At 29.6% G+C, this 52805-nt stretch overlaps 1 protein-coding gene across 1 annotated transcript; it reads left to right on the top strand.

Annotated features, from left to right (window-relative positions):
• Positions 1-8116: 8116 nt before the first annotated feature.
• LOC129988777 (uncharacterized) lies at positions 8117-40154 on the top strand. The gene is made up of 10 exons (XM_056097047.1): positions 8117-8223; positions 12053-12223; positions 15899-16078; positions 18434-18514; positions 21209-21337; positions 24772-24942; positions 26779-26976; positions 33366-33398; positions 34927-35005; positions 38263-40154. Exons 1-10 carry the CDS (start codon positions 8121-8123, stop codon positions 38543-38545), a joined length of 1428 nt encoding a protein of 475 aa, XP_055953022.1. The 5' UTR covers positions 8117-8120; the 3' UTR covers positions 38546-40154.
• The last annotated feature ends 12651 nt before the right edge of the window (positions 40155-52805 follow it).

Raw genomic sequence — 52805 nt, forward strand, 5'->3', positions numbered from 1 at the left:
AGAGAGGGGGGGGGGAGAGAAGCTGACACAGAAAACAAAGTGGAAAATGTATCATCAATGTCGTATTGGCTTATGAAATCATTTAAAATAATATTTAAATCATTAATCATGAAATCATTTAAAATAATATTTAAATCATTAATCATTAAATTATTTAAATAATTTAATGATATCATGTTTCCGTTTTTTTTAAAGCTTCGTAATCATCATTAACCGGCCACGGATCTTTTGTTTCGAAAATTTTAATATTAGTTTTTTAACCAGTGTCCACCAAGTTAAGTCCAGGCTTAATACGTTCGATGCAATGATTAATGTGTGCGATTCGAACACTATCTAACAAGGTGCTAACTAACGCGCTACACCTAGGATAGGGCGACTGCGTTTCATGCAATTGTGATAAGTTACTAATCAATGAAAAAATTGTTTAATAATGAAATACCAATTTCTATTTTAAAATTCATAAAATATTTACTTTTTTAACTAAACAGTAACTTTCATTTTGTTTTGTTTCCTACACTTTTTCGGTACCTAATTCTTGTATGTTCCTATATCCATCTCAGCCTTAGGGAAAGGGTGTTTACTTTCCCCCTCTTATAAAAGGAAATAGATATGTTATTTTCGTTTTTTACGTGTCGATAAACTGGATTAATTTTAACTTCCCATGGAAATTCTAATTACTAATCATACTTGCAATAAATATTTATATTTGTATCCACATAAATTCTTTAGATAGTAACTTTCACTTTTAGCTCCCAACGAGATTCCTATACGTGATTATTGGTTTTTATTCTATGATTAAGATGGTAATAATTATCATCGTTTTTCAATTGTTATCGAACAAATAATTATTCCAACAGTCACTTTTTTTATTGTTGTTAACAACAATGTATCTGTTTAAATACTCAAAAAAAATTACAAAATGCAAACAATGTAGCAGAAGGAACAATGAAAGCATACACTGTTGCTTTCTGTTGAAATTCATTTTCTGTTCAGCAACCGATCGTTGTGCGACTTTTTCTTCTTCTGAGAAATGCCTAGTGCGTTTCTTGACTGTTTCAATGTGGCTACGGCCATCGTTGGCTCCATCGGTTTAGTCACTATTTGGGAATTGGTAAAATATTCTTTATTTCTCCGTCCACCATCTTCTGGGGATTTTGTTTCTGATCCTGATTTGGATCCAAATGTGGAGATACCATCTCATCCGCTTGAACCGCGAGTTGCCGTGGTACGCTCGTATGCAGTGTTTGGTCTTTGCCAGGCTTTGGAGATTCCAGCTGAACTGGCTCCTACTCGAGTCCAGAAAGCTGATCCTCCGGTAGTGAAATCATACATGATTTATAAAATGTGCTGTGGTTTAAACTTGCGGCACGATAGGCTCCCATTGGTGTCCCAGTTGTGGAATCGTATGAAATCTATAGATTTTGCTTGGATTTGGACTTACCGGTGAAATATCGACAGCGGTAATAGTCAGTTTAACATCGGAACTGTCGACAGTCTCCGAATACTGTTTATGACTTATCCAAAGATTGTCTGTTGCCAAAACTTCAAAGACCGTCGTCTACTCCAGATGCTGGTTCACAAACTACTGGAAGATATTTAATATTATTTTCTATATCAAAAACTGTGGTCAGCTATGATATAAAGTTATGAAACAAGCATGTTGTCAACATCTCAATGCTGTTATTTAAAAAAAAAAGTGTCTGCTACAGCGATGAAGGGAACGTTGGCGAGTGGGGACCGAGAGTAGCCCACCTTCACGTGGTGTTCCCCGGGCAACGGTGCAGTTCACTGGAACTGCAACGGCTAAGAGGCTACTCAACTTTTATTTTGTCTGGTAAAACTGCATTTATATATATATATATATTATCTGGAATTTTCTGATAGGAAACCAATAATTAACATTAGTTTGAATTGAAACCAATATTGAACATTAGTTTCTGCAATTTTAACATGATAATGTTTATGGGTTAGCATACGTTCTACGTATTACATTATACGACATGCATGATTAAAAATTATTATTAAAGTGGACATGCTGAATATCAATAAATGTTATTCAGTTAATTTAGTTTTTGATGTAAGCCTTTTAGTGTTTTTAATAAAGTATCTTCGTACTATGTAGTTTTTCTTTTAGTGGGGGCGATATATGACAGTAGGAAGTTCTCAAAAATAAAAAAAAGAGAGGAAAAAAGTTGAGAAGCCATGTTCTAAAGAGAGAGGAGTTCTACAAAATATTTTTTTGGTTGAATAATAAAAAACAGTTCAATCATAAATTTCATATATTTTTATTGTCGAATTTGAGGTTCTGATTTCTCAAAGGAAATTGTTCTGATTTCTTAAATTTTCAAATATCTGTTCTGTTTTGAAAAGAAATTTTTTTATAAAAAACAGTATAAAAGGTAGCAGAATATTACAGATACTTAAATAAAAATGTCAGTTATTGAAATTCTTTTATTTATCTTAAAATGTTTTGGCATTTTACTCTTTATATCATTTACTGATTGACTGATTTTTATGACAATGCGGCACAACAAACCTGATCACGATGTTGACTTCAAAAATACTCAATAAAGATGACTTCTTTTCAGCATTTCAACTGTCATAAAATCAGCAAAATGCTTTTAAAATTCATGTGTTCGCGATCCTGTTAGTTTGTTCCAATTCAGATTATTCTTTACTAGCCGCCTTTGGCGACCAGCCGGTTCGCCAATCTTAATGCTCATTAAAATTTTAATAATTAAATATTTTATGTAACTCCTATTTTAATATATTTTAATAGCTTCTGAATCAAAATATTTTAAAGCTTCAAATTTTGATAGTCATATAATTCATCCATAATATTATAAAGGCCTTGTTAGCTCCCGTAGAATTTATGATTTAAATTAAAGTGGAAACGGTTAAATTGCAATTAATATAAGAACATTTTTTACTGAAACGAAGCTTTTTTTAATATGAGTTCAGAAAACAGAGTCGATGAGTATTTAAACCGTATGGACACTAAAGAATATCTTTCTTAATTTATATAATGACTCAAGAAGTTTTCTACAAAATTTTCTCAGATTCATCATGAAGAGATCAATTAATTAACAGTGTTTAGTTTTAAATGCAGGAAAGCCCTAAGAAAATAAACAGAATTGTTTGAATTAATCGGTCGGAAGCATGTTAAGCCTTCAAAACCAAGTCCGTATCCGTTGAAAATAGTTGTTAACAATCAGAACACAATGCGCATGCGTGAATTTTCAACGCCAATTATGGTAACGCAAATGCGTGAATTTTTCTACTCCAGTTGGGGTAACGCTATGCAGATTAGAAATTTTTAATTTCCTTTATTCTGTTTTATTTTAAATCAAAAGTACTTCAGAATGAATCTGAAAGATCGATTAATTAACAGTGTTTAATTTTAAATGCATCAAACACTAAGAAAATAAACAGAATCGTTTGAAATGATCCGCCAAAAATATGTTAAGCCTATCTTCGTTAGCGTGCGAAATAAAAGCCTTACTCATTTGGCAGTGGGGAAATGAAAAGACTTTTTGGCGGGAAAGTTAGTTTTTAATTAATACTTAAAATTCTAATTAAAAATTCAAAATAAAGAACCCCAGGTGCACATTCCCGACCACCAAGGTATGAATGTGCCAAATTTGGTAGCTGTAAGTCGAACGATCTGGCCTGTAGAGCGCCAACACTCACCACACACACACACACACACACACACACACACACACACACACACACACACACACACACACACACACACACACACACTGAGCTTTATATAAGTATAGATAACAGGTAACAAAGTGCATGGATTGCATTGCAATTAGAAAAAGCGTATTAGAACAACTGCAAAAAAGGATTTAATTTATTTTGACGTTGGTAATGTTGCAATATTTACATATTAAAAACAGGAAACCTTTTCAAGGTCCGGCAACTCAACATGTTGCTACTTCCTGAAAATATTTACTAATTTTTTTTGGTCTCTTAATAATGGAAAGCGCATTTTTTTCTCAATGTCGAAAGTTTGATATTGGTCATTAATCAGTCGCAAGAAAAAAAAAAATCATTGGTAGTGGTCTCTTCGAAACTTTCATTCATAATCTGTAATAAAATTATCCCCTTTAACTTACCACACATGGAAAACTGTGGATTTTGTATAAAATCTTGATACCAAGAATGCTCATATTTTTATTTTTTAGTTTTTTTCACATGTGTTTTGGCATTTGCTGTTTTGAATAAACTTCCATTTTACAAACTTACTTCGGCCCAACAAATGCCAAAATATGGCCCAAAAAACTACATTCTTAGTAAAAAGTTCATTTATCAAACTTTAGGTATCTAACTCAAAGCAGTTCTACTTTCTCATATCTGTAGTATGGAGAAAGTATAGTAATCATATAAGGTTTTAAACCGATCTTAGTTCAAAAAACACCATTTTTAAATAGTCTGCCTGTCTCTGACAAAGATAACTCAAAAACCGATTTGAGCTACACGGTTGGAATTCGGAATATGGTCTTTACAACGAATTTGTAGGTTTCTATCAAATTTTGAGTAAAATCTGGTCATCGGAAGTTCGTCTGTTCCGGCTGTTAGAATTTAAGTTAACATGGTAATTTCAAAACAAAAACAACTAGATAGATGAAATGCAGTATATAGATTTAATATCTATAGTGTAAGCCCTTGTCAAATTTGGAGCCTAATCCAATAAGGAACTGACTGTCTGTCAGTCTGTACTTTCAGAAAAGTGTAACCGCGATAACTGAAAAACGCAATGACAAATTTGGTGCGGCATTCTGTAACTACAATGCAGTTTCGTGTCATTTCTATCAGTTGAGGAAAAGGCTCTAAGACGCAAACATGGTTATTTGATACCATTAAACGCACGCCAGGAATTAATCGCCAATTAACTCGCCAAGAATGGCACGATAGATTCAGTAAAAATGATAAATTCACTCCAGAAGTTAATATTTTGTGACTATTGTACACCAATGGCATGTAAGGCTCAGATATAACATCTTTATTATAGTGTAAGCGAGAGAGTTTTCTGGAAACTACTCCCACTGGTTAAATTATTATGTTTATATGCATGCAAGTGAACAGACAGATAGACGGCCATTCACTTGACGTATTTGGTACAAAATTTGTGTACATTATAGGCTTTTTATTACAATCTTGATGGTAAATTTCAGCATTAAATTTTATTTCTCTAGTTCTTAATATTATTTAATTGTTAAGTTTATTTGTAATGAGGAATTAATCAGTCAAGCAGTCTTACCCAGAATGAATTTTGTTAAAATTCTTTTAGGAATATACAAATATCATAGGTATGTGACTACCTTCCGAATGAATTTTTTGAAAATATTCAGAAATTGTTAAATTTTTGAATAATTGGCATAAAAAATATTGAAAAATCATCTATGAAACCAAAATATGCAGTTAACTGCTAAAAGTTTTTTTTTTTTTAATTGGAAAGATTTTTTAAATTTTTATTTTTTATTTTTTTCAAGCATTATTATTATTATTATTATTATTTTATTTTGGCTAAAAAGATGTATAAAGTAGAAATCTTCTAGTTTAGAGGTTTATCAAATTATTTTCTTAAACTTGACCAGATGTTTTAAGAAATATATTATCTGATTCCTCCTTAACTGAAAAGTAAACTGTTTTTCTATAAATTCTTTAAATTTTGGGGTTCGACTGATTAATAACCCGAATTTTTCAACTTTTTTATATTATTAAGCATTAAAACAGCTATAAAATATTTCTAAATGAATAGATTACTTAAGGGTCATTTTTTTTATTTCAGAAAAAAATATTTTAGACTGCTTTTGAAATTCGTTCTATAATAATTTTAATATTGAATTATAAATTCATAATAAAATGTAAAAAAAATAACTATAAAAATTATAATTTTAGTGTTCTTTTCAAGACCTTTTTTTCTGATACATTATTTATTTTATTAATAAAAATGATTTTTATTCCTGCTTCAATTAAATTTATTATTTCTTATTTTATAATGTTAGTTTTTATTATTTGCGTTTAAAAAACAATATTTTATTTTCAATACTATGTTTTATTCTTTTAACATTATATGCTTTTTAAATAATATTAAACACGGCCAATTATTTCAGGTCACATTACCTCAAAAGTTGACAAAGTAACTGTGCAATTATTTGAATGGATACATTTATTTTCTCATATACAAAGGATAGAGAAATTATAGATGTATCCAAAGAGAACTGAAAGAAAACCATCAGGAGATTTCAGAAATACATACACAGAGCTTAAATATAAGATGGTGCCGATTTTTACTTTTTCGTATATGTAATATAATCGTCAAAAAATTCGAACTCGAGATTTTGATAATTATCCACGTTTTCCCTTCCTGAGGTCGAAAAACAATTTTTTCGGAAAATGTGTGTCTATCTATCTATGACAAAGATAACAGAAAAAGCTAAGCAGATCGAAAAACAATTTTTTTCGGAAAATGTTTGTCTATCTATCTATGACAAAGATAACAGAAAAAGCTAAGCAGATCGAAAAACAATTTTTTCGGAAAATGTGTGTCTATCTATCTATGACAAAGATAACAGAAAAAGCTAAGCAGATCGAAAAACAATTTTTTTCGGAAAATGTTTGTCTATCTATCTATGACAAAGATAACAGAAAAAGCTAAGCAGATCGAAAAACAATTTTTTCGGAAAATGTGTGTCTATCTATCTATGACAAAGATAACAGAAAAAGCTAAGCAGATCGAAAAACAATTTTTTTCGGAAAATGTGTGTCTATCTATCTATGACAAAGATAACAGAAAAAGCTAAGCAGATCGAAAAACAATTTTTTCGGAAAATGTGTGTCTATCTATCTATGACAAAGATAACAGAAAAAGCTAAGCAGATCGAAAAACAATTTTTTTCGGAAAATGTTTGTCTATCTGTCTATGACAAAGATAACAGAAAAAGCTAAGCAGCTGAAATTCGGTAAATGCTTTTTACATCAAATTTGTCTCAAATTTTGAGTACAACCTGATCAAAGGGAGTTCGTCTGTCCGACTGTTCGAATATAATTTAACACAATCTCTACAAAACAAAGAAAGCTAGACAGATGAGATATGGTACTGGAGATTTGACATCTATAGAGTAGACACCTGTCAAATTTTGAGCCAAATCCAACTTCAGGTTGACTGTCTGTCGGTCTGTACTTTCACAAATAAGTAAACGCTATAGTTCAAAAACGCAATGTTTCATATATATAAAATTTGGCAAGGGATTTTGTGACTACAAGTGCGTTTTAAATTTCTGTTTCAGTCGGTTGAGAAAAACGTGTATAAAATAAAAACTCGAATTTCGGAGGCTATTAACACATATCAAGGATTAATCGCCAAATAACTCGCCAAAGATGACATGATAGATTCAATAAAACTTTTACGTTTATGCCAAATGTTAATATTTCTTAACTATTGTACACCACTGCCATGCAAGGCATTTTCTTTCATTACAGTTGTATTAGAGAGAATGCGAGAAAGTTTTGAGGTGACCATTCCTGCTGGTTCCCAATATAGATCAAATTTAGTATGAGAATTTATAACTACAAGTGTAGATTCAAATTTTTGTTTCAACCGGTTGAGAAAAACATATCTAAAAGACGAATTCGACTTCTGTATATTATTAATGCATTCCAAGGATTAATCACCAAATAGCGACGATGACACGATAGATTAAGTGAAAATGCTATATTCAAGTCAAATGTTAATATTTCGTAACTATTGTACGCCTTGTACCATGTAAAGCGTTCTCTGGCAAGACAAATTTATTAGAGAGGAAGCCAGAAATTTTGGGGTCATCCTTTTTGTGACATACCATCTTTTCATTGAAATGTAATAAGACAGTGTGTACGCATAGTACTACTCTACTGACTGTTGTGAATCATTTGAGTGAAAAACGAAGTAAAGCTCATTTCCTCTTCTGTCTACGTTTGGGGGTAATTTCCTGAAAAATACCTCGTCACATCCGACTGTCACTATGCAGAGGAAAAACGCAAATAAATGTCGGAAATAACTATTTTTAAATTATTTTATTTGTCATTTCTGTAATTTGAATTACAATGCAAGAAGTACCGCTCAAATGAACTTCATGTTTGTAAAATGCTCCCTCGGTTTGCATGTCTCGTATGTAATATGCTTGACCAGTTGGGCTTTACTGGTTCCACATATTTGTGCAACAACCCGTGAGTATTTTTATTAGTTATTTTTTCCTCTATTAACATGTAAAAGCATTTAGATTTTTAAACTGTATCTACAATTTGCTTCATACAAGCAATTTTACAATGCTGTCTATGGCAGATCGGTGATTCCTGGACTAGAAAACTTATCACTTATTTATATCTTGAAAAGTGGAAGTTCAATTTAAAAAATTTCAAATGTTTAATGAGATTCTTAATTAATTTAATACTAATTAGACTACATTCGGGATGAAGGTTTTTAATGTTATAGAATATTTATATATTTGAATTTTTTTTGCATAAGATTGAAAAAAATGGCAGTGAAACAAAGATATATCAATAAAAAAAATATTTTTTGAAATCAGAGATTTTTTTCCCTGCTATACAAAAAAAAATCTTATTAAATGCAATTTATCAAATGATTAGTGCAATATCAATTAAATATATTTAAAAATATGGTACTTAATTACTAAACTAAAAAAATAAGAAGATATTTCTCCAGTCTTTAAATAATGGAGTTAAACTGATGAATAAAATGAAATTTTCAATTTTTTTTTCACCATATGGAACATTTAAACAACAGTGAAATCTTTTTAAATTAACCGACTGCTTTTTCTGTTGATCAGAAATAGTAGGACATATCGGGAAATTAATGTAATAAATTTGAACAAAAAAAAGTGATAAATTAGATTTTAAGTTATGAAGTTTTCCGTACGAAGATATTACTAGAATTTAGAATTTGTTTGAAGGAATTTTAAAAGAGCAGAGAAGTGTTACAGCTTAAGATTTGCAAAATATAAAAATGATGTCATTTCCTGAAGAATGAAAGTAAAAAAATCAAGCTGTTCCATATTAATAAATTGTTTAGAAATAAGAATGTTGATTTTTTTAAAAAATTGTTGTATTTTCACCAAAAACAGACTTTTCAATGTAGTCCCCTATTTTAACATTTTTCTGCGATAATTTGGAATACAATGCCACATAAAAATCCTTTATTGAACACTATGAAATTCAAAATATTGACTTATTATTTATATCAACTTTGTTTCGGTGTAATATTATTAAAATTTTTTTTTAATAACTATACAGAGGCTTGTAAAGCTGATTTTTGCTGTTCATTCCTATTTAAAAACTGAGTAGTCATATGCATTGTGGAGTCATGTTTTGTAGTATAATATTTAGCAAAAAAAAAAAAAAAATAGCGAATTAATATTTTAAGAGTATTTGTAAGAGAAATATATAGCTTCAAATGCAATAGATGTATCTTGCATCTTATATTACATTGATACAATTTTATGAATTTTTAAACTTTATTTAGAGGCGTTGGCATAGTAATATCATAAATATCTGGAAAATAAAATAAATATATTTTATATTAATAATAAAATATTAAAATGTTATTGAGTAAATAATCAATTTTTTTCATCTTTTTTATTACTTTTTTTACTCAAAATATTTTTTATTGGTGCATTTCTGGAAATACTTGCACAAAGATACTAAGCAATTACAGAGGTTCACAGCTCATTTAAAAAATAATATCGACGTATTACAATTCAGAACTGTGCAATATATTATTATTCTTTAAATACTCTGTTTCATTGTATTTGATTTAAGACATCATTTCTCATATTTATTCCTGTAATAATAATGTTGTTATAAAAATTAATAGAGAAAGATCTAACCACTCTTTCCCAACAAATTTTCAACTATCCATAATTTTCGATCTGATTGGATAGTGCCGAAAAACTGAAAATTATACTATGAAAAAGCAGCAAGTGAGTTATAAATATATGGGATAAAATAAATAATATTGATTAAAAAATTCTTGCACTATCGTATTGAGTAAAAAAGTAAAAAAAAAAAAAATGATAAAATAGATTGTATTTCGATGTTTTTTAAATTTAAAAATGCTATCGCTATTTGTTCATTATAACACCAATTGCCATGAACCACGCGAATTTCTCTGTTAAAATAAATGTTTGCATTGTTCCTTTTCGATCACACAATTAATTTATGTGGAAAATAATTTGTACTCTTAAAGGTTTAAATGTTTTATTATTTAGCTAAATTTAATTTGAAATGATTTCATGAGGGCAAAACAATTTTTTTTTAAAACCATATTATATATCGTCAAAATGAGTTTTAAAAACCTCCGGATACATACACAAACAAAAAAACAACATCTATGAGCAATTCAAAAAGCATGATTTTGCTGAAAGTACAAAATTGTACTTATTTGAGTGGGGTTCGAATTACACCTTTATCTGGATGAGTGCGGAAAATTGTTAGGAATAAACCTAAACTTCTCTAGTTATATATTTTTTTCTTTCGAAAAATATTTTTTTCGCGAATTCACAGTTTACAAAACATTTAAACTATACTTTTTTTCTAAAAAAAAAAAAAAAAAAAAATCCAATTTTATTTTAGTAAAAGCTAGTGATTTAGAGCAATAGCACAGAAAAATGGACACAGCATCAATGTAAATCCTAGTTCATCATTTATCACTATATCACTTCTTCAATAATTATTTTTTACAAGGTCATTGTCTTCAATAGGTGGTTTTGTTAATTAATTTAATTAATATTAAAATTTTCAAGTACTGTTTGGAAATGTCAGGGACAAAAATAATATTTTCTGTGAAAAACCGAAGAAAGATGAATTCCATTTTCCCAGAGCTAGATTAAGCCTTCTAAGAGCCCATAGACAATGGACGTATGGAAACTCCCTTTTCCACCGCCACAATTTTCAAGATAAGATGCAATTTTTATCGATTTTAATTTAGTCATTGCATAAGCAATTTTAAATATTAAATTTTGACAAACTGAAATAATAAAGTATTAAATTGTAGATCACTTTCAAATGACTGGGCTTCAGTATATAGATTTTGTACAAAAAAATTACAAAACGTTTTAACACAATTTAAATTTTGTTTCATTATAGAGTCAGATATTTTTATTAAATCATAAAGCAATATATTTCTTAAAGATGACAAAACAAATTAATATAAAAGTAGCAGAAGATAATTAATTAGGGATTTTATTAAGAGTAATGTTCTAAAATTTAAACGTTACTTGATTTTAATTTGAATATGCTCGAGTGCATGGTTTTCATAATTTCAAATGCATAATTAAATTACACTGAAAATACTGCAAAAAGTATCGAAGCTCCGAACCCCAAAAATTACAGGGATCCAAGACAATTACCTATTTTTCCAATTTAATAACCCTACTCGGCATTTTACCAAGGTATTCAGCATTTCAAGTACTTTTCTATATGCTTTAAAATCAGAGATGGAATATTAAAGATTATTTCCTAAATTTTCAGTAACTTTTTAGAAATTCTTTTAATCGTTGTAAGATAGAGATCTAATTAGATATTCAAGAGCTTATATAGTAATTCCACTAATTTGATTTATTTCATTCTATGTAAAGATGGAATTTTGATAAAGATTCTTCACTAACTACCTGATGTGCTGGAATTTTGAAATTTCTACACTTGTTTATTCTTGAAAATGAGTTTAATATTTTCAGAACTATACTATCAGATAAATATTAATTGAATTAAATTTTGATATCGAGAAGTGGCGTCATCTATTGGTATGTTTGCAAACTAATAAATCTCAAGATTTAAAAGCCGAAAATAAAAATTTGATACTTAATATAATATTTATAGTGTGATTTAAAAACACTTTTAATTATATCTATAATATCAATGAGTTCATTACAACTGCTGTTTTTTTTTTTTTTTCGTTTCCTAATGAATGCTTTGAGAGAAAATAAAGAGATAACCTTTTTATGAAATTCAGGAAGTGACTAACTTAATTTCTTTCTTATAGATTGCCCTCCTCCAGATTTCCCAGAGGGAGGCAGTTACTCACCAGTGAAATCAGAATATGAGGTGGGATCGAGAATTTTTTATTCCTGTAAGGAAAATTTATCACAGTTTGGGGTAGGCAGAAGAACATGTCAATCAAACGGAAGATGGACGGAAGAAACACCTTTCTGTGGTAAATATTATAAATATCTCTATCTTTGAAATGAATGTTAGTTATAATTTTCCAAACAAAAATGAGCTTTACAAAGACACCATTCGTACCATGATAGACTCCAAAACAATAATTGTTCAAAAGTGAATTCTTCGACAACAGCGAATGTTTTAATCATAGATAAACTGTTTAGGGCAAGAGATCCCAAAATTTTAAACATTATGATCCAATTTTTTTGAAAAAAGATTTTAAAACGAACCACATCATTGACGGTGGATTGAATTTTTCAGAGACTGTAAAAGAATAAACCCGAAATTTAATTTTGGCAAATAAATCCTCTTTCGAACTTACTTGCCAAAAATAAACACCTCTCAGAAGAACTGAATTTATTATGGAAAATAATTTTACAAAAAAAAAAAAAAAAAAAAAAAAAACCACCACTAGGGCTTATTGTAAGTCAGCCATCTAACTCTCCGACCCGCCACGAAGGCACACGGATTTAAACCATAAAAACTGAATGACCGGACCGCCGCAACAGCAACATTGGCGGGAACTGTGGTTGAGTCTTAAGGGCCGTCACCGGCCACGGTACAACCCTCCCCGAAGGAAGTACGTCCCATCATCTATGGGAGGAGTCAGATCCCCCACCTATTAGTGTACCTTCCAGGGTGGCGAGATCCACCCACCATGCCGGAAACATCTCATCCTCATTTCGAGGTGCCCCCCTGGGGGGGTAGGGCTTATAATAAGGAATTCGTTTGTTTTTGACTGCTGTTGATGATGACAATGAAATCCTGATCAATTCAAATTATTTTCGAGCGAAATGAGTTTAGCAATTGCCGTTTCAATACTTGGTCAGAATTCTAGCCGTCTTCATAAAAATGCTGCGAAAATGTTAAATATAGTATTATTTTCAAAGCTTCAGTAAGAAGAATTGGAAAAGTTTGTTGGGCATATTACCAAAATTGTGTCAACATACAACTAGTAAAATTCAATTTTCGTAAACTATTTCTGTAGTAGCTGGTAATTTTAAAGATACAGATGCAATCAATATTTTGAGGCGATCTGTAGTTTGGGGACTCTTAGTTTAAAGAATATTTTCAAAAATTCTCTGCATTTTTGGATGGAATGCAACTGAGAGCATTCAAGTAGCCATGATATATATATATATATATATATATACTACCAATTCTTTGCTCCTCTAGAATAAGACTGAAGTAGTTGTAAAATTGACGGATAGAAAGGCTCTTCAGTTTCTTTTAATAATCTCTAGAATCTAATTGAGGGTAAAATTTGATTTAAAAAACATGATAACTGAGGAAAGACGCATCGTTGTAACTAAAATGTCCATTTTTTAAAAGCAGCTATAAGCATTTTCGAAAAATTAGCAATAGACCTTTCAATGAAAATAAAAAAAATGTATGTTTCTATGAAATGTTTGTATAACTGCTACGAAATTAACAGTTATACAGACATTTTTTTTGTTAATTTTCTCGATGTTCTTAAAACAGAATCACCAATAATTATTCTAATATTACTTTTTTACTTTGGTAGATGGAAATTTAAATATCTCAGAATCGTTATGCATGCATCTTATGTCTGTTTTCGTTATATTAATTAATTTTTCTTACATTTGAAGATAAAAGAAGGTTTAAGTTCTAATCTCTCTTATATGCAATATAAAAGCTGCTATTACTTTCTCATGAAATCTCACACACTTTCGTTAGTTTTGCGAGAGAAAAGGAGATTGGTATTTGCTTTTTCAATTCAAAACTCACCAAAAGAAGAAAAAAATTTGAACATACCAGGTATTCTGGAATTCCAGAATAAAACGGATGAATTTAGAGAATATCAATAGAAATTATAAAGACATAGACAAGCAAAACCAAAACTCTATTGAGAAGGCTATTCATAATCTCCCAGTATCGGCACCTGCGGGTCCCTCATGGTACATGTCGAATGAGGGCAATCATCTTGAAACATCTCACAAGAAACGAGTTTACTTTATTTACTTCGTGTACAACTGGACAAATGGAGATGGCAACAATGGTATATACCAAATGTTTGCCGATTCGCATCATAAACTTTATGGTCATATATCTTTTTGCAATACTAAAACAAAATCATCCAGAATATCCACTATGTAATCTTTGTACGTGACTTTCGCGAAGGATACTTAGACATAGATGAAATGGACACGATGATCCCATCGCATGGTCGTCACCGATCACCAGATGTATAGTCTTATGATTTCTTACCGATCACTAGATGTATAGTTTTATGATTTCTTTCCTCACCGATCACTAGATGTATAGTTTTATGATTTCTTTCCTCACCGATCACTAGATGTTTAGTTTTATGATTTCTTTCCTCACCGATCACTAGATGTATAGTCTTATGATTTCTTTCCTCACCGATCACTAGATGTATAGTTTTATGATTTCTTTCCTCACCGATCACTAGATGTATAGTTTTATGATTTCTTTCCTCACCGATCACTAGATGTATAGTCTTATGATTTCTTTCCTCACCGATCACTAGATGTATAGTTTTATGATTTCTTTCTTCACCGATCACCAGATGTATAGTCTTATGATTTCTTTTCTCACCGATCACTAGATGTATAGTTTTATGATTTCTTTCCTCACCGATCATTAGATGTATAGTTTTATGATTTCTTTCCTGACTAAATATTTTCGGTTGCAACCTTTATTTTTACAAAACGCCTGTAGATCTTGATATATGCTTATGATACGAATCTCTATCGCTTTTGTGATAATCCGCAGCATACCAGTAATCTTTGAGAATTTTCGGCGATTTAGACGACGAAGACGTAAAGTTTGTGTCTTTGCTATTGGATGAAATTTAGAATACTTGGTATTTCTTGTGACTAATGTCATGCTCTGACTGGGCATTAAAAGACTTACTAACTTCTTTATTGTCTCTATTTGCACAAAATATTATATTATATTCCCACGATATTATTCAATGTTCTAGGAGTCAGCCGATGTCGTGAAGTTATCAAAATAGTGTTTTGCAGCAGTTTGTGCCAATAGGGGTTTTTATGTCTCTTTTTCATTTGAAGAAAGCATTCTACACCATGATTTCTGGAATGATAATGATTCGTGACACTCCTTTGGAAATCTCCTCCATATTTTTACATGGGTTCAGAATATCCTGTAACCCCCCCCCCCCCCTATAGAAATTTCTTTAAAGATTCCCCACGAAACACTGCTTCCTTTATAACTTGTCCTCCTTTGTTGGAAATATTTCAGATATTCTATGAGCGCAACATGAAAATAGTTCTACTGTTGCGAAATGCACGTATTTGTTACTAACATTATACTCCCACTTGAGAGGTGCGAGAATTAGAAATCTTCAAACTCATTCATATGGTATCTTTGTCAATTTACTACGATCCAAAATTATTAGACTCCAATGAAATACTCTCGCTTTACTCCGAAACAGAGCATTAATACAACACATCTAAACCAAATCACGTTACATTAGTAAATCAATACATACATAATGCACGTGATATTTTCTATGAAATAAATTCCACAAGATATTTTTGTCTTCCTTTCAACAATTCATTTTTTATATGTCATGGCGCATTATTAATTTTATTATAAATTTCAAATTAATATATATTACCAAAATACTAAATTTTATCTCAAATCCACCCTTTGTTTGCAGACAGCTCTACAAATATAAAAGGCCTCATAGCATCTTCTAGAGAAGGATCTACAGAATCCGCTTTAATCGACGGCGATACGGACACATGCTTTCGAACTCAGAATGGCACAGAAGAGTTCCTGAGAGTATTTCTGGATCCGCCAGCTAATGTAGATGTCGTGTCGATGTATTTGCAGAAAGGTAAGACTCTGCATCTTAAATAACTTATTTATTATTTAGGATACTTCTGGAAACAAGGGGGGGGGAATCAGACGACCGTATCCCAATTAATTTCATGTGATTGTCAAAGCCGCCACCATAATATGACTGGAATTATTAGTGGAAAATCAGGTGACTCCATCTAAATTAATGTCATATAATTATCAAAGTCGCCACCATATAGTATGATTGGAGTTATTAGTGGAAAATCAGGCGACGCATCCTAATTAATATCACGTTATTGTCAAAGTCACCATGTAATATGATTGGAGTTATTAATTTATGAGAGCTACTACTGAAGTGCTACTTCTACAGATTAAGAATAAACATTGTTTAAACTGAAAAATGTATTTAATTGAATAAAAAAGAAGAAAATAATGAATTATTGATATCAATTCTTGCCTTCAAAAAAAAAAACACCTTTATTTCTTGGGATGGACAAAAGTCAGACCCCTCACATAAAAAATACCTGGTTTGAATTCTTGTCTGAGGATGACTTTCACGAAATCTTCAGGCAGGATTCACCTTTTCCCTTTTTTATTCCAATTAATACATATTTTAGATTTAAACAATATTTACTTATAATTTGATAAAGTTCATTTCTGTTTTACATGTAGCAACATTAGCGAGTTCTAAATATTATGCATTTTCCTTGAATAGTTTTTTGACTCAGAAAATTTTTAATTTTTAATTAGTTTTATAAATATTACCTTAATTTTACGGTTTTGTATTTTTTTTTCTACTGATTATATAATTCATGATGTTGCTAATAAAATGAACTGTATGGAGGAAAGGCACAATGTATTAACAAACCTTGCAAATATAACATTATAAAATTGATCATACTATTTGATTGTCAGGAAAAAAATTCTGTGCAAATTTATGGTGTATAATGTTAATTAAAAATAAAAAATCTATCAGGTTACTTATTTGCCATTACTTTGTAGAACATTATATTAATCATTTTTGAACTAACTGCAAAACATGTATAAATATATTTTACTACTATAAATTTAGTTCATTTTACTATTATAATTTTTTGCGTATTTAGATTTGGGTTTAATGTAATAATTTCAAAAATAAAGTTCACAAATTGTTGAGTTTTTGTAATAGGATATTGTAACGAAACTTTTTTCAACTTGGTGAGGACAGAATGGCTCAGTGGTAGAATGCTATGAACTGAAAACGGACAGTTCGGACGTTCGTATCTGACTGTAAATTACCTAACAAATGCTTTGTTACTGATTTACTTTCTGTTGTTTCCCATTTCGTTCTAAAATTTTCTTATAATTTCTATATTTTTATAAATCTGGAAGATACGAGTCATTTGATCTTACGGATGAAAACAGATGTAAAGTTTAGTTCCGTAAATAAAGTCTCGAGTTGAGATTAGCAAGTGATATTTTTGACTTTAGTTAACACAGGTTTATCTACGGCAAAATTTTGTAAACTATTTAACATAAGATTATGTAACTAAAAGAGCCAGTTTATTTTTAATTATTTAAAATTTTAGTTTTTTTTTATATTTTTAGACCAATAAAATAGAACATCAATTGGACAAAACAGCATTGTCCACAATATTTGCTTTTAACATTTAATCATATAATAAATCCAACCGAGCTTCATGTGAGATTTGTTTTGGGCAAAATTACAATGGAGCAACTCTTATGAATTATTACTCAAGTTCATAATTTTATTCTAATTTAATTTATCTTTTAATTCAATGCAAACATCTTCAAAAATGGCTTTATGCATTGTAGTATTCAACACAAAGGGTGATTCTTTTAAAGGTATTGCACAAGAAAAAGATTTTAATCCCGAGAAATACTAGGTATATTAATTAGCTATTATATCTTTTCCATGATAGTTAGGTATATCAGTTAATTATTATATCCTTTCCATGATAGTCAGGTTTATCAGTTGTCGATTATATCTTTTCCATGAGAGTTAGGTATATCCATTAGCTATTATATATTTTCGATGATAGATAGTTTATAAGTTAGCTATTCTAAGTATAGTCAGTATAGCTAACTGATATACCAGTTAGCCATACTAACTGATTCATAATGGAGAATATCTCGTATGGGATCGTATTAACTAATATATTTACTAGCTAACTGATATAACAGTTAGCTATACTGACTGATTCATAACTGAGAATATCAGTTAGCTATTATATCTTTTTAATGATAGCTAGGTATATCAGTTAGTATAATATTATAGATTCGTTTACGATTGGGTAGTTTTGTCTACCTTGGATATCAGTTCGCTAAATTGATTACTGACAGTAAGCTTTATTTTAGCATTTCATTTGAGCTAAAAATATTTTTTTTCTAGGCAGAACCGATTTCCAGATCTTACTTTTTGATGACTTTTCATCAAATGGGACATTTTGCCATACAGACATAGCCAGCACAGGCAAGTAAATTTTCTATTCCTTTTATAGATTCTAACAGTGCTGTCAAACATAATCTGGAAATTTTTCAGACTGAAACTGAATCTCTATAAATAAAATTCAACAATTATTGCTTCAATCTACTAATAGTTGGGATTAAGATTTATAAAAACTAAAAAGAATTTTTCGTTTTGAATAAATAACAACTTTATTAATCTATACTTATATATAAAGCTCAATGTGTGTGCGTGTGTGTGTGTTGGTGCTCTACAGAAAAGACCATTTGACCTACAGCTATCAAATTTGGTACATGTATACCTTAGAGGTCGGGAATGTGCACCTGGGGTCCCTTTTTTGAGTTTTTAATTAGAATTTTAATTATTAATTAAAAACTAACTTTCCCGCCAAACAATCTTTTCATTTTCCCCAACGCCAAATGAGTAAGGCTTCAGTTTTTTTTCCCCAACAGTGATGAGGCTAGGGTTAACGACTGATTATTTCAAACGATTCTATTTATTTTTTTAATGTTTTATGCATTTAAAATTAAACATTGTTAATTAATTGATCTTTCAGATTCATTCTGAAGTACTTTTGAATTAAAATAACACCGAATAAAGGAAATAAATAATTTCTAATCTGCATAGCGTTAACCCAACTGCCGTAGAAAAATTCACGCATTTGCGTTACCGTAACCAACGTTGAAAATTCAGGCATGCGCATTGTGTTCTGATTGTTGACAATATTATCAATGGATGATTCTTGATTTATATTATTTTTAGGTTATTTGCATGCTTTTGTAATTAAATTGTATTTATGTTAGTTATATATTTTTTGTATATGCTTATAGTTTTAAGTGCATCGTTTTTTAAGTAGTTTTTTTAAATCTCTTTTCGACCGATTATTTTAAACGATTGATTTTATTTCCTTAGTGTTTGATGCATTTAAAATTAAACATTGTTAATTAATCGATCATGATGAATCTGTTCATGATGAATCTGAGAAAGTTTTGTTGACAAATTCTTGAGAAATTAAGAAAGATATTCTTTAGTGCCCTTAAAGTTTAAACGCTCAGTGACTCTGTTATCAGTAATCATATTATAAAAAAGGTGCTTTGTTTCAGTAAAAAAAATTATTATATTAATTGCAGATTAATTCTTTCCACTTTAATTCAAAGCATAAATTCTACGAGAGCTAACAGAAAATTAGAGAGATACATATTACGTTATGACTGAAGGCCTTTATAATATTATAAGTGAATTGTATGACTATCAAAATTTGAAGTTTTAAATTATTTTGATGAAGAATCTATTAAAGTAGGAATTGCGTAAAATATTTAATTATTAAAATTTAAACGAACATTAATATTGGCGAACCGTCTGGTTGCCAAATGCGGCTAGTATTTAATAAACTTTTTAGGAAATTAAACATAAAACAAACCAGCTTTCAGCAAGGTTATGGACACTCCGATAGGGAAATTTTTATCTTTAGAATCCCCCACATGAGATTTTGGGCCTTGCAGCATTGCAAAGAGACTCGACTATGATTCTTGAAAGACTTTTATTTTCCGACCAATTAACTCCAAATTTGACAATCACTAATGGTAGAGATATTAGTTATTCAGATTCGTTATTTAAATTTTATGCACATTATGGAAATGATGTTATGTTATTTTTTTGAGAAAGTTAGCATAACCATTTCGAAAATTCTTTCTAAAATTAATCAAATAAGAAATTTAAAATATCTGGCAAAGTTAAAGTTGTCCAGGTGGTTTTGTCTAAATACATTGTTACGTTATCTCCATGATAAAGTACGGCATTCTGAATTAAAACAACTTTATGGATACGTAATACAATATCTTCATCTAATAAGACGCAAATGATTTTTCAAAAGAAATAATGATGAATCGTAACCAATGAACAGATTCAATTCAACCACTATTCTAAAGTTGAATCCTTAAAAGATAAAATCACAACAATTTTTATTCTTATTTAAAACATTACCTGATGTGATTGGTTAATTCCTGAAAAACAAATCAAATATAACTTGTATCTCTTTTAGCTTGACTCTTAATATTTTTAAAATAATTGAGAACTTATTATATATATATATATATATATATAATAATTTCCTAATTTTTATCTTAACTTCACTCTAAAATGTTCTCTTATATCCTTATCCAATTCCACCTTTTTTTATTTAATTAATTCTACAGAACTCTGGAAAACTGAACGAATTCAGCATGTTCGCACGCTCTGAGTGGAGGGATAAAAATCCCTAACGCTTACAACATTCTTTTAAAGATATATAGGATTCTCTTTCTTAAATCGACCTGTGTCAAAGAATTCTCTATCAAAATCTCATAGTAAAATCATTGAAGGGAAAAATTTCGCTTTCTTTTACTCTTGGGTCTCGATGTACACTGACATATCCACTTACATTTTATTATCTGTACAATCGAAGTTAAAAGTTTTCAAACGTTTCTACTTTTGAATAAATTAATCTCAAAGTAATATAATCGTTTGACAATACAAAAGTCTGGTTGCTATTTTAATACAAATACTACAGTATGTTGATAAATCCCTACAATGACCTTAGTAAAAAGTCATTAGTGTTATTTCTTTTTCTTAGTAGATGTAACACGTTATATGTAGCAAGTCTAAACATTATTTATATGTAGGAAGTCTAAAATGTTGCATATGTTATCATTATATGAATAGAGGATGACGGCTGGTACTTTTTCTACTGCGAGTTCAACGACGTGACAGCAGAGTTTTTAACTGTGCAAACTGTTCCCGACATTCCCAATTCCATCTCACTGTGCGAGATGGAAGTTTTTACTAGAGATGGTAAGTAAACATTTCTTCCAAATTATTAATGCATTGCATACACCGGCTCCTTTTTTTTATTTAAGATTCAACTGTGAATATTGCCGAAACTTTTAATCATAGTATGTGAGATCCTATTCGCTCAGAGACATTCATTAGGTGCAAAAAGTTGCATCATACCAACTCAATCTTGTCATTCAACTGGTGAAAAACCTTAGCACTAGCTGACAATATAAAGAATATACCCATGCTCAGAAAAGATAAAGACTAAACATTACCTAAAGAATTTGTCTCTGTCTTTTCTTTTATCCTTTCTCCACATATGTCCCTGACATCAGATTGTCGATGAATGCCAACTTTCAGTTGGACTATGTGTTTTTCTCTCTCTTTTTGCTCTTTCTTTGCACGTCTTAGACATCAACTTGTCCATTTGTGCCAAACTTCACTTTGAATAGGTCTTTCTCTTTCTCTCTTTGCCATTTCTTTCCATATGTCTTTAAAGTCAGATAGTTGATTAGTATCAACAATTCAGTTTGACTATTTCTCCTTCACTTTTTGCTCTTTCTTTGTATATCATGTCTTGGCGTTATACTGTCGATTAGTATCAACATTCAGTTTAACTATGTTTCTCTCACTTTTCACACTTTCTTTGCATGTGTTTTTGAGGTCATATCATCTATTAGTATCCATATTCAGTTTAACTATGTTTTCTCTCTTTTCATCCTTTCTTTATATATGTTTTTGAAATCTATCGTCTTTTAGTAACCGTATTCAGTTTAACTATGTTTTTCTATCTTTTCACATTTTCTTTGCATGTGTTTTTGAGGTCGTATCGTCTATTAGTATCCATATTCAGTTTAACTATGTTTATCTCTCTTTTCATTTGTTCTTTACATGTGTTTTTGAAATCATATCGTCTATTAGTATACATATTCAGTTTAACTATGTTTCTCTCTCTTTTCACCCTTTCTTTTTGACGCCATATCGTCTATTAGTATCAATATTCAGTTTAACTATGTTTCTCTCTCTTTCTACCCTTTCTTTGAATGTGTCGATGTTAGATTCTCGATTAGTACCAATATTCAGTTCTACCTCCCCCCTCTCTCTCCCTTTGTCTCTTCTCCCTTTTTTACATAAGTCCTTAATGTCAGATAGTCGATTAGTACCAGCATTCGGTTTGACCTCTCTCTCTTTCTATCTATCTTTGCCCTTTTTTGTATGTATCTTTGATGTCAGATAGTCAATTAGTATCAACATTCCCTTTAACTATATACCCCTCTTTCTTTTTGTCGTTCTTTTGCATATGTCTTGGACGTCATATTGTCGATTAGGATCAATATTCAGTTTAACTATCTCTTTCTCTCTTTACCCTTTCTTTACATATGTCTTTGACGTCAAATGGCGATAAGATAAACATTCAGTTTAACCACGTCTCCCTCTTTTCTTTCCCTCTTCTGGATGTGTCCTTGACGTCAGACTCTCGATTAGTATCAACATTCAGTTTGATTATTTCTCACTCTCTCGTTGCCTTTTCTTTGAATATATGATTGACATTAGATTATATATTAACATCAAACTTCATTTTTTCGTGACAAGATTGTGTTATGGCGTATGTTATCCTGAAACCAGCTGTAGTCTCAATTTAAAAAGAGTCTAAGAATAATTTTGTAACCAGAAACAATCATTTTTTTTAAAACAAAATTGGAGTCCTTGAACATTTGATTAGGGGATTCATAATACGAGTTTCACATCATAATGCGAGTTTCACATCATAATACGAGTTTATTCACATCACATCCTAATACAAGATTAAAAAGTATAAGCAAATATAAACAAATCAATAATCCACAAGCTATTTTTAATTGTAAGAGACATGAAAATTATGGATATTCATAGCCAAACATGGAGGTTTTACAGTGACTTTAAAATGGAATTATAATAATGGTAGCGAAATAAATTAGAGTGTTTCAGTTCGGACAATTTTTACGGTGAATGGCGTTTTGATTGATCAGCTATAGCAAATGATTATTTCAGGAAATTGATAATCAAAATTCATATTTTCCTAGTATTCAAAATATTTTTTTTAATTTTCAAAGCTATCGTTTTTAAAAATGGAAGCATGAAGGATTTCATGAGTGGCATGTCTTCTTAAAATGATAATAAATATCTGTTTATCGTTTCAGGAATTAAACTAATAGCTAAACTTTATTAGTGGTAACATTAAATATTTAAATAGGCAAGAAAATTATGTACAAAAAATTGACAACAATGTGATTGATGATATTGTAGGGTTGGCTAGGATTTGCATCGATCAGTAGTCTGACTAACTCGAAAATGAAACTCCAAAGAAATAATCGGTATTTAAACTCATTCAGATAAGAAGTAATACAAAGAGAAGATGTTGTAATATTTAAGTATTCGAATTCAAAATTTTGACGAATCTTAACGTTTCAGATGTTCTACAATCCGAAAAGCGCACATTTTACAATCTGCGAATGCAGAAACTTACAACCACTTTGAGCTAGACAGATGTAATTTATAATAGGGACTAAGACCATATTTCTATAAAATTTTAGACCAGATTCATTCATAAAAAGTCTGTCTGTCCAGCCATCCGGATAAGAGTGCGATAACTATAAACTATAAAACGTAAACAACTGGATAGACGAAATTCGGTACAAATATCATGCAAAATTTGTATATAAAAAATATGTAATTAAATATATCAAAGGGGTTGATCCTCATTTGTTCGGTACTTTCGCATATCTGTAGACGCATGCTAATAACTTAAAAATGCAATGACTTAAATTAGTCAAATTTGGTATATGATTTTGTAATTACACTTGTAGTACAATTTCAAATTTGACTTCAAACATACGGTGAACACATATTCAATTTCTTGCCATTTGTGAATTTATAGCAGGCCAGCGATAAATCGCCAGAAAAAATGCCCCAAATCACATTTTAAATTTACAGCATTGTTATTTCTGAATTACTAATGCAATGCAATTAATATATTAGTACTGCGTCTTTTCACTACGTTTTGAATCTTACAATTCTCATATGCGGGTCTCTGAAAACAAAAATACAAGAACTGGACACATTCCCAACGTTATACAAATTTTTTAATTTTATGCATGGGAAGAGAGATTCTACTTTAATTAGAGACTACTTTAATTAGAGAAAATATTTGGGGAAATCACTCCCGCTTGTCATAGTCTGGTGACAGATCGAAGCTTTCTACAAAATTTACCATTTCTCCAGAACTTTGCTTCGACAAGCATCGATATATCACAGGCAAGAAGTTTGCGCCTCAGATGATCGCCAAAATGCCAAAAATGTCTCGAAATCAAACCCGCCTCGGCAATATTTAGAGGTATGTTCCTTTACATTGTTCATGTGATGGCGATATTTTATGAACAGGTGCCAATTTATGTCCTTTATTCTGCCCGTAGATGACTGGTGTACATCGCCACCAGGAAATTTAGTGCCCAACGGTCAGCTGGAAGTCAGTCGGCACAAAGCAATTCTCACTTGCAACGAAGGCTTCAAGGAGAAACACAACAGCCGAGTTTATGCAATATGCGAAAAAAATGAATGGACTTATCTAAGATTGCAGTGCATAGGTAAGAAATGGGAATTTAATTTTACTGCACGAACTCTTCACTTAGAGAGAAAAGGTTTGAGATAAGAATTATTAGAAATTTTGAAATATTCAGGCTGTTACCTGATAATTACCGTTCTAAGTTCCTTTTTTTATTACGAAGTAACCATTAAAAAATTCGACAAATATATTTTGATCAGTTTCAAAATTTCTGAATACTCTGGTCTGATCAAACAATGGATCTTTGCTTATTTACTTACCTGTCTATACCTCTAAACATTAAAACTATTTAAATGCATGAAATTTTGGAGAAAATTCGCCAAAGGTGATTTTGTGTGTCGTTCTTTACACAGATCAAAATAACAGACGTATCAAATATAGGTGGATTCAAACTTTGGTGGAAGAAATTTAAAATGTTATCTTTGCGCCAAAATTGTAGGTGCGTTTTAAACTTAGTCAATTAAAGCCTAGGTGGGAGAAATTTAAAACGTTATATTTACACCAAAATAGTAGGTCCGCATCAAATTTATATCGATTCAACATTAGGAGGAAGAAATTTAAAATGTGATCTTTACTCCATGATAATAGACCCGCTTTAAATTTAGATCGATTCAAGCTTAGGCGGAAGAAATTTTAAATGTTATCTTAACGACAAACTAATATATCCGCATCAAATTTAGGTCGATTCAAGCTTAGGCAGAAGACATTTAAAATGCTATCTGTACACCAAAATAATATATCCGTATCAAATGTATGTCGATTAAAGCTTAGGCGGAGGAAATTTAAAACGTGATCTTGATACCAAAATAGTGCATCCCTATCAAATGTACGTCGATTCCAGCTTAGGCGGAAGAAATTTTAAATGCTATCTTTACACTAAAATAGTTCATCCGTATCAAATGTACGTCGATTCAAGCTTACGCGGAAGAAATTTTAAATGTTATTTTAACGACAAATTAATATATCTGCATCAAATTTAGGTCGATTAAAGCTTAGGCAGAAGACATTTAAAATGCTATCTGTACACCAAAATAATATATCCGTATCAAATGTATGTCGATACAAGCTTAGGGGAAGGAAATTTAAAACGTGATCTTGATACCAAAATAGTGCATCCGTATCAAATGTATTTCGATTCAAGCTTAGGCGGAAGAAATTTAAAACATGATCGCTACTCCAATATTTTCGATCATTAACAAATTTCATACGAGATCCACTGACTGATCGACTGCCTATTATTTTGTCCCTCTCTGTATACATTAACATGAAACCTGTCCCGTCGTTATTTTTGAAATCTTTTTCTTTGGTCAGACAATAATTTTTATATCTTTTATTCGAAAATTTGCTACAATTTTATAATTTATTTAACAATTTTAATTATTTGCATTTTATATAATGGAGACAAAAGATGATATCATCAATATTAAGTTCTTATATATTTATACATCCATTATCATCGTTTTCATGGGAAAGAAAATTGTTCGCACACTTTGCCAATAAAAAAATCTATATATTCCAAAGAAAAAATAAAGTAATTTAACTGATTGTTTGTTTATTCTAAAAACTATGCGTACTGCTGCGAAATATGTTCCTTTAAATATTAAAAAAATATTTTAAACCCAAGAAACTAATTGAAAATTTAGTAAACATTTTTAAAAAATGAAAAGATTCTTTTAAAAATAAATTTTTTTTAGATGCAATTTTATAGACATTTTTCACTATCAATCTCTTTTAAGTTGAAGGTTGGAAAACAATATTATCAAAAACTTTTATGACAATTAAAATGATAAAATAAACTGAAGAGACGAATTCTTTAATAGGATCAAAAGGGCATTTAATGGCAATCATTTTATTTTAGAAATTCTTTGTGATTCTATTCTTCCCAACGTCAGAAAATCTGATGGAGAGTGGTATTTTCAAGAAAAAGCTAACAAATTGTCAGTAGGAACGTTAGCGTCATTGAAATGCAAAGAAGGATATCATTATGAGGGGGGACCTCTCACAGTGGAATGTCTCAAAAATGGAAGCTGGACTGAAACATCGGCAACCTGTGAAAGTGAGATGATTTCACCTAACATGAATTCTTTTATGTTTAGAAAAATTGAATTGTTTAATAGATTTATCGCTGTCAACCTAATACACTGAAATTCTGAAAATTTGTGAATTGTGTAGTTCAAATGATTATGTCTCTGTGTATTCAAATCTCTCGAGCAAAAAAATTGCGCAAGAATGAAATTTGCATCGATAAAATAGTAAAATTTATATTTTATGATTGTCAAATTTTTTTTTGGTATTATTTAGTATTAATTTCTATAGAATAAAGCAAAATATGGGTTAAATTCCCTTAGCTGCTGCAAATGTATATCTATTTCATTTGCTTGTAAGAACTTTACCTTTCTTGAATCCATTTAAGCGATTGACTTATTTCCACTTGTAGTCATTATTAAATCAATGCAATGAAGCAAAAGAAAATTCGACAAAAAGATAATGTACTAAAAGAAAAGAAATTAAAAGAAAATAGCACTAGAATGAAATTTGCATCGATAAAATAGTAAGATTTATATTTTATGATTGTCAAATTTTTTTGATATTATTTAGTATTAATTTCTATAGAATAAAGCAAAATATGGGTTAAATTCCCTTAGCTGCTGCAAATGTATATCTATTTCATTTGCTTTTAAGGACTTTACCTTTCTTGAATCCATTTCAGCGATTGACTTATTTCCACTTGTAGTCATTATTAAATCAATACAATGAAGCAAAAGAAAATTCGGCAAAAAGATAATGTACTAAAAGAAAAGAAATTAAAAGAAAATAGCACTAGAATGAAATTTGCATCGATAAAATAGTAAAATTTATATTTTATGATTGTCAAATTTTTTTGATATTATTTAGTATTAATTTCTATAGAATAAAGCAAAATATGGGTTAAATTCCCTTAGCTGCTGACAATGTATATCTATTTCATTTGCTTTTAAGGACTTTACCTTTCTTGAATCCATTTCAGCGATTGACTTATTTCCACTTGTAGTCATTATTAAATCAATACAATGAAGCAAAAGAAAATTCGGCAAAAAGATAATGTACTAAAAGAAAAGAAATTAAAAGAAAATAGCACTAGAATGAAATTTGCATCGATAAAATAGTAAAATTTATATTTTATGATTGTCAAATTTTTTTGGTATTATTTAGTATTAATTTCTATAGAATAAAGCAAAATATGGGTTAAATTCCCTTAGCTGCTGCAAATGTATATCTATTTCATTTGCTTGTAAGAACTTTACCTTTCTTGAATCCATTTCAGCGATTGACTTATTTCCACTTGTAGTCATTATTAAATCAATACAATGAAGCAAAAGAAAATTCGGCAAAAAGATAATGTACTAAAAGAAAAGAAATTAAAAGAAAATAGCACTAGAATGAAATTTGCATCGATAAAATAGTAAAATTTATATTTTATGATTGTCAAATTTTTTTGATATTATTTAGTATTAATTTCTATAGAATAAAGCAAAATATGGGTTAAATTCCTTTAGCTGCTGCCAATGTATATCTATTTCATTTGCGTTTAAGGACTTTACCTTTCTTGAATCCATTTCAGCGATTGACTTATTTCCACTTGTAGTCATTATTAAATCAATACAATGAAGCAAAAGAAAATTCGGCAAAAAGATAATGTACTAAAAGAAAAGAAATTAAAAGAAAATAGCACTAGAATGAAATTTGCATCGATAAAATAGTAAAATTTATATTTTATGATTGTCAAATTTTTTTGATATTATTTAGTATTAATTTCTATAGAATAAAGCAAAATATGGGTTAAATTCCCTTAGCTGCTGCCAATGTATATCTATTTCATTTGCTTTTAAGGACTTTACCTTTCTTGAATCCATTTCAGCGATTGACTTATTTCCACTTGTAGTCATTATTAAATCAATACAATGAAGCAAAAGAAAATTCGGCAAAAAGATAATGTACTAAAAGAAAAGAAATTAAAAGAAAATAGCACTAGAATGAAATTTGCATCGATAAAATAGTAAAATTTATATTTTATGATTGTCAAATTTTTTTGGTATTATTTAGTATTAATTTCTATAGAATAAAGCAAAATATGGGTTAAATTCCCTTAGCTGCTGCAAATGTATATCTATTTCATTTGCTTGTAAGAACTTTACCTTTCTTGAATCCATTTCAGCGATTGACTTATTTCCACTTGTAGTCATTATTAAATCAATACAATGAAGCAAAAGAAAATTCGTCAAAAAGATAATGTACTAAAAGAAAAGAAATTAAAAGAAAATAGCACTAGAATGAAATTTGCATCGATAAAATAGTAAAATTTATATTTTATGATTGTCAAATTTTTTTGATATTATTTAGTATTAATTTCTATAGAATAAAGCAAAATATGGGTTAAATTCCCTTAGCTGCTGCCAATGTATATCTATTTCATTTGCTTTTAAGGACTTTACCTTTCTTAAATCCATTTCAGCGATTGACTTATTTCCACTTGTAGTCATTATTAAATCAATACAATGAAACAAAAGAAAATTCGGCAAAAAAAAAAAAAAAAAATAATTAGTGACATTGTATTTCAAAATGAACATTACATTTAATATATTAAATTTCTTTTAATAAATAACAATTAAAAGAAATATTGAGCAAAAGTGGAATTAATTTTATTGAAATGGCAAAATTTTAAATATTAAAAGGATATTCAAATATTTCTTTTAAATTTCAAATCTGTGAAGTTTCAAGGCATTATTTTGATTAATTTATAAATAATTCAGTATTTAATTATTCTTTGGTTAGTGAAGTTGACAGTACATAACGAATAATTGATTTTTTTGTAATGATATTATTGCATAAAAAATGAAAGCTTCCTCATTGACAAAATTTGTCTAGAGGGGTCATATAAAAATTTTAAATATGTAATTTTTGGAAAATTAAAGGAAATTTTTTTTTTATTAATATGAGATTTTTTCATACTTTATTTTGAATTACTTTGAAATTTACATTGCCCACTTATCTCTAATATATAAACCTCTAAAAGTTTTTTTGGGGAATGTCGCAATGAGTTTTTATTTTTTTTTATTTATTTAGCTATAAATCTCTATGGAATATCTAAGTTACTTAGTATATTAGGAAATATATTCTATATATTAAATATTTAACACTAGAACGTCAGAGATTTCGATTATCTTTAAACGTCCGCTAATGTCGCTTCGACACCGCGATATAAAATATATAAAATAATTGTAATAACTAAATAATTGCAGGACTACTGTTCAGTAGCGTTTAGTTTTAAGACTTTTTAATATCATTTCGTGTAATTTTCATATATTATGACCCTTTATTTAATAAAAAACTGTAGCAAAACAAATGACTTAATCTTGTAAAATGAAATAAAACAATAGTATTTATAAATATTAGTATAATAAGCAAAATCGTAATTTCTGTGAGAATGAAAGTTTTTTAATCATTATATCTCGTTTTTATGCATAATGTTTTCTACATACCTCATTTGCAATGAATGTAGTGATATTCAATTTTTCCTGTATATTTTCCGCGCACCATTTTCATGCAAGACACGCATTTTTTTTAGTTGCATTTCCATTACACTCTTTAATTTCGCACTTTTTGCGTTTAGTGAATTTGTAATTCTTTTAAATTCAGTATTTATTACTGAAATATTATCAATTTCATCTGCACTTTCTTCAGATTCTTCGCAGTTACTTTCACGCGATCTTATGTCTTCATCGGAATATAAATTAGCACAAGAGGGCTCACCACCATCCGATTCATTCTCAGAAAGCTCTCGCAACAAATTAGCAATTTCATCAGGACCTTTTTCACTAGCCATCGTTTCAGGGTGTCTGCTCTGAACAAAATTCGAAAATCGAATGAATTTTTTTATGAGCAGATAAGCAAATGCTATGCAACGAAACACTTAGACAGAACAATTTTAGTATAATTGATACATTTCCACTGTGAACCCAATAACACTGCATTCAAGGTCAAACAAAGGTGCGATAGTACTTTGGGAAGTCTGATTTACTTAGTGAACTATCGTTTGTTGAATGACAGTTATTTATAATGATAAATTGCCTTGGTGTTCGAAACGACACCAGCGGATGTTCTAGGTATGTTTTGTTGTAAAATTTCTTCTAATTAACCCAGAAACACAAAATGTTTTCTGTGTAATTACCATGGAAAATGATTAAAAGTCACGAAAATTTTTCAAATTCCCTGCAAAAATGCGTAAAGGAGAACAAACAAAGCAGGTTCTGGTGTCCAATCGACTCCGATGGATGTTCTAGTCTTAAAGGCCTTTTTACGTAAAAACGTTTTAATCAGCCTAATATGCTGCAAGGAGCACATATTAATTGTCTACTAATTCACTATGGCAAAGTGCGATTCATTATATGTCGAGTTTATAACGCAGCTGCATCTTTTAAAAGAAACAGAAGAATGATTTGATATTGTAAGAGGAAGGGGGTCAGGAGTTTGTGGTGATGTTCATGTAGAGTGTCGTATAAAGCACTTCATCGCTATTAGAAAAATAAACTCTTTATTTCACTAACAACTATCGGAACATCACTGCTTAGCGCACGTATACATAGAACGGGGATTCCCCGCGCGAAGTATTAACATAGATTGTATTAGGGAAAGTAGATAGGTAGCGCTTTAGAATAACATGAATGAAAGATGGCGCTACGATCACTACAAGTTGATTATACTCTGTTTCACCCCAACTTGGCAGTATTGTAAAAGGCAGAAAATGTGACGCTCCGCGTTGGGAAAGAGTTCCCCATCAATTCCGACTTTATAATAGTTAAAATGCTCAGAAATTTATCAATTAATATCATAAATTACAGAAATCCTTTTTTATCAGTATGTATTTAAAATTATTCTCAAGTTAGAAGTGTTTATCTGTTAAGTATTTTGTAAATAAAGCGAACGAATAAAACGAAACGATTGACATAATGAATTCCACTTTGGCTAGAACCGGTCTTCAAGGTCAAATATTTGGCGCCCTTTTCTTAGTATTAACGTCTCCGCCAACTCAGCTTCATTTAGTTCCCAACCATTATCATCTTTCGTACTTTTTTATTCTCGCTTTTTTACCAGCTGATATTTTTGATACTATTAATCACATTAGTAGTTATTAGTTTTGATTGTTGAATATTTATTCGATTCGTCTTTTCTATTCACTTCTAAAATGTCAGAAAAAGAAAAAGTGTTATCACCGAATACGCTGTGCACCCCCCTTCAAGACGAGTGAAATCAACAAAAAGTGCAACATGAAAACAGAAATAAAGGCACCCAGTCCTTTAAGTACCCCTGGAAAGAAACGACCAGGCTCAGTAGGTAAACATTCAGGTCATCTTATGAAAAAGTAAATATGATGATGTAAAAATGATGATTTTACATTAAAATTTGATGATTTTACATTATCCTGTATCTGACGAAAAATCCATGCATTTATTCGTAGAAATGAGATCCCAACATTAGATAAAGTTTTAAAAGATGTGAACGATGATACAGATATCTTTTCTAAAAACATTAACCGAACTACGCTTTACAGAATATTGAAAGATTTAGGGTTTTCTTTTGAGAAACGATGAAACGAAATGAAATAACTTTAATGATTTATTAAAATAATGTATCAATAATATTGAACAAAATAATGAAAATAAGGAAAAAATTAATTATCTGATTTAAAATGATAATATAATAAAGTTAATAAATATTTACTATTTGGCGAAAAATTTGCGAGATAAAGTTCCGCCAGCGATCTGCATTTCTAGTAACTTTATAGTTTAAAGTAACCCAGTTCCCCTCACAGCGAATGTGATTCGGCATGCCTAGAATATACACTACTGCCAAGTTAGGGTGAAACAGAGTATAGAATAGGTGCAAAACTACTAAAATAGAGGTACTAAAATGTTTAGATCAATTTAAGTTCTATATTACTTTGTTAAGAAAGGTAGTTAATATAGGCTAATGAATATAAGTTCATAACCCTAAATTAATACATATGTGTTCAATTGAAATTAAACATTCAATATATAAGACAAACAACCTGGTCACTGAAGATGATTAGTATTTTATTATTTTTAAAGCTCGTGGTGAAAACTGGTGGTGAATATACATAAAAGCAATTTAAAAGTATTCGTAATATTTGATTTCGTTGTAACAAAAATATACTCTAATGATTTAAACGATCTTTCCCAACACGATAACACTGTGCAAAATAATAATAATGTTAATCACATTTTTAAGCAAAAATTTAACAGAACGGCCTTCACTATAGAGTTTTCTTTTGAAGCAACGTCTAGAAGATATATAAAAAAGTCTTATTTATATATTTTCTATAATTACTTGTTTTTTTTTCTTCTTAAAAAGCTCTCTTTTTAACATATTTTTTTCTTTTATTTTTAGTCAACAAACCACCAAAGGCTTATAAAACTATAGGTAATATTATTTATATATATGTTTTTTATTGATTTAACTATATATATAATTCCAATTTGAAGCTATGTTTTTTTTCCTAATCCATTGCTATAATATGTATATTAATACATAGGGTAGAAAAATGTTCACTTTTATCGTGGTCCAATAACTATTAACTATTTCTAAATTATTACGAATAGGCACTTAGGCCTTTTTGGAAATCTGCTCTAAATGAGGGGTGGGGGGGGGGTTATATTTCATGAAAAATTACTGATAAAGCATACAATAAAAATAGTAAATATTTTATTGCTTTAAAAAGCTTTAAATAGTAAATGTTTATAGCTTTTTAATTTATGTATTTGAACCATTCAAATTTATTTTAATGAAAAATTTCAAAAAGCAGCTCAAAGATGCATAATTTTAAATTACTAAAGATCTCTCTCGAGATCAAGTATTTTCAGGTACTCCAAGACAGTAGCAACTAAAATAGAGATTTTCAATGATTCATAACTCGTCCAATTTTAGAAGAATAATATCAATTTTTTAATTCTTTTATTTACTAAGAATAATTTGCTAAAAATGATTCATTGGCCCTGGGGAAATGTATTAAAAATTGTGGTGGAATGAAGATCCTTATAATCCTTGCAGTGGAAGCAAGAGGATCCATGTTTTCGGGAATATTTCTTTAATGATCATGGCAAGATATTCAGAACATCATTTCATCTCCTTATAATTACAATCGCAAAGCACTATGGGATGCGTACCTAACCAGGCATCGCCATTTATTATCTAAAAGAGGAGATAGAGTAATGCAACTGCTAAAACATTATATATATATATATATATATATATATATATATATATATATATATATATATATATATATATATATATATATATATATATATATATGTGTGTGTGTGTGTGTGTGTGTGTGTGTGTGTGTGTGTGTGTGTATGTAATGATATTTTAAACTCTTAATTTAATCCAAATGAATTTCCAAAACTTTATCTTAATTTATAGCCCATCGTAACTTAAATCTAAAATATTATCTTATTTCTTGATCCAATTCCACTTTCGATCTAATTAATCCCTTTGTAAAAATAATGCGTCCTTAGTACTACGTATCAAATGAAAGTGATATCTTCTGTACCCTTCAAAAGGTGTCAAAGGTGACAAGTGTATTGAATTGGCGCCTGGCCAGAAATCCTATGTTATATAAGACTAGGGATCATTTTTTCCTTCTGTTTTTGTGCTGCTCTGTGCCTTTTTGTAAATAATCATGTTTGCCTCCCGAGAGAGAATAAAACGGAATTAAAAATACCAAGTTTCTTCACTGCTTCGAACCTGCATTCTACTTAAACCAAAAATGTGTTACATATTATTTAGTCGACAGGATTCAAAAATAACATTATATATATATATATATATATATATATATATATATATATATATATATATATATTATATATATATATATATATATATATATATATATATATATATATATATATATATATATATATATTATTTTTATTTTATTTTGTAGCTATCGTTGCTGGAGCTTTTACTGCAATAGTATTCCTTGCAATGTCCATCTTGATATTATTTTTGAAAAGAAGGAAAAAGTACGTAACTTTTATTTTTCTAAATTACTTTGGAAAATTTATTTATTTTATTGACATTCTTGTAAAAATTGATTTCAAGTATTACATGAAATATACACTGGTTTTTAAACTTTTTTTCCATGATTGTTAACTGTAACAGAATAATATTTTCGCTATTAAAGTTATTGATGTAAGTGCAAAATTAATTGGAAGATTTCTATACGATGAATTTGAATAGCTAATTTTCGTAAAAATGCACATGTTCTGCTAATTTCTATAAAAAAATGCACATGAATTAAATATGATTACAAATAATATCTATACAAGAATTTCTGTATCAGTAATGTAGTTTTCCTCATTATTTTTAAGGACAGGATCATTTTATCAGTTTAGCTCCAAGAATACACAGATCATGATATATTAATAAGATAGTAGCATTTTGCGACTTATTATTATCTGTATTCCTCATAATAATTCGCCGCTATTTGAATTTCGGAAAAATACTTAACAACACTTGACGTTTTAATGTTCTGATTTCATATCAAATATCTCTGCTGGTGGAATGTATCTCCCTAGAGAGTTAATAAGTCGTGACCAGAGAATATGATCGGTGTTTCGGTCATGGTTACAGTAATTTTCTTCCGATGTTTTTCTATGATTACCATTCAGTTAAGCCCTAAATGTGGTAGAATAGTGGGGACTCCTTTCATTGAATCATCATCATTCATCGGACCGCTTACCGACCATCATCGATTATGATGAAAAATTACCATCAGTTAAACTTCTAAATCTTATCAGGCAATTTTTAAAAAAATGATTGAAGATAAATTATACATCCTATTCTCTAGAAGTAGGTCCCTATACGAAGAGCCTTCATAGAGACATTTAGCAAGCAAGTATTAAGAACTTCTTTCAAAGGGGCAGATACCATTAATACTTTCTTATATGAATCTTTTCCGAATCGCTGCATTAAAATAATAAATTATAAAAATTGCTATCTTGATCGCGTAATTAAGGCAGAGATTCTTAATTATGTGAAATCCCTTATACGATGGAATTTATTTACCTTAGGCGACAATCTAAAGCGGCGTTCCTGCGACCTGTCCGCCTGCAGCCACGGCACGCTTTTCCCTGTTTCCCCTCTCTTGCAGCTTTCTGGGATCCTTTGATGCCTGTATAGTTTATCGTCAAATTGTCGGTAAACTGGAAAAGCCTCAAAGAACCCCAGAAAACCGCAAAAGAGGGTAAGAAGAAGGGGGCTGGGGAATGTGCCCTGCCTGAAGATTCACGAGTCGTTGGAATACGGCTTAAGACAAACGACACACACATGCTCCAACTTCTGAGATAATGGACAACGGTAATGTGGTTTAAATAACTACTTGCCACTTTGCTTTCTTTTTCTTGTCTACGAATGCTCTACTTTGAGCTCAAATTATTGGTTAGTAATAAGATTCAGATGTTTCATACTGCAAAGAGCGATTGACTTAGAATAAATTCAGCTATACGAAGAAGTTGTGTACAGGACGATCTAATTACCCACTGACAGACTTGAGGAATTCAACTCAATGCAATCGAAAATTGGAGAAAGTCAGATGTTGCTTTTCATTTAGTTGAGTTTCATATATTTTATTGGATATTTTCTGTCCAAGCTTTCTTAAATAAAAAAAAATATATTTAAAAAAAACAAATGAAAAGATTTTTAAAAGGCGAAATATATATTTTATGCATTAATATTTATGCAATTCTTTGATGCAGAAATATTCGTACTTCTCCGTTAGCGAAACCGGAATTCTCACCAAGCTTGAGTTTTGCCACTAAGAAGTAGCAAATTATTCCTTGACAAAAATTGGCAGGTCTTCTTAAGATTCCCCGCCAGCAGAATTGTACAGATATATAATCAGAAATAATTGTCCGTAGCTGTCTGCAATGTTCGATGGAATTTAAAGTATCACCGCCGTAGTGAAATCCCGTTTCTGAGTTGGTGTTTATCAACTCAGACAGGTTTGTCTTATCATGTTTGTATTGATTGATTTATCAACATGCAAATAAAGCTAAGGATTAATAAAAAATAGTTGTGTGATTGAAATATTTACATTATTTGTTATGTCACATTATTATATTATAATAAAAATCCATGATCTGCAATTTTTATTATTTTAAATATATTCTTATTCATTATTTTCACCTTCTTGGACAAGATATCGCTATGCTTAACTATTCACTTATGGCGACTAGTTGTTACGTCGAAGACATTGGAAATCTATAGCAATCATTTTCGAAACATTGTGAAAAGGATACCAACCTTTATAGGCATATTTTCTAGTACGCTTAGAAAAATAATAAAATATATTAAAGGAACATATGTTATTGTTCCTTCTCAATCATTTCAGAGTGATGATGCTTATAATCCTTTCGGGAAGGGAGGCCTCTTAGATGCATGCACGGACCAGTACGTGAAAGGAACCAGCTCACAAAACGTTGCTTTTGCGTCGCTAAGCCTAACTTTGAAAAAAAAATCACAAAAAATAAGTTTTACTAGTCGATCTTTAAGTATTAATTTTTTGATCTTTTTAAACTATTAGTTCATTTATAATACGAGCACAGTCTTCCTCTGATAAATCGCGTTTTTTGTTGTTGTTGTGTGTGTATGTATGTGTGTGCCATAAGAAATCGAAACCAAGGCTTTCCGTAATAAAAAGAGAAGTGTTCGAAATGTGTCCGAATGCTACGCAAAATGCAAGAGAACTGACGGTCAAACCCAAAAAGACTAGTTACGGTTACATAATAACAACAAAAAAAGAATAAGAAAAGAATAATGGAGGGAGATATAGAAATGCGTATGATTCTATCAGGTGGAAAGTTACACAACTCAGCTTTGTTTATTTTCCTTAAACCCATCCCCCGTAACAGCGGATGAGTAAAATACCAAAGTCAGGCTGAATATGAGCAAACTGAAGGTCAGAATACCAAAACTATATTTATTTCAAAAGTATTGGACACAGGGAGACATCTAATGGCGTTTAAAATTTCTTCCAGTTTAAAATGCACACATGCATCACCGTCCCATGAGTTCAATTTCCAGAAATGTACGCGCAGCTGTGAGATACGCTTGTGGCATATATGACACGCCCGTTGCGAAAGGAATAAATTAACAAAATATTTAAAATTTAAAAGGCCATTCTTTTTTATCCTAAAGATTAAGTTAATTATTGAAAAACTGAAAGGAAATTTTGTTTGTAAATGAATCCTAATCAAAGGATAATTCTCTTTGTTTTTAGAGCAAGAGAGCAAGTGGTCACACATCAACAAGGCGAAAATAACATCCACTCCAACCCTCCTTCTGCTGGCGGCCATAGCAGCTTAGGCCTATCCGACGCAGTGTGCTCTGCTGTACTCTATGAAGGAAGTGAAAATAACCAATGTGTTCCAAGTGCTCCTCCTTTGGAATCGCCAAATTTGACTTCAAAATTAGATAGAAATTATGAAAACCTCGTTACTGATTATCCATATTTTGCTAATAACATTAATCAACTTCCTTCCATTCCTCAACGATGGACTTAACATTTGGATTATTTTACACTCCTACGAATTGACCATACACACCTCTGTTAAGGATTTACACAATGGGTAAAAAAGGGACAATCTTAAATTTAGCAGAGAAATAAGTATTCCCAATTTAAAATTTCAATCAAAATAGTCTTAATTGGCATTTTTCAGACTTACAATAAATGATTAACTCTTTGCCATCATTGGAATTTGTGTGTGTGTGTGTTTGGATGGGAAGTCGAGACAGATTTCTGACTCTACATTGCTTATTTATATGCTTATATATGTCATATAGATGTTCACAATGTAATTTATCAACTATTTTCCTTTTCCCGTTTTCAATTTGTAATCTCATTTCTCTGTAAGTTAAATCCATTGTCACCATTTGTTTTAGCCTCCATTTAGTTATTATTTTGCCAAAACATTAAATACAGTCGTGTAGGGTTTGACACAGATAAGATTCTCTCTGGAGATCCCTGGGTTTTTTGTCCTCTCATTCTTTCTTTTATCCTCTTTTTTTTTCCTTTTCATTTTGTGCTCCACCAACTGGTTAGATAACTTAGTGTTATAGGTACCAGGAGCACAGGATGGAGTTATGTTATGTGTATGTGGGGAGTAGGGATTGCAATACCGGTATTCCGGGATACCGAATCCCGGTATTTTGAGTCATTTGTACAATTTTGTAATACCGGTATTCACAAGTTTAAATACCGGTTTTTCGGTATTTACTCGAAATTTTTAAAATTGTCTCCACTATATGTGCAGGTATCGCGAACATAGCAATATAGTATACGTTTTTGTTTTTATGTCTCCCTAACGGGCGAAATTAATTAGCTAATTAATGGCTTAATTAATTGCTTAAATCTAAATTAGCGAAACATGGATTATCCCTGAAAGAAAATATTGTATCCATGACGACTGATGGAGCAACAGTTATGAAAAAAGTTGGAAAGTTGATTGGTGCAAATCAGCAGCTGTGCTATGCACATGGGATTCAATTAGGAGTAATAGATGTATTATACCAAAAATATAAAGAACAGAAGAATCCAAATACTGTGGATATAGAAACTTCGGATTCCAACTATATTACATTGAAAAATTTCACAGAAGAAAGGCATACCGAAATAGAAAATGACTTATGGTATTTACATAATTCCAATGATTTTAAAAATGGAAATAAAAAGAAGAAAAGAAAATAACCTATTCAAATCTGATTAAGTTAGAGTAAAATTTCTAAAAAATTTTTTTCCCACAAACCTATCCACATTCAGAATTCGGTTCAATTATCGAAGATTATGATGTCACTACTGTCGATAGTGGAAAGGAATTGTCTCTTGAACAAAAATTAGAATTAGCAATAAATAAAAAAAATTCAACGAACCAAAATACAATACAGAAATCAGCTATATCCAAAACTATCCGACGAGAAATCGATTTATTTGAAGATGAAGGATTTAGAGGTAAATACTTGAAAAAAATATATTGCACCCAGCTAGCGTAGATGCCGAAAGAGCGTTTTCGACAGCTGGTAATTTTTACACAAAATTACTTTTCAGGCTTAATGACAGTACAATTGATGCATTCATTTTTTTTTAGATCACATTTCAAAAATTTGTAATAGTACCACAAACTGAATTGTGATATTTACACTTTTTTTTGTGATTTTAATAAATAAGATGTTTCTTTACTTTTTTGTGATTATATACTGTTATAATTTATAAATTACAAATTATTTTTTGTGATATTTACACTCTCTAACAAAACTGGCAAATAAAAAAAAAGAAACATCTGTGTTTTCTTTCTTTTTCCAAAATTTCTAATACCGGTATTAAAACCGGTATCCCGGTATTAAGATTTAAAAAATACCGAATACCGGTATTGAAATTTTGGTCCGGTATTGCAATCCCTAGTGGGGAGTTATGAACATAAAATATGTGATTATCGCTTTCCCATAATATTTTAAAGCAGGTATTGTTACGGGAAAATCTGATCCCATGGATATATGGGGAAAGTCGAACAAACTCTGTAACGGAAAACGATGCTTTATTCCACAAGAAAGCATAATTTGTAAAACACGGCTGAAGCGCAGACAAGACAGACAGATCAATATCTTTCCAACTCACAGGGTAGAATCCCAGCACAACATCACTCAGATTGCAGCAAGACCAAAATCTCTCCACGATGACGAAATCAAAAATACATAATTCCATCAACTGACTTCCTTCTTTTACTTCTTACTTTAATCTAGAATCCATTGTCATGTCTCTTGTCCTAGTAGATGTATCATGTAAATTCCTGCTCTTTCAAGAATCTGCAAACAATCATTAAAGCTTCTTCTTCTTGTGTACAGCCAGCCGACCACCCACCACTACTGAATGATAAAATATCGACAGTATCTGTTGTGGCCGACTGCTGTCTTCATCAAAACCAGTCCATAACTCCGACTGATTCACCGAATTGACATCCTCTTCGAGGCAATTGACCTAAAGTCACAAAGTGGATAATCTCTGACTTTCCTCTTCGTCTTTCCATGCACCTATCCTCCTCTTAAACGAAGAGCAAGCCACCACTTTAAGAAAATCACGAAATTATCAATATCTTTCCAAATGCTCTTCCACAACAAAAAAAAAAATTCAAACACTTTAAAACTTTTAAATGGTTGGTGAAGTACTGTTAATTTTTAACATTATGTCCTTTAGAGTTTTAAGATTTTCCAATGCTATTAGCACTGTACTTAAGTCCTTATTTTCAACTTTTAGAACTGTTGTTGAAGCTGCCAACGGATCGCCAAATCTCCAAATGGACACTCAATTTATCCCCAAGACTAGACTAATGATTCATATTCTTTCAAAGATTTCTCTTCTTCATTAAAAAACAGCACTCACCAAATGTCAAGCATATATTTTACTTTCATTGGGCTTTTATGAATTGTTATAAGATGAAGTTGCGAGCTTTCTGGATAAATGGTATTCATATAAAATAAAATAAAATTTTACCACGGCTTTTTATCTAGGTTTTAACTCTGGAAGAACATAGGAAAAACACTTTATATACACAATATATATATCCTCTAGTATGTAAGTTACACGTATTATTGACACGGTGAGCCTACCTTCACCTCTTTGTTCTAATATGCCGATTTGAGGAGAGTGTCCCGAAGTACTTGAACTCAAGATTTTTAATCTCCTGACATAACAGATGAACAGATAACGGTATAACAATGAGATTTCTTAGTATATGGTTATACTGGATAATTAAAGGTAACCGTCCGACCAAATAAGTATGTTTGTTATAAAATGTATACCATAAACTCTTTTAACACTTAACGTTGCACATATTGTGTATCGCCCCTGACCATAATGTGTAGGTTGAGAAGCTGTAAAACAAGGTCAATACACTGTTTCAACACATACATAAAGCGTTCTATGCGTTTAAGTACTGACCTTGTCGGTGGCAATGCTTGTAGATTTCTGATGATTTTCGATAAATCTGTCCATGGGGATGTGGAGACTTGGAAAATACTTGGCATGGGGGGGGGGAATCTTTCTCCAGACTCCTTCCCACGAGTTTATCCCCAAACTCGGTAAACCGGATCAACCGATGGAATTAATAATTTCAAACGACTCCATATTTTCTTTCAGGGTTTTGACATGAAAAAGATCGCATTGATCAAAAGCATGAATAAAGATTTTGGAACCGAGTCTACTGAATCAGCCTTTTCACAAACACGTTATTGTGTGAATGACACGACTTCAGAAATCATACATCCAAATATCATCGGTTAGGAAAAAACTATATGCCATACGAAAACTTTAGTAGACCTAAACATTTTAATTGCAGAAATATTTTCTTAAGTGTCAAGTTAATTTTTGTTATTTTCTGTATTGTTGTCATTTGCTGTTAAATAATAAATAACACTGTTTTCAAATTCAGATTTAAATTGTACTACCGTAAACGAAGAAAATAAATAAAATTGATATTTTTTAGACCTAAATAATCTTTTATTTTGCCTGCACATTAACATTCTCCCTTTCATTTATAAGATATTGTACTGAATTTTGTTTTATTCAATCACTGCGTTCTCCATTTTTAAGATGTTGCTTTTAGATAGAAGGAGCAAATTTTTTTTCCTTCAATAAAACCATTATCTACTATTCTACTTATAAAAATGCTATTATTTCTAAAAACAAGAATGATTTTATTTCTGTCACGATAAAGAAATTAATTTCGGCTTGCCGGTAGTAGTATTCGAAATATACTGCATGAAAACTATATTAAAAATTAGATGCGAAAAATACAAATTAAAATAATTACAAATATATATTTTTAAACTTTTGTAGGAATACGCAATAGATTTTTTTCCTTTATTTAATTATTCCAAAAAGTTAAGTATTTTGTAATGCAAGTTTCAATAAATAGAGAGAAATTTTTAACTTCCAAGAAATAATGAATTTTTATCAGTTTTCTTGATATTTCAGGCACGTGCGGAGCTGGAAGCTGTCAATAAAGTTTATAATTTCCTGTTAACCTCATTTTACTATTCCCCCTTTTTATTTTTTCCAGTAAAGGGATTTGAAAAATTTTGTTATATTTTGCTCTCTTACTACTGTATATACAACAAAAGCTCTGCAGACAAAGGTTACTTAAAAAATAACAAACTTAATTTCAATGAAAGAAAAGTGATAGAATAAATAAAAATAATATATAAATATAAAATAAATAAGTATAAAATATAAAATAAATAATAAATAAGAAAAAAAATATATAAAATAGAATTCGTCCAAACGAATTCAAAACGGGGCATTTTAGATTTTTCCCCCTTTCTTTCTGCCTAAGGTATGAGAGGTCGAATTGATTATGTGTGTGTAGGACTGAGTGATGCCATTTGTTCTGGTTCCCAATGTTGCAGTGATTTTAATCATGGATATATAAGCACAGCCTACATGGTTCGAATAAACGGTCACACTTAATCTTTAGATTGAAAATCAATGCTATTAAATGCTATTGAAAAATTAAACAAATTAAACTATTTGGCATCCCTCAATCGTATCCTTATTCTTCATTCAGCATCAAAAGACGGTTAATTTGTGCTTCCGTGTATATATATATATATATATATATATATATATATATATATATATATATATATATATATATATATATATATATATATATATATATATATATATATATATATATATATATATATATATATATATATATACAGTGGTGGCCAAAAGTGTGGACATTTTTTGAAAGTTTCATGTTTTTCAACTTTGCGTGCTTGTAGAATATATTAATTTTCACTTAAATACAAATGTTTATATATCAAATTAAAGGTAATTTAATGTAAAATTTAATAACAAAAACAGTATTACATAAAAAGTTACGCTCATTTTAGTAGAACAAACAAACACGAATGATGTGTGAAGAATGACGTGTTTTGTAATAAAAGCATACTAGCCAATCACAAACACTGTTCTGCGGACCCATTAAATGCCTGTAACTATAGTTTAGGTTATTTGGATGGTAAAAGAGTTATTGTTGTGGAAATATTTTGCGGAATGATGCATACTAGTACAATTAAGTATTGCTGTTTTTGAATATTTTAAGTCCTTTTTTTTAATTAAACTAATTTTAAACAATGTCACCAACAAGAAGAACTGATTGGACATCTACAAATAGAAGCCGAATTGTCATATTGAGAGAAAATGGCCTCTCTTATGCTGAAATTGCAAGACAAGTTGGTGGTTCAGTGACTTGTTCTGGTGTACGCAAGTTCTGTTCACGTTATGAAAAAACGAAATCAGTGGAAAATAAGGCCAAATCAGGCCGAAAAAAATGCACAATTGCTACTGCCGATAGAAAAATTAAACGGCTATGCCTTCAAGATAGAAAAATTTCATCAAATGCCATTAGATGTGAAATGAATTCAGCGGGTATTGCAGTAAGTTCAAGAACAATAAGAAGAAGGTTATCAGGATTTGGACTACAAGCTAGAATTCAAAGGAAAAAACCATATTTAAATCAAAAGTAACACGAAAAATGAGTTAAGCGGGCAAAACAACACATTAAATGGTCAGAAAATTATTGGAAGCAAGTAATCTGGAGCTAGGAGACTAAAATATCGGTCTTTGGTAGTGATGGTAGAAAATACGTGAGACGTAGAGTAGGTGAAGCGCTTCATCCTGATTGCATTGAAGCAACTATAAAAACAACAACAAATGCCATGATTTGGGCATGTGTGTCTACAGATGGTGTGGGCCGAATTCAAGTGATTGATGGCATCCTGAATGCCAAAAAATACTTCGAAACTGTCCTGGAACCAAAATTGATACCTTCCATCAGGCATTTCTTCCCCAACAAAGCACCATTTATTTTTCAGCAAGATTCAGCTCCATTATTAAGCAATTTTTATACCAAAAAAACTATCTCAAAATCAATAATTATGTCAAAAACCAATTCAGGAAAATGTGTTTAGAAAGCCCAAAGTGCAAAGATTTTTTCCAAAAAGCGCTTCACAAAAAATGGAATAAAATCAATTAAAGAGGATTAGAGAAAATTTTTATTAAAAGAATAATAAGTAACCACGAAGTTTAAAATTAAATTGCTGTCAGGAAAAACTAACATTGTATATCATCCAACCGATCTCACTGCCTCTCGATTATCGATATTTAATTATATTGATTTATTATTTTCTAGGGAAATAAATAATTATAGTAAATCTTACGTTACTATGTGAATTATTAATCATATATAATTGATGCATAATTCTTTTTAAAATTTCTTAATGCAATATTTCTGACACTTGTGAAATTTCTGTAAAGATAAAAGTGACTAATTTTCTAAAACGTTTTTCATAAGTGTTTATGTCCGTTGTCCAGGTTGAATTAAATCAATAGTTAAACTAAATTATATCTTGCTTAGATTAATTTAGTTTAACTATTGCGAGATTACTTATATATAATTTACATTAAAGCGTTTACAGAATTCTTTGCAAAGATTTTCGTAAATCTTTATATACACCATCGAGGTTGAATTAAATCAGTCATTAAACTACAAATTCTAACGTGCTTAACAAAAATGCCTAATTTAAATTATAACGTTTTTCACAAGCTTTTGTATTTGTTATCTAGGTTGTATTAAATCTGTCATTAAACTAGAAATTCTAACGTGCTTAACAAAAATGCCTAATTTAAATTATGACGTTTTTTACAAGCTTTTGTATTTGTTATCTAGGTTGTATTAAATCTGTCATTAAACTAGAAATTCTAACGTGCTTAACAAAAATGCCTAATTTAAATTATGACGTTTTTCACAAGCTTTTGTATTTGTTATCTAGGTTGTATTAAATCTGTCATTAAACTAGAAATTCTAACGTGCTTAACAAAAATGCCTAATTTAAATTATGACGTTTTTCACAAGCTTTTGTATTTGTTATCTAGGTTGTATTAAATCTGTCATTAAACTAGAAATTCTAACGTGCTTAACAAAAATGCCTAATTTAAATTATGACGTTTTTCACAAGCTTTTGTATTTGTTATCTAGGTTGTATTAAATCTGTCATTAAACTAGAAATTCTAACGTGCTTAACAAAAATGCCTAATTTAAATTATAACGTTTTTCACAAGCTTTTGTATTTGTTATCTAGGTTGTATTAAATCTGTCATTAAACTAGAAATTCTAACGTGCTTAACAAAAATGCCTAATTTAAATTATGACGTTTTTCACAAGCTTTTGTATTTGTTATCTAGGTTGTATTAAATCTGTCATTAAACTAGAAATTCTAACGTGCTTAACAAAAATGCCTAATTTAAATTATAACGTTTTTCACAAGCTTTTGTATTTGTTATCTAGGTTGTATTAAATCAGTCATTAAACTAAAAATTCTAACGTGCTTAACAAAAATGCCTAATTTAAATTATAACGTTTTTCACAAGCTTTTGTATTTGTTATCTAGGTTGTATTAAATCAGTCATTAAACTAAAAATTATATCATGCTTAGAGAGAATGTATTTGAACAATTTGCATTAAATTTTTTAAAGAATTTTCTGAAAAGGTTTTCTAATTTTTATATTCGTTATCAAGTTTGTATTAAATCTATCATTAAAATGAGAATTTTGTTATGCATAGCAAAAATGCATGATTTAGAAAATTATCTGCAATATTTTTCACAACCCTTTAAATGCTTTATCCAGGTTATGTTAAATCAATTATCAAACATGAAATTCTATCATGCTTAGAAAGAAGGTATTGACATAATTTGCATTAAAGCATCTAAAGAATTATCTGCAAAGTTTTTCACATTAAACTAGAAATTCTAAAGTGCTTAGCAAAAATGCCTAATTTAAATTAAAGCATTTTAAAAAGTTATCTGCAACATTTTTCACAAGTTTTTATATATTTTATCTAAGTTGTATTAAATCTGTCATTAAGAATGAAATTATATCATGCTTAGAGAGAATGTATTTGAATAATATGCATTAAATCGTTTAAAGAATTCTTTGCAAAGGTTTTTACAAATTTTTATATTCGTTATCAAGTTTGTATTAAATCAATCATTAAAATGCAAATTCTGTCATGCATAGCAAAAATACAGGATTCAGAAATTTATCTGCAATGTTTTTCCCAACTCTTCAAATGCTTTATCCAGGTTGTATTAAATCAGTCATCAAACATGAAATTTTATCAAGCTTAGAAAGAATGTATTGATATAATTTGCATTAAAGCATCTAACGAATTATCTGCAAAGTTTTTCACAAATCTTTGTATAAGTTAATAATGGCTGTATTAAATCAGTCAATAAACTATAAATTCAGACATACTAAGCATCCATGCATTTTAAAGTTCTGTTTGTACAATAAACTAATGTAATGATTTATAATGGATCATTTATAATCAATGATTTATAATGGATCATTTATAATCAATGATTTATAATGGATCATTTATAATCAATGATTTATAATGGATCATTTATAATCAATGATTTGTAATGGATAATTTATAATCAAGGATTTATAATGGATCATTTATAATCAATGATTAATAACGGATCATTTATAATCAATGAATTATAATGGATCATTTATAATCAATGATTTATAACGGATTATTAATAATCAATGATTTATAATGGATCATTTATAATCAATGATTTATAATGGATCATTTAAAATCAATGATTAATAACGGATCATTTAAAATCAAGGATTTATAATGGATAATTTATAATCAATTATTTATAATGGACCATTTATAATCAATGATTTATAATGGACCATTTATAATCAAGGATTTATAATGGATCGAAGAACTTCAGTCAAGGATGTTTCCAAAAAGTGAGTTAAGTAATACTTACAGGAATCGGGCTTTGTTTCGAGATTGTCTAGAACTCTCTGAACGCACGGAGTAACTCTCCGGTTGTAACAGTCGCCATCACCACAGTAGACTGTGCCAAAGAGAACTGAAACAAAAATATTTATGCAAAATGTGTCGTAAAAAACTGGCTTAAATCTGATTACAAATTGAGAAATTCGAATCGGATGGGATTTGTGAGTATTCTTAAAATATTGAAAGATATGTGACAAAATTATTCTTGCTTAATTAAAATTATTCAAAAATTACAATTACATAATTATCATCAACTTATATATTCGACTGCAGTTTATAATTGTGTATATGCTTTAAAAATGTAATAGATAAATTGATAATATTTATTTCAGTTTTTTTTCTTTATGCTAATTTTTTTATAAAAATTAGCCACTTTGAATGATTCACAAATTTTTATACTATATTAAAATTCACGATCCCTTAGATATGGAATCGGAACTTTTACGCTCGGTAAATCATTCCCTACCCCTGTTGCTGTCATAGGTTTACTGGGATTTGGACCTTTGGCAAGAAAACTTGGCGCTGGTGACGGTTTTTAGTTTTCCATAGCTGCATTTCCGGTCGGGCTTATTGGTAATAATGGAATGGCGATAATTTTTGTAAAAATTTTATTTGATCTTTCATTTATGAGATCTTGTACATACATTTATCTTATTATTATTAATAAGAGCCTTGTTCATTGCTCCGAAAAATTAATATATATGAATTTTCCAAGAAAATTAATCTACATATTTTTATCACTCAAAATTTAATAAAATAATTAAATAAAACGCCAAAATGATGCACTGCCTTGAATGGTTCTGAGAGGAGAGATCTAAGTGCTAAGTGTAAATATATTCATGTCTCAAAACAATTTGTTAAATAAGATTCAAAGGTTAATGTAAAAGGATAAACATGTAAACGGATTACAAAGGGTAATTGAAAGGACCTATGAAAAAATTTAAAATTCTTAATTCATCGGAGCTTTTATTGACTCCAGTAACATAAATTGTAATTGTTTAGTTCATTTAGACCATTTTGTTAGTAGATGCGTGCCCCTGATTAAAATTGACTGATGGGCGCTGATTACAGTGACTATCCAATAGATATATAAACCCTGTTTACCTTAAATTTAATTGTTTGATTTAATTAATAATATAGATATTGTAAAAGTTCATAGAAATCTTTTCCTCCATTTACTTTTTAGAAAATATATTTCAAATTTGTTCGCTTCATACAGACACTAGCTGAAATTTACACTTTTATATATTTAATTTACAATAATATTTGATTTATGTTTTTAATTTGAACTTCTTTCAATGTGATGGCAACAGGTGGATAACAGCTAATTTTTTCCCATTGACGTGCTCATGCAGATTAAATTTTATTTTTATTTTGTGCGAAGTACATTGTTGAAAAATATGGTTAAAATGTTTCTTTAAAAACACGTTAAAAATCGAAACTTGATTTGTAGATTAAAGCATTGGTATCATTAAAAAGATAATTTTTTTAGCTTTATCTTGATGCAAAAATCAATTTTGTGTTTTAATATTTTCGGAAGTTATAGCGTTGTAATTTTTAGAAAGTGTATCCATTTTTAAATCTTGTTACTCCTTAATGTAACAAATTATTGTATGTATAAGGGTCAATGTCAGTGAAATGAATTAATATTAGATAAGTATATTATCTGTAATGCTCGTAAACAATGCTGATTGAGAAAGTTTTCGTATTAGTTGAAATTTAAACACTTTCGTTTTTCAAGTTCCCATTTTTTGTTGAGATTACTGAAAATTAAAAAAGATGCATTGCGCAAAAAGCGGAATAGTATACGGTTTTAAGAACAATAGTAAATGTTACATGTCCAATAGGATTTGAAGTTAAATATGCTCTTGTGAGTAAGCGATCAATGACAAGTTAAGTAAACTTTAGCAACCATAAATCTGAATTATAAAACTAAGTTGGCCATTGCTTTCATAAAAACTTTTAAAAGAATGCTTTTTAATGTGTATTAGCATTTGTGTAACAATATATTTTGCAACTATTTTTCTTCAATTCATGGTTATATAGGAGTAATCATAATTTCTATTTTGAAAAAAGCAACATTACTACCAAGTTATTCAATGAATCTCTCAAAACTTTTTTTTAAAATTTTAATTACATACAAATGAACAAAAAATGCTGTTAAGCTTTCAGAAATGCGGAACAGTCTTGACTATGCTGAATTTCAGAGAGATAAATGTTTGCAGTTAGTTTATTTTTTTATTCCTTTATTTATTTTTGTTAAATGTAAGTGACCATATTATGCATATTGTGAATGCATATTAAAAAAAGAATTATTTAGAAATTATATTCATTTTTTTTTTAAATTCACCTTTTTATTATTTTCATATTATTTTTTTATATATAAGTAAAAATTATAACAATTCCTAGATGAATATTCAGTCTGAAATATTCCAGAACTTTAATACGAAATAACGAAATATACAAAAATTCAATTTAATTTTGTTCGTTTCTTTCTCAATTAAACCTATTTAATATTTTTTGAATAAATAATTTACTTATAAAATTCGAAAAAAAATTAGGGACATTTTATTAAAATTCGCTGTTAGTGCTAAAACTATTGAGAGAAAGGATTGAGCCATTCTTTTGGGATGAATCCGAGGTCTTACAATTTCATAGGCACATAGATGTTGGCCGATTCTCCTGGATTGAAAAATTAATAAAAGCAATTATTGATAAAAATAAAATCGTGTCAAACGAAATACTATAAACATTGAATTACTCCTTCTAAATTACAGAATTCGGAAATGTTAATTAACAGAATTATAGAGAGCAAGTAAATGTCCCAAAATCGAAGTGCTTCAATAATTAATCATTGATGAGTTCTATGTTCTAAGAGCCCTTCTAACATTCACGCGGGCCTCAGTATGATTTTCTGTGCAAGCAGAGAAAATCTAAAATATCCAACTCAAAGAGTATTTTTTCCAAACAAGTTTGGGTGACTCATTAACCCCACCAAACCCCTCTCGTGATGTACAAAGACAGTGACCTCTTCAGAGAGTAAGGGAAAGTTTTATTGGTTAATCGTTTTATTGGGGGTGGTTGATGGGTCAGTTGACCGCACAGTTTGGCGTACATTGTAAAATCGCCAAATCTTACATGCAAAGATAAAGTTTATAATGTGGTAGTCTTTCTTCACACTTGAGCGGAAAGGGGGAAATTTATCGAGCGCAAGTGACATAGAAGCTTAGATATAATCGCTTTCCTGCCCTACCTTCCTTTATCTGCAGAAATTTTAAAAATACTACTTTAATGAGCATTCCCAACGGGTGAACCTCACCAAGTCTTTCAACTATTAACCCTTTGCGCTCCGATGGGGCCTCTCACTCACCATTCAAGACATTGCATCATTTTCACATTTTATTCATTTATTTTTTCAGTTATGATTATTAAAAATACCTAGAGAGGAATAAGAAGGTAGATTAATTTTTCGAGAAAATCAAAACTTAAAACAATTATACATATTTATTTTTTGGAGCAATAAACAAGCATTCGTATTAGGTGATTAATTATGCATGGAATTACTTTTTCGAGTGAAAAGGGTTAATATGGTTATCGAACTGCTGGTCGCCGAAGAAGGCTAATATCCATAAAATTAATCTAGCCATATTAATTAACTTTGATGAATTGCATATTTTCAAAGGAAAATATTGTTTTAAATTTTGATTGCAAAATAATGATAGAGCATTCGGATTGTTTAACCATATTTACAAGGTAAAAATATTATTTGTCTACAAAACTAACGAAATCGGTATAATTGTTAAGGGCGGAATCTTTATAAAAGTTTCATTTTGAATATGTCTTGAAAATGATGATGTTAAAAGACATATAACTATTTATGGCATATCTAAACATATATAAATCAAAAATGAAAATTGGCGAAAATGGACTACTGGTGGCTATTGGTGGCATATCTTGACATATATATATATATATATATATATATATATATATATATATATATATTTGTTTAGCTTTTTTGCAGAATACAATTGAGCATGCAGCAATATGTATTGCATTGGAAGCAAAATAATCAACATAATAATACGTTTAGTATTAGGAAATATATTACTTTAAGGAAATATATTATGTAATGAAGTCCATGTTCGAGATTAAATATTTGTATGTATGATGCGTCAAACAGAAGTTAGATACATTCAAAAGATAAATTTAACAATAAAAACTTGACCACTACCACGCAACTATGTATTTACATATTATGCTTTAAAAATAAGCTGGAACTTGTAGTGATTTAATTCTTTGATTTTCTAATTCATCAAATAAAATTTATATAACTTTTAACCAAGATTGGTTAAACCATAAATTAAAAAAAAGAATATAGAACAGTTTAATGTAGATTTATGTGTGGAAAAATGTAAAAAAATAAAGATAGCTATCTATTTTCATATTTACAGTCTGCAAATAGTAGAAATAGTTCTAATCAAAATAGTATGAATGGATGTAGAATTTATTAATGTCGTAAATTCTTAAGTTCTTTACGTAAATTTTTTCCAAAGCTAAAACTGAAATATAGGAATTAGGAAATTAATAAAAAAAAATAATCTTTCAGTTGTGGAAAAGATAAATCTGAATGACTTGTGCAAATTTTTATGAAATTGTATATGAGTACAATTAATGTTTAGTTATATAAAAATCTAATAGATAAAAATTATTCCCACTAATATTAAAATTTCTTAAATTATAGGAAAATAAATAAATAAATAAATTATTAATTATTCTTTCACAATAATTAATAAATTTTCCTTCATTTTACTATTTTTTTTGTTTTTAACATTATTTTAACTAAATTTTTCAATGTAAATTTTTTACCTGGGAAGAGTAT

Source organism: Argiope bruennichi, chromosome 10, assembly GCF_947563725.1.
Source record: "Argiope bruennichi chromosome 10, qqArgBrue1.1, whole genome shotgun sequence".
Lineage (NCBI taxonomy): Eukaryota > Metazoa > Arthropoda > Arachnida > Araneae > Araneidae > Argiope > Argiope bruennichi.

What these genes read in the sequence shown, in the direction of transcription:
- LOC129988777 (XM_056097047.1), top strand. Translation starts at nt 8,121, where the DNA reads ATGAACTTCATGTTTGTAAAATGCTCCCTCGGTTTGCATGTCTCGTAT. An exon ending in TCTAAGATTGCAGTGCATAG is followed by an intron (nt 24,943 to 26,778) that starts GTAAGAAATGGG and finishes ATTTTATTTTAG; the next exon opens with AAATTCTTTGTGATTCTATT. An exon ending in AAAGGCTTATAAAACTATAG is followed by an intron (nt 33,399 to 34,926) that starts GTAATATTATTT and finishes TTTATTTTGTAG; the next exon opens with CTATCGTTGCTGGAGCTTTT.